This window comes from Erpetoichthys calabaricus, chromosome 10 (assembly GCF_900747795.2).
Source record: "Erpetoichthys calabaricus chromosome 10, fErpCal1.3, whole genome shotgun sequence".
Lineage (NCBI taxonomy): Eukaryota > Metazoa > Chordata > Cladistia > Polypteriformes > Polypteridae > Erpetoichthys > Erpetoichthys calabaricus.
This window is the reverse complement of record NC_041403.2, coordinates 159071052-159143140: the sequence shown is the minus strand read 5'-3', so window position 1 is coordinate 159143140 and position 72089 is coordinate 159071052. Positions and strand designations below refer to the sequence as shown.

The 72089-nt window shown below is 41.7% G+C and overlaps 2 protein-coding genes, 1 long non-coding RNA gene and 1 other non-coding gene across 4 annotated transcripts in view; 1 reads left to right on the top strand and 3 right to left on the bottom strand.

Moving 5' to 3' along the window:
• Positions 1 to 27818: 27818 nt before the first annotated feature.
• Positions 27819 to 34609, bottom strand: rtn4rl2a (reticulon 4 receptor-like 2 a). The gene is made up of 3 exons (XM_028812242.2): positions 34094 to 34609; positions 32403 to 32629; positions 27819 to 30244 (listed from the first exon to the last, which is right to left on the bottom strand). Exons 1-3 carry the CDS (start codon positions 34143 to 34145, stop codon positions 29165 to 29167), a joined length of 1359 nt encoding a protein of 452 aa, XP_028668075.1. The 5' UTR covers positions 34146 to 34609; the 3' UTR covers positions 27819 to 29164.
• A 96-nt stretch (positions 34610 to 34705) lies between these two features.
• Positions 34706 to 50587, top strand: LOC114659647 (uncharacterized). The gene is made up of 9 exons (XM_028812241.2): positions 34706 to 35279; positions 35380 to 35514; positions 35601 to 35755; positions 38240 to 38376; positions 39048 to 39141; positions 44804 to 45139; positions 45235 to 45418; positions 49334 to 49461; positions 49563 to 50587. Exons 1-9 carry the CDS (start codon positions 35198 to 35200, stop codon positions 49890 to 49892), a joined length of 1581 nt encoding a protein of 526 aa, XP_028668074.1. The 5' UTR covers positions 34706 to 35197; the 3' UTR covers positions 49893 to 50587.
• Positions 50588 to 64374: 13787 nt separating this feature from the next.
• On the bottom strand, positions 64375 to 64446 carry trnam-cau (transfer RNA methionine (anticodon CAU)). Its single transcript has one exon. It is a non-coding gene; the product is annotated as a tRNA-Met (tRNA).
• A 7275-nt stretch (positions 64447 to 71721) lies between these two features.
• Positions 71722 to 72089, bottom strand: part of LOC114659646 (uncharacterized) — a 35297-nt gene continuing 34929 nt past the window's right edge. The window contains exon 3 of the long non-coding RNA XR_007936024.1: positions 71722 to 72089. This exon is cut by the window's right edge and continues 27 nt beyond it. This is a non-coding gene — a long non-coding RNA (uncharacterized LOC114659646).

The following is a 72089-nucleotide window of genomic DNA, read 5'->3' as shown; positions in this document are numbered from 1 at the left end:
GATGGTGTTCATGTAAAGCCTCTTTCTAAGACTCTTGTTATTTTGAGGTGCGTTGCTTGCCGTCTGTCTAATTTTTGGCTATCATCAATAACTTAAGTGACTTTTTGCATTCCTTGCTTTCATTTGTTACTTTTACTACGCTACGACTTCACTGGTGGTAATCTCTTTGATATTGTTGTGAGGTGACTCTCAGCATTTCTCCTACAGTTCTCCTTGTGTGTGCGTCAACCTCTGCCCGGTACATCCTGTCTCGATCACATTTGATTGAGCAACCAAAGCAGAACTGACCATATTGTTCAGGAATGCTTTGAGGAACATGACAGACAGTTTGAGGTGTTGACACAGCCTTCAAATTCTCCAAATCTCAATCTGATTGAGTATCAGTGGGATGTGATTGATAAACAAGTTTGATCCATGGGGGTACCACCTTGCAATTTACAGAACTTAAAGGATCTGCTGCTAATGCCAGTCAAAGCCCATTTGGAGCCCTAGACTAGAGCTGATGGACGTTTCTCCTCATTGTCCATAGCAGGTAGTCAGCATTAATAGACTTTGACGTACTGTCAGTGGGGAGTCTCCTCCAGTGTCCTCCATGAGCATGTGCCCCTTTAATAGCGCAAATGGTGCCCCTATAAGGAGTTTGCAGACCTTGTTGCAGGGAGCGAGTACAATTTTTATTTTATAAACTGTGCCCAACGGGTAACAGTGCCCCCTCTGTATCATCAGAGCGCAGCAATCGGGTGGGGACGGAGTGCTGCCATCACATTTACTTTCATTAATGTTGCAAGCTCATTATCAACTTTGACAATTGGGTAGTGATTTTGGGGGGACACCTTTGTTTATGTGGACATTATTATCATACTTCTACGACCCTGTGGAGTTGTCCCTTTAGGTGCTCAGAGCGCACACCCCTTAATGGCACCAGTCAGATGACTTCTACCTAGAAGGCCACCATATGTCGCCTAATGGACTAACCAGCACTGTACTAACGTCTTGGCTTCAGAAACCACAGGACATCTTCAGAGGTCTTGCTGGAGTCCATGCATTGAAGGGTCGGAGCTGTTTTGGCCTCATGAGGGGGGCCAACACAATATTAGGGAGGTGGTTTTAATGATGTGGCTGATTGGTAAATATGGAGATGATTATTTTGTGTTTTATGGTGGTAACAAGGTGGCACGGTGGTGCAGTGGTAGTGCTGCTGCCTCGCAGTTAGGAGACCCGGGTTCGCTTCCCGGGTCCTTCCTGCGTGGAGTTTGCATGTTCTCCCTGTGACTGCGTGGTCCAAAGACATGCAGGTTAGGTGCATTGGCGATTCTTTATGGTACCATAAATAGCCTTTGAATCGTCGAGTTGCTCATCTCCAATCCGCTTGGAGTTAAAGGTTTAAGAGTTTGATCATTTCTGTGATGTGCCCCGAGATCTTGGGATGTGTGTTGCTACCACAGTTTAACAACGTTAAATCCATTAGTGTCACCTAAACACAACTTTCCTAGTTGTCTGAACTCTTTTGATATACTTTATTAATGTGTGTCCTGCAGTGTGTCCTGCAGTGGGTTGGCGCCCTGCTCGGGATTGGTTCCCTGCCTTGCGCCCTGTGTTAGTGGAATTGGCTCCAGCAGACCCCAGTGACCCTGTGTTCGGATTCAGCGGGTTGGAAAATGGATGGTGGTAACTAATGTAGATCATTTTGCAGAGATCAATTGACTGAGCTTGACTGAGTCATATTAAGTTTACTGCGAGTCAAAGTTTTATAGCAATAAAATATGAAAACATAGAGGGCGAATACTGTTTATAGGCACTTTATGTACAGTATGCACAGTCGATAGTGCTGGATTTCTTGGTTTCTTCATGTGCTGTGTCTGCAATGGACGCCAATCTGAAAGCAATTTGTTGTTGATTCCCCGCAGGAAATATAAGGACAGCAGTGGGATCGCAATTCTGCACAAAGTATTCTACACTGAAAAGTATGTCATCCCTTTCAGCACAAATTGAGTAAATGCGGATCGAGTTATTTAATAGTCAAAATACTGCGTTTGTCGTCAGAAAGCATTAATAGAGCAGTTACAGTATGCAGGTTTGCAGAATAAAAGACCAAACCAACGGAATGAAAAGCAATCTGCAGACCCCGCGGTCTGGAGGCGGAGTTTCTATAGCACCCTGGTCACGTGCCCTAATGACTCTAGCGGGAGCAGAAGGACCGAAGCAATAACCCGAAATAGCAGGCAGGCGTATGACGGGCCTGCTCACTAATTTGTTTCTAAAATAAGTGCCGTCGATGTCTCATTCGTCTTTCTTGGCTCTTTAAACATTTCTTCTGTTTATTCTTCCTTGACTGCAGTGACGCGGAAAAGAGAAGCGCAACATAAAAGGAAGTGTTACCGATACGTTCGCGCGTCTCGGGTTTCGGAAGGTCTGAGCGCTCTGTTTATTGAGTTGCTGCATGAAATATTCAGACGGGACAGTGCGTCCCGTGGCCTGCGCACTCACCTGTGCTGACAGGTAATTGTCTATCTTGAGCCCCGCTTGCGCACGTTCGAGCATCGGGTTACGAGCGAACTTGTGATTTGAGACGAGAAAAAGGAAATCTCTCGACTGCTCGGCCGGAGTAGGAGCTCAAGATGAGTGCCCTGGAGTTCTAAACAGCAGTTTGCACGGTGACAGTGGTCTTAACCCAGCTAGCTGGTCCCAACAGTGTTTTATATTGGGGACAAAATATGGTGGTCCACATGGGACCTATTAAATTGTGCACCCATGGATCATCTGGAGCGAGTGCTTGTTGCGAGCAAAAAGCTGGACAGTTTAAGGGTCCCTGGGGATTGGGTTGGGAAACCCCTGGTCTGGAAAACATGTACGTAGGCTTTAAGCAATCATTTCAAATAATCAAAGATTTATTAACTTTTTTTTGGCCGACACCTTCATCTAAGGTAACTTACAAAATCTGAGACATATTGAGCTACATTTCTTTTGTTTTTAGAATTGGAGCACAGGCAGGTGAAGTGACTTGCTCATGGCCACACACAGTCAAGTGGTGGGATTTGAACCTATAACCTCAGGGTTTATATGACTGTTTTTTGAGTGGGCTAGTCAGGTCCCAGACATAAACGCCATAAAACATGTGTGGAGAGACTGCAGATGAACGTTTACGGACACTTGCTATCCAATCTAATGAAGCTTGAGGGGATCTGCCAGGAAAAATTAGACAAACCGCTCAAATCCAATTGTGCAAAGTTTATGAAGATGTACCCAAGAAGACTCCAAGTTGGAATTACTGGCAAAGGGACTTCTGCAAAGTACTGAATTAAGGATCGGAATACTACTATGAAGGAGAGATGTCAGTTTTGGAGTTTTAATAAATCTGAAAACCTTCCTGAAACACACATGTTCACATTGTCATTCTGAGTTATTGGTTATAGGTTGATGGGCAAAAATGACATATTTATCTTTTAAAAATAACACAACATAATATTAAAATTACTACAACACAGTAATGTGCAGAGAGTGAAGGGATCTGAATACTTTCTTAACTCTATCTATCTATCATACTAAAATTAACATCTATCTATCTATCCTGCCTACTATACTAAAACTAACATCTATCTATCTATCTATCTATCTATCTATCTATCTATCTATCTATCTATCTATCTATCTATCTATCTATCTATCTATCTCTCTACTATACTAAAATTAACATCTATCTATCTATTGTGAGACTTGCCTGGACACCACCAGTCAGAACCCACATCTTTATAAAATTACACGTTTATTAATCACAGTTTACACAGTCCCAAGCAGCACACACAGTGCCCCAAACACATATCACCTCTATTTAGACTCCTTTTTCAGTCCTTTTCCGACTTTCCTCCCCTTATGGGAGCTTCGTCCTGCTCCCACTCCCGACCGAAGCTCCCAGATTGTAGGAGGCGGCGCCTTTTATTTCCCGCCCGGATATGCTACAGGTGGCTGGTGATGATCTTCCGGCAGCACTTCCTGGTGTGGCAGGAGTGCTGCCCTTTGCCCCGGAAGCACTCCGGGTGTCCCTGGCATTCATCCGCCGTCTTGCCTGGTGTGGCGGAAGTAACAGTTCCCCCGGTCCTATGAGGCTTAAGGAGCCCCCTGGCAGTGGCCACAGTTCCCAACAAGTTAGAACCTCTTTGTCCCTTTCCCGTGGTCCTCTTTTTGCCCAGGGCGGCTGCCCCCTCGTGATCCGGAAGCTATTACTGTCCCTTTTCGGTCCCTCCAAGCATCCCGGCCAGGTAATGACCCCGGCAATCTGCCACACTATCTATCTATCTATCTATCTATCTATCTATCTATCTATCTATCTATCTATCTATCTATCTATCTATCTATCTATCTATCTATCTATCATATAGTGCAGTGCTTTCCCTATCTATCTATCTACCTATCTATCTATCTATCTATCTATCTATCTATCTATCTATTATATAATGTCTATATAGTGTCTTAGTGATACTCTATTATATGAACTATTAAAGTCATAAATACCAGGCAGGATTATCTGGCATCCCACCTTGGAGAAAAGGGGTACCTTTGCCAAGAAAGGAAGCTGGAATGGAAAGACAATGATGGACTGGCATTCTGTCCGGAATGACTATGGGACCCTTACCTGATCAGGAGGACAAAACAAAGGAGCAGTTTGGGAAGGCTTCTATTTTGGAATATGTTTATCTCCCATCCCCTAGATGGCAGCATCCCAGGACCTCAGAAACCATGCAAACACCTTGAGTGCATGATGGGAGCAGTAGTACTGTGAGTCAGCCCTGCTGGGTCTCATGGGTGTGCTGCAGGGGTTCATGATCCCTGTTTCTTGGGGCTTCCGCTTGAGCCAGAAGTGCTTCTGTCATTTATGCCCTGGAACCAGAATTACTCCAGTGTCTGACAATTAAAGGAAGCTGTCCAGCCTCGCCAGGGAGGAGGGAGGGAGGAGGAGGATGGAGTGAGGAAAGAAGAGAAGAGAAGAATGAAAATTTGATTGAAAATATGATTTGAATTGTGTGAGGTATTTTAATAGTAAAAATATCTGTTTTGCACCAATTGGCTGTACTTGTGTTGGCTGTGTGCAGAGTTCTACAGTTAGGTCCATAAATATTTGGACAGAGACATCTTTGTTCTAATTTTGGTTCTGTACATTACCACAATGAATTTTAAATGAAACAACTCAGATGCAGTTGAAGTGCAGACTTTCAGCTTTAATTCAGTGGGGTGCATAAAAATGTGAGGCAACTAAAGCATTTTTTTTAACACAATCCCTTCATTTCAGGGGCTCAAAAGTAATTGGACAAATTAAAAAACTGGAAATAAAATGTTCATTTCTAATACTTGGTTGAAAACCCTTTGCTGGCAATGACAGCCTGAAGTCTTGAACTTCATTTTCTCCACCATTTTCAACCACATCCACAGTCCTCTCACCTCTCATTCATGTGGATGCTTTTGACGAACACAGTTCTTGCTCTCTCAGCTCTTATAAATTATATTGTTTTCCTCACTTTAAGTTCCTAATTAAAGAAGATGTATTATGTCCAAATCTTATTGAAGAATTTCATCACAAAGGGTTATCAACAGAAAAAAATGAGTACACAGGCAATCCTAGCACAGGCAAATGATGAAGTCAAATGAATTAACACCAAAAATGATGATCGGTTACACAGCAAATTGGTTAAATGTGTATCAGTAGACTGAAGGCTAACAGAGTGTCAGGTTATATAGCGCCCTGATGTGTGGAGTACAAGCCCAAGGAGTGTTTAAAATTATGAAGGGAATGAGTGCAATGGATCGAGACGGTGACTTTAAATTGTAGTTCATCAACACGGGGACACAGTTGGAAACTTGTTAAGGGTAAATCTTGCACAAACATTAAGAAGTTTTTCATTAAAACAACAAGCCATAGACACTTGGAATAAGCTACCAAGTAGTGTGGTAGACAGTAAGATTTTAGAGACTTTCAAAACTCGACTTTTATGGAAGAAATAAGTGGACAGGAATTGCAAGTTTTGTTGGGCTGGATGGCCTGTTCTTTTCCAGATTGTTCTAATGTTCATGTTCACAAGAAAAGGCTATCAATGACTATCAATGTCATAGAATATCAATGCCTTCCTTATTACTCCAGAACTATTACAAATCTTACCTTCTTCATTCTCACACAAAAATAGATCTCCTTTGGTGCCAGATCCATTTTTTAAGAAATGACCAAAACATCGAAAGAAACTCAGGGATTAATTGGGGTTGCTTTGAAAGGCAAACATTTTAATTGCTTTGACCAAAAAGAAGTCACCACATCACACAGCTTTGCTGACGTCCTCTAAACTCCTCCACAAAGTCATTAATCATGTAGAGACGCTCCTGTGTCAGCCCACGCTCTCCTAGATTCCACAGTAGCTCGGCCGCAGACCAAACGAGGGGGATACCACGGGTTATCTGAGCACCAGCCCGTCCTCTTTTCTTACTCTCACTGGCAGGAAGGCGCCTTACTCATACAGTGCACCCCGGTCAGCCAGCCAGCGAGTGAGGGAGGTGTGTGTCTGCTTCACTCCCTTCTAGGAATCTTCTCAAAAGTCAGAAATTATTCATCACTCTGTTATATGTATCTGTGCTCTGATGATGGGAATGTATCACTTGTTATATGAAATTACAGCTATGGCTCCGGTGGGGTAACCTATATTCTTTTGGCCGGCTCTAGGCTAATTAAATCGTACAAATATTAAACAACGTTTAAACTGGCATACTTTTGTGGAAAAATGAAGTGGCCCCTTAGCATTATCACAGCGCCCTCCATAATGTTTGGGACAAGATTTCCCCTCTCTGCTCCACAGTTTAAAATTACAAATCAAACAATGCAAACATCGCGATTGAAGTGCACATTGTAGACTTTCATTTTAGGGGACAGCCGGGACGCCTCAACAATGGAAGGACCGGAAGAAAAAGCTTTTTCTGGACACTGTCCCCCCACCCAGGAACAATAGAGGGCAGCCTCTCTGACTTGCAGCAGGGCCACAGGTTTGGAGCATGGAAGCTCAACCCTGCTGAGGCCTGTGGCCACCACCAGGAGGGTCACCCAAATGTTTGCTGAAGGTTAACGAGCCCCTGGAGCACTTCCGGGTGCCCTATAAAAGGAGCCAGCAGTTACTACTCTGGGAGCCGGAGTCGGGAGGAAGGGAGACGAAACTCGCCAGGTGGAGTGGAGGCGAAGAGAGAGAAAGTGTGCTGTGGACTGTGCTAATTGTTCTGTGCTGCATGGGTGGGAAACGAGATAAAAGCGTTTTCCACACCTGAATAAACGTGTGTTGAGCTGTGCTTAGATCTTGGTGTCTGCTGTGTCCGGGGTTTGGGGAGCCATATGCCCCTTGGTGCTCCACGGGGATTAGAAACTTGTTAAGGGTAAATTTCACACTAACATTAGGAAACATTACGAACCAGAGACAATGTAACAGAACAAGCATCCCGGCTGGGAAGGAGGATGATTTCATTCCAGGCTGGGGGGCCTGTCCTCTTACAACACATGGAGTAGGGTGGTAGACAGTAGACTGGGGTCCTCTGCCAGTCACAGACTCCAGGCAGGACATCACACCATGTCTTGTTCCTCCGACTCCTACTGCCACTCCTCATCCTTACACAGGAGTGGTCAGTCACTCCTGATCCCCAACAATCACTCCGCAGGAGCGTGTTGAAAGACCAGAAACACTAGATGATCCCAGGAACATCATTGATGAATTGTCCAGACTGAGTTGTTGTATATTCACAGCCATTTATTTGCTTTTGCTGGTTCTTTGATCTGGTTATTGGATGCTATATTCTGGATTTACGGATTTAGACTTGTTTGCCTTGGATTGCCTTTTTGCTAACTCCTTTTGCCTATTTTTATTATTTTTGGCATTTTGCTTGTAATTTTCTATTTTTTTCTTTCTTTATGGGAGGCAAAGAGAGAGAAAGTGTGTTGTGGACTGTGCTAATTGTTCTGTGCTGCATGGGTGGGAAACGAGATAAAAGCGTTTTCCACACCTGAATAAACGTGTGTTGAGCTGTGCTTAGATCTTGGTGTCTGCTGTGTCCGGGGTTTGAGGAGCCATATGCCCCTTGGTGCTCCACGGGGATTAGAAACTTGTTAAGGGTAAATTTCACACTAACATTAGGAAACATTACGAACCAGAGACAATGTAACAGAACAAGCATCCCGGCTGGGAAGGAGGATGATTTCATTCCAGGCTGGGGGAGACTGTCCTCCTACAACACATGGAGTAAGTGACCTGCAAGTAGGTTGGTAGACAGTAGGAGTTTAGAGTCTTTCAAAACGCGACTTGATGTTATTTTGGAAGAATTAAGTGGATTGGACTGGCAAGCTTTGTGGAACTGAATGCCCTCTGCTCATCCAGATTTTTAAAATGTCCTAATGGGTCTTGTTTGTCATGCAACACAACAATAAAGGTGCACACACAACTAAATCGGCAACTGTGCAGGAATGCAGATTCCCATCAAGTGTTTGTTAAATTTAATGTGTTCACCAAAAATCAAAAAGACAACAAGCTGGGAAGATGGGAAGACTAGTGTCAAAAGAAAAGAGAAACACCACAAAAAGGTTTGGGGCTAGCCACCCCGTATAATGTAAGTTGGGTTCCGGGGAAGTAGAGAAATCGTTTTCCACACTGAGTTCAAGACAGAACTGATTTACAGGATATTTAAAATCAGGCAGAGGAAGTGAGGTCAGCAGGGCTGGAACTGGAAGTGACATCATCGGGGCCAGGTGGAATTTCCTGTAACTGGTCTGTAGAGAAGTGAGACAAAGAGTCAGTGTATTCCACCACCCTCTGGTCCGGCATGGAATTACCCTCCTTCGAGCCCTTTAGTTGCTTCCCATGCAAATGTGTGTGACAACTAGTCACTGTGCCAAAATGAATCACTCAAAACTGAATCTGCTGCAAAAGTCAGTGTGTCGCTTCGGCAGAAAATTCACAAAATAACGTATGTTTCACTTCCAGCAAAGTTCACGCCACTCACAAAATGAGAAAGGCAGTTAGTTCCTCTCAGGTTTAATCTTCATGTTGTCACACATGTGCTCTTAGGAGGAAGCTGAATGGACCTAATGAAGTTAATTCCACCCCAGGCCAGGGGATGGAGGGGTGCAGTAAATCTTCCTCTGTTATTTCTGCAACACAAGGCAGCTTTCCATGTAATGAATTTCTCCTTTTGAGAAAACACAGTAATGTGCATGAAGATGGTGTTTTTAGTGTGTCTTTGGGATGAAAAATAGGCAACATTTTACATTTTTAAAAATCGTACTACATTTCCCTGTGCTAGATGGAACTAATTATTACTTTTATGGCATATAATGCATGCTTTATGAGGTTAGACCAAAGAGTGGGGATGAGGCTTTAGGACGCAGTATTCCATGTTTTCCACACACGCACACACACACACACACACACACACACAAAATCGTTAAAAACATTAAAAACTACTAAATGAGTTTTGTGTTTCACAATTGCAAAATTGCGCCTGCAAAATGAATCGTCTCACCAAACCGTATGCAAGTCTGAAGTTGCCTGGTTTTGCTCAAGATTTCTACTCACACGTCTTTCTTTTATCTTTCAACACAATTTGCACCGGTTGCCAAACCATGCAGGTGTCATTTATACCGTGTCCAGCATGACATCACATGTGGCGTAGTAAGTCAGCCATACACCTTAGAAACAAACACCAGAGTGATCCGAACTGTCAGAATGAATGGAAGCCAACATCCAAAATGGACCATGTGTTTAAAACAAACATATTGTGGCAACAATCGTCCCATCATAATTAAAATGAAAATTGACGGAATCCAGACAAAGTTGAAGGGTGGCGCAGTGGTAGTGCTTCTGCCTCGCAGTATAGAGACCTGGGTTCGCTTCCCGGGTCATCCCTGCGTGGAGTTTGCATGTTCTCCCCGTGTCTGCATGGGTTTCCTCCCACAGTCCAAAGACATGCAGGTTAGATGCATTGGCGATACGAAATTGTCCCTAGTGTGTGCTTGGTGTGTGTGTGTGTGTCCTGCAGTGGGCTGGAGAGTTTGTTCCTGCCTTGCTCCCTGTATTGGCTGGGATTGGCTCCATCAGACCCCCATGACCCTGTGTTAGGATATAGCGGGTTGGACAATGACTGACTGACTGACAGACTAAGTGGGCACCAATACATCTCTTATTATTGTCTGTTTCAGGATGCCTAAGAAAGAACGTTGCTTTTTATACTGAAAGAGTTGCTTGCAGAGGCCTGCCCCATGAATATCCATGCCGTCTGGACAGTTGCTGCCCTATTCTGGCAACCAAACAATTTTCCATGGCTTTCGTCCAGGGCTATGGGCCCACTCTTTCAAATATTAGACTGAATGAACACGACTGCAGTAACTGATGGGTGCTTTTAAGACCTAACATCCCGGCAACGACTCTTCTACAGGTCAGATTGTTCAGCCAGGAAATGAAGATATTTTCTTTTTTATACTTCACTGCCATGATAATACCTAAAGGGTATGGCGATTAACAGAAAAAAAGGCTTGTTTGTTATCACAGATGATTAAAAGCTTCACTGCTAAATACAGAGCCCATCTGCTCTAGTAATTCAAAAAAAGGGATAAAGCCCGACACTTTGCAGGAGCCACTCAGGAGACCAACTTAGCTGGTAGGCTTCATTGTTCTTGTATCCTTTGACCTGGCTGGTGGGATATACAGTAACCTGCACTGTTAACCTTGGACTATAAAAGTGAATTACTGAAGTCAGATCTGTCTGACTAACATTATAGCACATCTCCGAGGAACACATTCATTTGATTGTTCAGTCATTTGTCCTAGCTTGCATTCATCCATTCCATTACTTTTCCAAACTCACTGACACCCAAAGCACTTAGTCCCAAAAACTTCCAAAAATGTCCATCTAGCAATAAGGGCAAACATAAGACCTTTATAAAATTAAAACATTTATCATTGCAAAATGCTCTGTAGCTCACAACGCTCTGAGGAGTGCAGAGGCAAAAGGTGTTCCCTGCCAGAATAAACACAAACTAAATTGAACCAAATCCTAATAGGAAATCCAAGGCCAAGTCAAAAAAACGAGTTTAAAATATCACAGACATCATTCACCAACTCCCAGGCACAGTCGAGTGATCCTCAAGGGACTGTGGGTTACCTCCACCTTTATACGACTGAGGGCGGCCCCTTGTGGTGATTGGCAGGTGGCCCCGCCTCTTGGTGAACCGCCCACAACACAAAGAATGTAACACAGGCAAAGGGAATACAGCAAATAGTAAACATAAGTGACATAAACCAAAAACTCAAAAATGAACAAAAAAAAACATAAGATAACAAGATTTTGAACCCAATTGAAATGTACTCACCGGCCCCTTTACTAGGTACACCTTGCTAGTACCCAGTTGGACCCCCTTTTTGCCTTCAGAACTGCCCTAATTCTTCATGGCATAGATTCAACAAGGTGCTGGAAACATTCCCCAGGGATTTTGCTCCATATTGACATGACAGCATCACGCAGTTGCTGCACATTTGTCGGTTACACCTCCATGATGCCAATCTCCCTTACACCACATCCCAAAGGTGCTCTTTTGGATTGAGATCTGGTGACTGTGGATGCCATTTGAGTCCAGTGAACTCATTGTCATGTTCAAGAAACCAGTTTGAGGTGATTCGAGCTTTGTGACATGGCGTGTTATCCCGAAGGAAGGAGCCATCAGAAGATGTCTACACTGGGTTCATAAAGGCTGTGCTTTATACAGCCTCCAGTTAATACAAAATGCGGCTGCAAGAATTATTACAAGAACAAGAAAATATGAACACATAACTCCAGTTCTTAAATCCTTACACTGGCTCCCGGTTAAGTTTAGGGCAGATTTCAAAATCCTTCTTTTAACATATAAAGCATTAAATGGCCGAGGTCTGGCTTACTTGTCTGAACTTATCATGACTTACAAACCAGAGCGCACATTAAGATCTCAAGATGCTGGTCTGCTTATGGTTCCAAGGATTAATAAAATAACAATGGGAGGTTGAGCTTTTAGTTACAGGGCCCCTAAACTGTGGACTGGTCTGCCTGCTACTATAAGAGATGCCCCTTCGGTCTCTGCTTTCAAATCCCGGCTGAAGACTCACTACTTCAGTTTAGCATACCCTGACTAGAGCTGCTGATTAACTGTACAGACTGCATCTCTGTTGTTAGTCATTAGCACTTAAACATAAGTAACATGATAGTTAGAATTTGTTACTAACCTTCACCTATTCTGTTTCTCTTCTTGGTACTCAAATGTGGCACTTGGTGCCACGGCCCACCTGCCAAGTTGTTTTGCCTGCCTAAGGTAAAGTCATCCCTGATGGAGGATCGCAGGAATCGTGAGAAAGAGGGGTCCTTTCATCGGATTGGCTGGCCCAACACTGTTTCAGCCGTGGAATGGCCAAATGGTGGAGGCAGCTTGATGGATGAGGTCTCCAGGAGTCTAAAATTATCCAAATCTTATTATGTGATATCATCTACTGTTAAATTCTGCTCCGTACTTCTAAAACATTTTTATTTTTTATTGAGGATTTGTTCTGTTCTGTGTATTGTATTGTATTGCCCCCCTTCTTTTGACACCCACTGCACGCCCAACCTACCTGGAAAGGGGTCTCTCTTTGAACTGCCTTTCCCAAGGTTTCTTCCATTTTTTGGGGAGTTTTTCCTTGTCTTCTTAGAGAGTCAAGGCTGGGGGGCTGTCAAGAGGCAGGGCCTGTTAAAGCCCATTACGGCACTTCCTGTGTGATTTTGGGCTCTACAAAAATAAACTGTATTGTATTGTATTGTATAAAGGGTCAACAACAAAATTCAGGTAGGCTTTGCAATTAAGTTGGTACTAAGGGGCCCAAAGTGTGCCAAGAAAATATCCTCCACACCATTACAGCACCACCACCACCAGTTTGAACCATTGATGCTTGGCAGGATGGATCCCTGCTTTCATGTTGTTGACACCAAATTCTGACATCGCTATCTAAATGTCGCAGCAGAAATTGAGACCAGGCAACATTTTTCCAATCTTCTATTGTCCAATTTGGTGAGCCCCTGCAAATTATAGCCTTAATTGCCTGTTCTCAGCCAACAGGAGTGGTACCCGGTGTGGTCTCCCACTGCTGTAAGTCCATCTGCTTCAAGGTTCGACGTGTTTGTGTTCAGAGATGCTCTTCTGTATTTTTCAGTTGTAACGAGTGCTTATTTGAGTGATCGCTGCCTTTCAATCAGCTTGAACCAGCCGCTCGCGTGTGGGGAAGTGGATGTACAATTTAAACAGATTGTTATTTTCATGGGAATTGTTATATATACATAATAGAACTAACTATTTTACATTACTGCGAGTAATTAACCATAATAAAAAATAGTAAAACGTAATATAGTGAAAGAAAATTATGTTTCATGTTGCGTAAGAGGTATTCGTTGTGTTATACATTTTTGCTCTGTTTGGCTTTGAAATTAAAACGCAAGTACTTTTTAAACTTACACTTTTACTGTAAAACTTTAGTAAAAACAATATTTGGAATTAACTTTTCATCAATATTGAATTGAATTTTGATTCCGTGTTTGGAGTTACATCGTGACAACACAACGTATAACTGCCCGTGAGTGAATATCATTTCTTTCTCTCTAATAAATAGACCAACTTTTTTGAATGTTTGTCCCAGTGATTTGTTAATTGGCAAAAGCTATTCTAACAGGAAACTGTTAACGTTTTAATATGAATGGCATATCAAGATTTCCATTGGTGTCTAATGTTATCCACGGAAGATGTACTACATTACAACAACAACAACATTTATTTATATAGCACATTTTCATACAAAAAAGTAGCTCAAAGTGCTTTACATAATGAAGAAAAGAAAAATAAAAGATAAAATAAGAAATTAAAATAAGACAACATTAGTTAACATAGAAAAAGAGTAAAGTCCGATGGCCACGGGGGACAGAAAAAACAAAAAAAACTCCAGACGGATGGAGAAAAAAATAAAATCTGCAGTGGTTCCAGGCCACGAGACCTCCCAGTCCCCTCTGGGCATTCTACCTAACATTAGAACATTAGAACACTGTAGACGAGAACAGGCCATTCAGCCCAACAAAGCTCGCCAGTCCTATCCACTTATTTCTTCTAAGAAAACATCAAGTGGAGTTTTGAAAGACCCTAACGTCTTACTGTCTACCACACTACTTGGTAGCTTATTCCAAGTTTCTATCGTTCTTTGTGTAAAGAAAAACTTCCTAATGTTTGTGCGAAATTTACCCTTAACAAGTTTCCAACTGTGTCCCTATGTTCTTGATGAACTCATTTTAAAATAACAGTCCCAATCCATTGCACTAATTCCCTTCATAATTTTAAACACTTCAATCATGTCACCTCTTAATCTTCTTTTGCTTAAACTGTTGTGGTGGATTGCCGGCTTCCTGTCCCGGCCCTCATCCCCAGGCCTCCAGGAGGAGCTCTCCCAACAGCATGGACGTGCCCCGAGTTCCAGCAGGGTCTCATGGACTATGTAGTTTGTATACACAGCCCTGCTGGATACCTTGGGGACCACTGGGAGTCGCTGTCGGGAAGCCCGTGGACTTATGTGTGCCCTATAACCTGGAAGTACGTCCTGGTCACCTGAGCAGGAGAGATGACGTGCTTCCAGGTTGAAGATAAGGACTGTTTACCCTGACCCGGAAGGGATAAGGAACGGTGGAGTGTTGGGCAGGAACACCTCGGGGTCAGGGTGTATAAAGGACTCTGGGAAAGCCCAGTACACTGAGCTGAGCTGGGAGGTAGGGTGGCTAAGTGTCTGGGAGAAGGAGGAAAGAGTATTGTTGTGATTAGTTTATATGAGTAGTGTGGAGTGGAGGGTGCTTGGTGCACTGTACTGTAGTACAATAAAAGAGTCTTGTACTATTACCTGGTGTTTGGAGTGGTACCTGAGGGTTCAAGAGGTGGACAAAAGCCTTAACTGCTACACTGTAAAGGCTCAGCTGTTTTTATCTTTCCTCATAATTCATACCCTGTATCACTGGAATCAGCCTAGTTGCTCTTCTCTGGACCTTTTCTAGTGTTGTTATGTCCTTTCTGTAGCCTGGAGACCAAAACTCTGCACAGAACTCCACATGAGGCATCACCAGTGTGTTATAAAGCTTGAGCAGAACCTCCTGTGACTTGTACTCCACACATCATTGCTATATATCCTAACATTCTGTTAGCCTTCTTAATGGCTTCTGAACACTCTCGGGAAGTCGATAGCTTAGAGTCCACTATCCATCCATCCATTTTCCAACCCGCTGAATCCGAACACAGGGTCACGGGGGTCTGCTGGAGCCAATCCCAGCCAACACAGGACACAAGGCAGGGACCAATCCTGGGCACGGTGCCAACCCACCGCAGGACACACACAAACACACCCACACACCAAGCACACACCTAACCTGCATGTCTTTGGACTGTGGGAGGAAACCGGAGCGCCCGGAGGAAACCCACGCAGACACGGGGAGAACATGCAAACTCCACGCAGGGAGGACCCGGGAATCAAACCCAGGTCCCCAGATCGCCCAACTGCGAGGCAGCAGCGCTACCCACTGCGCCACCGTGCCGCCTAGAGTCCACTATGACTCCTAAATCCTTCTCATAAGGTGTACTCTCGATTTTCCGACCGCCCATTGTGTATTCAAACCTAACATTTTTACTTCCAATGTGTAGATATTCTTCGGGATATTATAAGTTGATGTTTTCATCTTCCATACCATCACCACTAACTGTTTCAGCAGTCTATTGATATGCATTTAAGCAATTTGCCGTGTAACCGATTCAGAATTTCCGTGTTAATTTTTTTGACTTCATTGTTTCTCGGTGCTAGGATTGCTCGTGTACTCATTTCTTCGAGATGAAATTCTTCATTAAGATTTGAACATAATACGTCTTCTTTCATTGGGAACTTAAAGTGAGAAAAACGTAAAAACGTAAAAATTTATATGAGCTGTGAGCACAGGAACTGCATCTAACAAAAGCATTCACACGAATGAGAGGTGAGAGTACTGTGAGTGTGGGCCGTTAATCAGAAATGGTTGAGAGGAGGGCGGGACTTGATAAAACCTCTGGGCAATTGTCTCGTCTTGTCTCAAGATTTTCTTTTAAAATAGAGAGAAAAGATTGGGAGAAAACATGTACCCCGAAAAACAAAGTGAATGTCAAAAGCAAAATTGTCAAAGCCACCGATGCCACCCAAAAAAAAAAAAATCAGAACCTAGTTTTGCTAAACTTGACTTGCTTTTATGGAATGTTATTTGATTTTAATAAAATCAATAAAATGTTAAATAAAATGTCAAATAAAGTTGAATGTAATTGCTGAGGGTTTTTATTTAGTCTCGGATAAATATGAACTTTAGGGTGTTGGGAACATGCGCTGTTGCCGCACCCACCACACGATGAACCACCTGGACTGGGACCCGAGTGCAGCGGGTGACACCTCAGCACCACACTGGAACAGTGGGAGGTTTTTTTTTACAGTCCCTGTAATGCCAATCCTGCCACCAAAACCCCACATTTTCCCTGTGAGGGGTGACCTTTATATAGTTGTGCCGATGATGTCATTGTTACACCAACCCAATGCTTTGTGGGATGTGTCAACAAGGCAACAGGCAATGCAGAACTCTCAAAATGGCAATGACCATAGCTAAAACAAAATGGCGTCAAAACTAATATGAAAAAAATGGTCCATTTTTGAATAATATTTTCCGTTGACAAATAGAGATTAGAAACAGGGTAAGAAAACCACAGAAACGATGTAAACCTTAATTTAAAATTTTTAGTGAGAACCCAAGAAAAACAAATTAAGAATGTCAACCATATCATGATTTAACTTGTGGCCGAGTGGTCTTTGGTTTGTCATCGCTTGCACAATCAGGAACCCATTTGATTTTTGTCGGGGACAAGTCACAGACCGGTCTGACTAAGTAGCTGAGGATGTCAAACTACACAAGTTAGATCCAAAGAAGTGCTCTACAACTGTCCCAATGTACTAAGATTACATAAATGAAGTCTACAGCAGAAAATCGCAGTAAAGTCAATTTGAAGGGGACTTCACTTAATACACACATCTTTGGGATCATGGAGGAAAACACAGAATACCAGGAGAAAACCACATGGAACATTAATAAGAATGAAGATGAACATGAAATATCACCAAGATAAGATTTAATGTATGATGTGCCACAAAGTGTGCAATCAGTGGATTAAATTAGGGTTTTCAGTTTCTATGTACTCTCTTAGCATCAGTCAATGGTGTATAAAGGATGTCCTGTTAGCCCAAGAACAGTCAGCGAGGCTGCGTCTTCTATGTGTCGCCTCCCCCGAGAAAGTCTGAGTCCTCTAACAATTTCTTCATTAGAGCCGGGCACAGCAATGCTGACTTCTCTACGTTCCTCTGTGAGTTCAACTAACCTGTGATAAATGACCATAGCGATCACCTGGAGGCGTATTCTGGCCTGTATGCAGAAAAATGCAATGAACATTGTGGTCATGATAGACAAGCCCATTGAGTGACACTCATGCATTTTTTAATCAGTCAATTACTGGATGTGGCACAAAGAACGCTCAGCGCTTTTCTTTTGTGAAGGTATCGCTTTACTTCAATCATCTGGGATTCTGGACTCACGCTCTCCCCTCTGTTGACCCTCCTGACAAGAACAACAAAGGTGTGTCCTTCTGTTCGAGGTCAACAAAGCTGACCAGGATTAAGTTACCGCTCCAGTGACAGTGCTTTACTACAGGTTAGTTAACCTGGCATTGACAAGAAATATTTCAATTCAACAGTCATTCTGTAGTGAGGAAATAGTCTGTGTCTCCTTTCTCAGCTCCAGGGTCCTAGGTTCAAATGTTGGCTCATCTATTCTCAAGCAAAACCTGGCTTGTCCTTCTAAAGGTGGGGATTTGGTGTGTTTTGGGGTATTTTTTATTTATATGCGAGCAGGAAATTGCCCAGGGGGCAGCCAAAGGTGACTTTATTTAGTTGATGCTGTTATGTGATCCAAATGTGTGTAATCGCTCCATTAAAATATATCTCTATATGTAATTTTTTTCCTTTATGTTGTTCTATAATTGTTTCTTTTTCTCTTCTGTCTTTGCTTAACAAACTTTGGAAGAAGAGGTGGCAGAACAACCAGGTCTACTGTGCTAACAAGAACTGAATGAGGCTGACCTAAGTGAGAGCGTACTCAAGTTATCATGTTTACACACACACACACACACGCACACGCATACAGACATAATTCCACAAATGGTATTGTCGGACACAGGGAGGTCTAAAACACTGAGATTCATCAAAATCTTCAAAATGGAATTTTTTGAGGAGTCCAATACTTTCCCTCTACTTCGTATATGAGAAAGTCAGGGAGGTCTAAAATGTCGAGATTCATTAAAATCTCGACATCGAATCTTTGGACAATTACAATACTTTCCTTATACTTCGTAAACGAGAAAGTCAGGGAGGTCTAAAACGTTGAGATTCATCAAAATCTCGATATCAAATCTTTGGACGATTACAATACTTTCCCTATACTTCGTAAATAAGAAAATCAGGGAGGTCTAAAACGTTAAGATTCATTAAAATCTCGACATCAAATCTTTGGACAATTACAGTACTTTCCCTATACTTCGTAAAACGAGAAAGTCAGGGAGGTTTACAGCGTTGAGATTCATCAAAATCTCGACATCGGATCTTTGGATGATTCAGATGAAGTACTACTTCTTGTTGATGGATTTGGCCCAAAAAGTTAATAAAGATCTAGAATTTTGTTGTAACAACCACAGGCCAAATTTCATCCATCTATCTTCTTGTGTTTTTGAGTTATATTTCCAAAAAACTGTATTTTCAGACTCAGGGAGATCTAAAACATCAAGATTCATCAAAATCTCAAGGCTGAATTATTTCATGATTACTATACCTTCTCTAGACTTCATATTCGAGAAAGTAAAACAAGATTAGCAATTTTTTCAAATTCATTAAAAATAAAAAAAAAATGAAATATCTACACTCACACGAGTATTTAGACCCTTTACTCAGTAATTCACTGAAGCACCTTTGGTAGCAATTATGGTGAGGTGTCTTCTTGGGTATGACGTGTCAAGCGTCACGCACCTGGATTTGAGGATTTTCTGATATCAGTTGTTCTTTGTAGATTTCTCAGACTCTCTCGGGTTGGATGGAGACCTTCGATGGGTAGCTATTTTCTGTTCTCTTCAGAGATGTTAGATTGAGTTCAAGTCCAGGCTGTGGCTGGAGCACCCAACAACATTGACCGAGCTGTCTCTAAGCCATTCCTGTGTTGTCTTTGCTTTGTGCTTAGGGTCGTTATTCTGTTTGAAGAAGATCCTTTGGGTCAATCTGAGGTCCAGAATACTCTGAAGCAGGTTGTCATTAGGAATGACTCTGTTCAGCTTTCCCTCAACCATTTCTAGTCCCCCAGTCTCTGTTGCTGAAAAAGAACCCCATAGCCATGTTGCTGCCAGCATCAAACTTGACCAATAGAATGGTATTGCGTAGGTGATGAGTGATTTCTCCAGATGTGACGCTTAGAGCTGAACCCAAACCATACATTCTTTGGATCATTAGACCAGAGAACCTTGTTTCTCATAATCTGAGAGTTATTAGGTGAAATTTTGCAAACTCCAAGTGGGCATTCATGTGTCATCTGCTCACTCTAACATAAAGCCTACATTAGTGGAGTGCTGCACTAGAGATTGACTTCTGTAAGTTTATCCCATCTCCACACAAATTCTCTGGAGCTCAGCCAGAGTCACCATCAGGCTTTTGGCCACCTTTATTAATAAAAACCTTCTCCGCTGATTGCTCAGTTTGGTGGAGCAGCCAGCCCTAGAAAAGACTTCTTCATTTTAACAATTATGGTGGCATCTGAGCTCTTGAGATCCTTCAGTGCAGCAGGAAATTTTTTGTAACCCTGCCTTTATCTGTCGCACAACACAAAATCCAGTCTCTAAGCTCTGCATGAAGTTCCTTAGACTTCGTTGCTTGGTTTTGGTTCCATGCTGGGATCTTCTACAGACATATGCAGTAGGTGTATATAAGGTGTGAGCCTTTTCTAGTCATGTCCAAACAAATGCATTGACTACAGATGGACTCCAGACAAGGTGTAGAAACATCCCAGTGATCATCAATTGATTGGGATTCACCCAAGCCAAATGTCAAGTGTCATAGCAAATGGTATGAATCAGGGAACTCTAAATCCAATCCTGGAGGGCCGCAGTGGCTGTAGGTTTTCATTCTAACCCTTTTCTTAGTGACCTGTTTTTGCTGCTAATTAATTTCTTTTGCATTCATTTTATTTGACTTGCTCTTGAAGACTCACACCCCTTAATTGTTTCTTTTTCCTTAATTAGCAGCCAAACAATAATGAGATACAAAATGAGCCAAAATAACTGGTGTCCATCATACAATATCTGAAAATAAAGAAAGATGAAGATCTCAGGAATGCTGATCTACTCAGGTCCTCAAAAGATTTTAGCAGAGCTCTTAGAAAAGAGAAAATCAACAATTTCAGAAATGTCTGCTAATGCACAATGAGAGCAGCAACAAGCCATGGAATTAAAGAACGAGTTTAATTAACAACAAGAATCGTCACCTAATGAAGCAGCTGGTTGGAGTTTGAGACCCTGGCTTAGTTGGTCTTCTGTTGGCTCACTCACTTCACATTTCATTTCTGTTTGGGTGCCATTTAAGGAAAGAAATGAAGCAATTCAGAGGAATGATGAAGAAATTCAGGGGAATGAATCTTAAACAAGTCAATTAAAATTAATTCAAAAGAAGTTAATTAGCAGCAAAAACAGGTCACTAATTAAGAAAAGGTTTAGAATGAAAACCTGCAGCCACTGGGACCCTCCATAACCAGAGCTGGGGACCCCTGGTCTGCATACCTCTACCAATGTAATATTTCAGATTTTGAATTCACAATCCTTTCTAAATCCTGTTCTCACTTTGTCATTCTGGGGTATAGAGTGTTGTTTGAAGAGGAAAAAAATTAATTTAGGTAATTTTAGCACAAGGCTGGCACATAAAAAAATGTGAGAAACATGAAGGGGTCTGAAAACTTCCTGAAGGCACTGTAGATATACTGTTAGGTGCACTTAGTATCTCGCTAAGCTTTATTTTTAAAATGAGCATCTTTACAGTTTTCAGCCAGATCATTAGCAATACAGGCTTCGATTCTTTTTTCCCAACCTTATCCTGCTGCCAGTCCATGATTAATCAACATGTAGCACCCATTAGAAAAGTTGTTCCGTTCCATCTGGAAGTGTGATTTGCTCTTACTGTGTAAAGTTACAGGACATGAAACATGCAGATTTAATTAGAAAGTCTGGTGGGGAAATAGATAGATAGATAGATAGATAGATAGATAGATAGATAGATAGATAGATAGATAGATAGATAGATAGATAGATAGATAGATAGTGTGGTGAACAGCCAGGGCATATTCAGGGTAATACTTCCCCCAGAACACTAGAGGGCAACCACCCTGGCTCACAGCGTTGCCACGAATTTGGAACATAGAAGCTCAACCCTGTGGGTCCCATGGCCACCACCAGGGGGCACCTGTACTGTTGCTGAGCCCTGGGTTGCAGCACTTCCACCATACGCAGAAGTGCTGCCTGGATGTAGATCTGGAAGCACCTGGAGCACCTCTGGGTGCCCTATAAAAGGGGCTTCCTCACTGCATTCGAGGAGCCAGAGTCAGGAGGAGGAAGACAATGTTTGTTGGGACAGGAGTGGAGGCGGCAGACTGAGAGAGAGAGAGAAGAAAGGACTGTGCTTGTGTAATGTGCTCTGTAGTGAGGAGCGAAGGAAAGGAAGTGCCCAACCTGAAAGAAAGGTGTGTGCTGGACAGAACTTGTGTCTTGCGTCTGTCTATGTCTGTGGCTGGTACGTCCCCTGGAGGTTTGCAATAGATAGAACCCCTTGTACAAGCTTGATCTTGAACTTTACCATCAGCAGTTCAGTTACAATCCTCTTCACCAGTTCTTTTCCCGGCCAGCTTTGTCCACCGCCTCTCGACCCTGACTGCCTTTCCTAGGTGGAGCAGCTTCTTTTATGGAGGACCTGGGAGTACTTGTTGTTCGGTGTTCTCCTCATAGTAGACTCGTGAACAATGACATTAGCCAATGAAAGAGAGATCCTTAGATGGTACCCCAAGGTTCCTATGACCTCCTGGAATTGTGCAGGCCTTGCTGTTGGAGTGATCTTTGCTGGTTGACCACTCATAGGGAGGGTTAAAAATGGTGTTGAATTTCCTCCATTTGTACACAATCTGCCTGACAGTGGACCTATTGAGTCCAAAATCTTTAGAAATGGCTTTGTGACCTTTTCAGTCCTGGTGAGCATCAACAACTTTTTGCTCTGATGTCCTCAGAAAACTCCTTTAATTGAGGCATGACTCGTTTGCACAGACCTGTGTGGTGTAGGCAATTCAATAATGAAGACCTAAATTTATGTTGTTTAGATAATGCAGGGACTCCCAAACTCCACTTGGCACTATATGACAGATAGATATAAAAGGCACTATATAATAAGAGATAGATAGATAGATAGATAGATAGATAGATAGATAGATAGATAGATAGATAGATAGATAGATAGATAGATAGATAGATAGATAGATAGATAGATAGATAGATAGATAGATAGATAGATAGATAGATAGATAGATTATTTCATTTTTTCACATAACCATTGAATATGAACATGAAACCTTATCACTGGATTTGAGAAGCACATGCTGCGGGAAGCAGTTTAATCATGATCAGCCCCCCTGTGGACTTCATTTGGTTGTTATTTACTTCAAAATGTTAACAAGTGAGTCACGTTCACAGGTTCAGGCCAGTTTTGTGTTGAATATGTCAGGGAAGCATGTCATTCAGAACAGCGGGCGGGTGGGATGGATGGAGCAACTCAAGTGGATTTATAGCCTGGCTGTGAGTCATTGCTACCTTGACTTGGATGAACACACACACACATATTTATATATATATATATATATATATATATATATATATATATATATATATATATATATATATATATATATCCGTGTCCATACATACTGTATATCCATATGTCCATATATGAATATTTATATATTTTTTAATTGTAAAGGTCATTTTCTTTTTTATAAAATAAGTTGCAGTTGTTCATGTGCATTTACAGTAAGAAACTGCAGAGTACTGCATCAGTATTGTAACCTTTGGGCAACAGCAGCCACTTAGCAATGCCTTCTTCTAGTAACTACCCTCACCAGTCTTACTTCATGTCACAGGTTATGTTCCAAGTACTAAGAATCACTCAAATTGATAACATGTTCTGGACGTTTAGCTGTTTTCTCTGCGCATTACATGGAGGTGTATACTGGTAAAAGTGGGACAGAGGGGTCCAGAAATCCTCGGATTCTACTTATCTGATCTAATGAGTGCTATGGATTGTCAGGAACAGGTATGCTGACCAGAAATATGTGGAGTGGGGTATCGTGTGTCTTAAAAGACTCTGTTATTCGTATCATCTTTAGATTTTGTGGCGCTAGCTATCACTATTTGAGCATGCGGCACTATCGTAGTTGACAAGCACATTCACCACATGCAGATCTTAGCTTTAGGGATCAGTAGCTATTTTCATAAATGAATGAAGTGTTCAGTGCCTATTTTTAAATTCTTGAACTAATCAAAAACAAAAAAACCAGGTAAATATATTTAGGAGATATTATTTACTAGCCATGTCCTTCAGCTCTGCCCATGTAGAAGTGAAACAGGACAGCGAGGAGGGCACTGCCCGGCTCCCCACTTCTGACGTCACGCTTCCCCCTCCCCTCAGCCCACAGCCTCTTTCTCGGATTAGAGTGACTATAACGCTCACTCAAGCGAACTATGATACCTAGCACAATATGAGAAATCACAAAATGAACCGGAATGCTCAAGCAAATTCTAGAAAAAAACCTTATCTAAATCCATTAAGTAGTTCTCTCGTTTGTTAGCTAACCGGAGGTAAGGTACGCCCCAAGACTGGCGCGTGAGTGAAGAAGAAATGAAATTTTCTGTTCTTATTTTGATTTATTGAAAGAGGAGCTTCCTGACACCCCAACCCTTTATGTTTATCATGTTTCAGTATTCGGCACCGTATTCTGAGACACTGTCACCCAGCTTGTAAAGGGTTACATTAACGACCTCACAATGAATAATGATTGGGGACACGCCCCCTAGCAACAGCTTGTACAACACAGCAACAAACTTCAGCATGGCTGTAAACAAAACAAAGCAAAAAAATATGTAACAATGATAAATACCTGTAACTTTTTCCCTAAAAATAAAAATAAGAAAGTAATGAACACATGTTATCTGATCTCAAACACGATCAGAAATCCTCCAAACACCACCAAAAGAAAACGTGTTTAATACACAAAATATTAAAATCATGACACTTACTTATAGTGAAAAGGTTATTCTCCTTTAATCTTTGAGATGGCGTTGGTTTGGACCTGTGCAGAGGAGAGATGCTGGGTATATTGAGAGAAGGGTGCTAAGGATAGAGCTGCCAGGTAAGAGGACAAGAGGAAGGCATAAGAGAAGATTTATAGATGTGGTGAGAGAGGACATGCAGGTGACGGGCGTAACAGAACAAGATGACGAGGACAGAAAGATATGGAAGGAAATGATCCGCTGTGGCGACCCCTAATGGGAGCAGCCGAAAGAAGAAGAAGAAGAAGAACTTGTCCCCTGCAGCCCTGGAATCAGTCTAGTTGTTCTTATAAAAATAAGAAAGTAATTAACACAAGTGTTCTCTGATCTCAAACACGATCAGAAATCCTCCAAACACCACCAGAAAAAAACGTGTTTAATACACAAAATATCAAAATCATGACATTTACAAGATTTGCCACAGCTAACGCAAAATGGAGCAATCAGCTCTTACAAGAAATTGTGAACAAGCAGGAACCACCATAGACGGACTGAATGTCTTCTCTTCGATGCCTGTGGAGCGGCGCTCTGTGCTGATCTCACCCATAACCTTTATACTACCAGCTGTCATGCATGTTCACACTTACTAAGATTTCACTTTTGCCATCCAAAGAAAACATGTAAAGTCTCAATGAAACAATTACAAGATTATGAATCATCATCCTCTGCAAAAAATAAAAAAATAACACACACTCATTTTATATAATTGGTGGGAAAACGTAAGCAGCTTGTTTTTTTTTTTTTTTTTTTATTCTTATCGATATGGGTCACACGGATAGAAACAGCAGACTTTCTGTGATCTAAAAATACTGGGCTGGGTATATTTCATGGTGTGCAATACTCCTGCTCTTACATTCTTCTGTTTTAAATGCATTCATGTAGGTATGTAAGCCAAAATGGAGAAATATTTTTCTATCAGAAAAAAATATTACATATGAAGTGTCTATATATACAGTAAATAACATTCAATCCATTCAGATATCTGTTTACTAAACTCATGTCTATCCTGGTGTCACCACAGCAAAAAACAAACATACCAGTCTACAGTTGGGGAATTCAGACATACAGGCCCACGTTGCAGGTATCAACGGATGTAGAGATGTGAATGGGAATAAATTGTCAAAAGATAGATAGATAGATAGATAGATAGATAGATAGATAGATAGATAGATAGATAGATAGATAGATAGATAGATAGATAGATAGATAGATAGATAGATAGATAGATAGATAGATAGATAGATAGATAGATAGATAGATAGATAGATAGATAGATAGATAGATAGATAGATAGATAGATAGATAGATAGATCATAAGAACATTAGATAAATTGTTTGACACGGACTGACCATTCAGCCCCACAAGCTTACCAGTCCTATCCATCTAATTCCTCCAAAGCACCATCAAGTTCTACTTTTGAATGTACATAGAATCCAACTGTCCACCACACTATTTGATCACTTATTCCATGTCTCTTTGGTTCTCTGTGTGAAGAAAAGCTTCCTTAACAAGTTTCTAACTGTACCTCTGTGTTCTTGTTGAGCTAATTTTAAAGTCACAGTTTTGATTCACTGGACTAATTTCTTTTGTAATTTTAAACACTTAATGTATGTCTCTTCTTAATTTGTTTATACTGAATAGGTTAATCTCCTTTAATCTTTGAGATTGCATTGGTTTGGACCTTTGCAGATGAGAGATGATGGGTATATTGAGAGAAGGGTGCTAAGGATAGAGCTGCCAGGTAAGAGGACAAGAGGAAGGCCTAAGAGAAGGTTTATGGATGTGGTGTGAGAGGAGATGTAGGTTATGGGTGTGACAGAGCGAGATAACGAGGACAGAAAAGTATAGAAAAAGATGATCTTCTGTGACAACCCCTAACAGAAGCAGCTGATTGAAGAAGAAGAAGAAGAAGAAGAAGAAGAAGAAGAAGAAGAAGAAGAAGAAGAAGAAGAAGAAGAAGAAGAAGAAGAAGAAGAAGAAGAAGAAGAACTTATCCCTTGCAGCCCTGGAATCAGCCTAGTTGCTCTTCTCTGGACTTTTTCCAGCATTGCTAAATCGTTTTTGTAGCTTGGAGACCAAAACTGCCCTCAGTACTGCAGATGAGGCCTCACCAGTGCATTATAAAGCTTAAGTATGAGGTCCTCTGACTTTTATTTTAAACATCAGGGTGCTATATAGTCTAACCTTCTGTTTAGCCATCTTTAGAGCTTCTGGACACTACCTGAAGGTAGGAAATGACAAGCCCACTTTGACTCGTAGGTCCTTTTCATATGGGGTCATTTCAGACCTCCTATTGTGTGTGTAATTAAAATGACTTACCTAGTTGAGAAGACTTCACCACCCCTCAACCCAGACTGTTCAATGATTGTATACTTAACATATACACTAGCATGTACTGTAGGTGGTCCTTACATATACTATAGAAGAAATCAAGTAAGCTGTAAGGATTTCCTTGGTGTCACACACGTACACCTACAGGACAGCTCCCGAGTTTCTGAATACACAACAGAGATTTCAGTAGTGGGCGAGCCACAGGTGTCCCATTACAGCCCACTGAGCAGAGTCTGCATGTGTCACAGATCCTGCATGTGTCGTGCTGACAGAACGCAGCCCCTGGGACCATGACTCTCAAATGCCACACATCGACATGGCATCTCCTGCACACAGATCATATTTTTCATTACATAGAAAGAGTTCTTCCTGTGTGTGCTCCGTCATCTATAGATCACTCATAAGAAATTATGATTTCTTCTGTTAGGTGTGTATATCCCATTTTTCACAGTAGAGCACATATGTGGAAATCTCACTCCTGACCTAAACGTATGCCTGTGTTCTTTCGCACTTAGGCAGGCCATGTTTAATCAACCACAGTGACAGAATGGAACTTTTCTCCCTTATATAGAGATGGCATCTCTCCCTTGTGCATCATTAGAAGATGTCTAGTGTATCACAAACACAAATATTTTCTTATTGCACATACAGCAGGAAAATTAAATCTCTGTGCTTCCCACACACTTGGCTCCCACATCACACACAGCAGAGACAGTCCAGACCCCTTGTGCATCACATATCCCTCATACCTCCTACGTGGTGGCTACTGAATCCCACTCAAATGATTGCTGTCGACTCCATCACACAATTCTACATCCCAAGCGGAGACACAGGCACATGTCTAACAAATGCTTGCCACATTTCTTCCCTGACACGATGGCCCCTAAACCCCTGGTGCCCACCAAAATTGTCTTGACAAAATCAAAAATCAGAGAGCATTCGATAGAGTCTCAACAAGACTACAATTTTATTTCAAAGAAAATCCAGGGAAAAAAGTAACATCTCATAATGAATTAGGTTCAACAAAAATAGCATTCTTTAACACCATTTATGTATACTGTTATTTAATAACATTCCAAAAAAAATCAGGAAAAGAAGAAAACAACAGACAGACATAAAATAATTTGCTACCTTCAACAAAAAAAACTTTGTAAAGGTTCTTTTTTTTTTAATTACAGTAAAATAAACACCATACTAGTAACAATAAAACAAAGAGTGTCTTCTTCTTATTGTTACCCATTCTAATTGTTTTGTACATTGCAGTAGCAGAAACAAGGCCATTGTGTTTCCAAAACCTCATTTCTGTCAGGATTTATTGTTTCACCCTCTACACTCCCTAACTTTCCTCTATTAAGGTCTTCAAGATGCTGAAGACCCTGCCTTCCTAACATTTAGGAGTATCAGTAAGGTGTTCCTGGCATAGTCTGGCATCTCCAAATATGGATGGGCTCCTCCTTCCTAAATTCTGTGAACGCCTCAGCTAATGAATTGAGGAAGCTTTATACCAGCGTTTCTCAACCTTTAAGTATTTGTGACCCAAGTTTTCATAACAGTTTTAATCGTGCCCCCCTAACGTTTTTTTTGAAAGGAGCCCACTAATACCAATTTGTTCTTTTTTAATTAATGATATATTATAGATGCATATTTTATTATACCTACTTAACTTTTATCGACATTTATCTAACTCTCTATTTATTTTTCTAGTATCAGAATGTAGTTTAAGTTAATTTGCTTTGGTTTCAATAGATGTATTTTTCAAATTTTTGATTCTTGTTTTCTTTTTTCACATCTTTGCACCCCTCTTTTTGTTACTTTGCACCCCCTAGGGGGGCCCGCCCCACAGATTGAGAACCACGGCTTTATACTAACACAGTTAAAAAGCACAGACCTGACGTTGCCACCATCATTGATTAATCAATGGTTGACCTTCCACTTTCTGTCCTATTTCTAGTGTAGACTGATTTCTCTATTGAATTACAGGTTGAAAATGCTGTGCACTCTCTACAGTAGAACAGTTCATTAAAATTAACAGCTTGGTCACACAGAATCAGCTCATCACTTTATCATAAAAGTGATCCTCCATAGTACACACTGCACCATACTTGATAGTTAGTCTATAACTGATATGGACTGAAATCCCTACATCACTTGAAGTTGTTGAAAGTCACCGCAGATGCAAAAGGTTTTGGGGAATTGGTGTCAGAATTTTTTTTTCTTGTGTGCTTGAAATTTGAATTAGCACCAGCTGCAGGAAAAAACAGAGTTCAATTTGTTCTTATGGGAATGTTACTTTGCTACAATCGGCCAAAAAACATCACAACTGTTAAAGATAGTGCCAGCTTGTAGAGATCGGGTACTCCTGTTCGTACTCCAGTGTTCCGGAATGATCCTTCATTTTGGCAGTCCTCCTCAAAGCAGCGAATGGTAGCATCTTCATTTTCGTAGTTAGCCCAATATTCTTCTGTATCAATCTTGGGAAGAGACTCCTCTGCATCCTTGGGGCTGTAGATCTTGGGGGATTTGTTGTAAAATGATGATGGCTGGGGTTTGGCCTCATCCCAGGAAGAAATACTTCCCTTTTTCTTGCTACCATGGATGCCTTTAAGCTGCTCATTTCCATTAAGGGATTTAGGGAACCACCACCTTGTTTTGGTGCTGAATGTGGATGTCGTTTTGCCCAGGCCAAGATCAGGGAGCGGGCAGGGAGCAAAATCGATCTCTCTCAAGAACCGCAGGTCTAGGCCTTTTTTATCCTCAGGAGTTGAGCAAACCAATTCAGAACTTGAAACCCTAACTTTTCTGAACCATTCCCAAAGAGGGCGAGCCTCACATCCACAGGACCAGGGATTGCCATTGAGACGAAGGAACTGCAAAGAGGGAAGGTCATTGAGTGCAGGTCCAGGAAGCTCCGACAAAGTGTTATTAAAGAGGAAGAGAATAGTGAGCCGACCAAGGTCCCGAAATGCCTTTCGGCTGACCTGACGGATTCGATTTTCATGCAGAAGAAGGCGATCAAGGTTTACCAGCCCACGGAAGACATTCTCAGAAAGGACACGTATTCGGTTGCCATGAAGGAACAGATGTGTAAGGTTGACCAGATCTGCAAACAGGTCATCCTGCAGGTAGTGCAGATTATTGTCTTGAAGGTAAAGGAACTGAAGACTATAGAGTTTCTGGAAAATAGTCCCAGGCAATGAGCCCAGCTGGCAGCGGTACATGTGCAGACTCTGTAGTTTGTCCAGTCCTCTGAAGATATCTGGGTTCAGAGAGCGGAGATTCCGATTGTCTCCAATGTCCAACTCTTCCAAGTCACGTAGGTCACTAAAGGCACCAGGCTCAATGAAAGTGATATTGTTGGAATACAGCCATAGCACCTACAGTGAGAGGAGAAACCTGTCAAAAAATGCTATTTTGCCAAATTTTTTATTTTTATTAGAAAATGATTGTTGTAATATAATTAACATTTTTTCATGTTACAATGCTAGGAACCCCCCCCCCCCCCCCCAAAAAAAAAAAACAACAAATAAAGATGTGACCAAGATGTAAACCCCCTCTGAAACAACCATTTGCTAGTCAACAAATATTGCTTCAGTTTCATGTTATTTGAAGAAAAATCATTGGGAAGTGGCACTTTTATACATAATGTTATATTTTAAAGCAAAGACCAGGATGGCTTTTAAAAAAAAAATGTATGTATGAGCTATGGAAACGATGAAGATATTAGTGACAGAAATACAAATCAAGATCTTCAAAACTAGTTAAAGACATTGGCAACTTTAACCCAGGAGAATACATCCAGCTGAAGAGTCAATCGAGTAGTCGAATGACAACTCTGAATAGTGCATAGTTTCTTAAATTATGGGTCATGATTCATATGCCACAGGGTTGTGAGTCATCATTGCAATCAATGAGAAAGGGACACAAACAGTTTGCAAAGTGTCTCGTGATGGTCGCCAAGTGCAGTTTAAGCAATCGACATTGCTCCTGCATGGCTATCTGTGATGATTCTCCAAAGAAGAACCACTCAGTATTCCTGTCGGCAGAAATTCTTAAAGAGGGATACTTTGACTGTTAGAGGTAATTCTCCAAGGGGTACCCCCCCCCCGGCCCCCCCATGCTATGGGGGATGCCTCCCAGTCCTGACGGTCATCATGGACTGGGTCTGAAAAACACTAAGAAGGGCAAGAATGGATCACAAGAAAAAATGTTTAAGAAATATTGGAATAGTGGATTGAGTAGGGAGGGACACCTAGTGGAAATTACAGGGAAGTGCATTTGCAATGGAAATTCGGAAGCACTTCTTTATGTGAGGAGCTTGTCAGAATCAGGAACACACTGTCTTGCCATATTACTGAAGCCAGACATCCACTGTAATTGTTTTCAAAACGTGTGGATGAAACATTGGAATAATTTGAGAATTATTGATAAAGGTATTAAACCTCTTCTACGCAGTGGTGTGCTGGGGAGGCAGCATTAAAAGGAAAGACGCCTCACGCCTGGACAAACTGGTGAGGAAGGCAGGCTCTATTGTTGGCATGGAGCTGGACAGTTTAACATCTGTGGCAGAGCGAAGGGCGCTCAGTAGGCTCCTATCAATTATGGAGAATCCACTGCATCCACTAAATAATGTCATCTCCAGACAGAAGAGCAGCTTCAGCGACAGACTGCTGTCACTGTCCTGCTCCACAGACAGATTGAGGAGATCGTTCCTCCCCCAAACTATGCGACTCTTCAATTTCACCCGGGGGGGTAAACGTTAACATTTAACATTATACATAGTTATTGTCTGTTTTTTCACCTGTATTATTATCATTCTTTAATTTAATATTATTTATTGTATCAGTATGCTGCTGCTGAAGAATGTGAATTTCCCATTGGGATTAATAAAGTATCTATCTATCTATCTATCTATCTATCTATTTCTCCAGTTGTTTTTTTTTTTTTCTCTGACTTTATCTTTTACAATTGACTGTGGAGCCCCAGGGGGGATGCTGCTGAAAATTTAGGATCGCCAATGCACCTAACCTGCATTTCTATGGACTGTGAGAGGAAACCCACGCAGACACGGGAAGAACATGCAAACTCCACCCGGGAAGCGAACCCGGGACTCCGTACTGCAAGGCAGCAGCGCCACCCAAATCTCTAGTTAGTTATTGGAAAATGATATACTTGCGTTTAACCTGTCACAAGCGTATTGCGCCTGCGCTCTCGTAAATAGCGCTATACAAAAATAAACTGAATTGAACTGCAATGAAATGGATTCAAGGCTTTAAAATAGATAAAATCGAGGCTGGTTCTTCTTATTTGATGTTTCTACTCAGTAAAACAATTACGATTATATAGTTTCCATTGTAGATGTATATTTTACAATTGCGGATTTGGCATACATTTACTTGGCATTCACAGAACCTGCAGATCAACGTTTTACACAGTAGTCGCGTTCTTTCACGTTCGTCTCCTTTAGTGAATGAAATAGGCTGCCCCCTCACTCCAAAAGAGTTACAGTCCCAAGATGAGAAACTGGTGCCATACCTGTGTCCCAAACCCGAAGGACTCGGCTCGCAGCTCCGTGATGCGGTTATTCTGCAGGAACACCCTCTGGCTGTCGTAAGGGATGCCGGCTGGCACGTTCGAGAAGTTCTGGGACTGACAGCTGACTGTCATGGGTGCCGGGTAACAGATGCACAGGCGTGGGCAAGAGGAGACTGAACACGGCTTTGAAAAGATCATCCAGAGGATGAGCCAGAAGACCAGAGAGCCTAGGATTAAAAAGCAAAGCAATTGAAAAGTTTCTGTTAGAGAAGTAATAACACACAGCAGGCAGAGCTTTAAAAAAACAGTGGCTTAAAAAAGTCAGCATGGATGTCTGGCGTTTTATTATTATCCCCTGACCCCTCTCTTAATATACTAATAATCCGATTTTTATTTCATGCTTGAAACTTTGATCCGCGGCTAAACAGCAAGTAAAGTTTTCAAGCCGCTGTGTCTTCAAAGGTTGGAAACAGGAGAAGCGGAGAGCACAGCGGTCATTTATAATTCAGACAGACGACTCCGCAAATTGGAACCGTCAGCATCCTCATCTGCCAGCGCTGAGACACTGGAAACTAACGGGGCACTAAGGAGAGAAAGGGGTCTGACTGGCACGCGGCTCAGCAAAGCCGATTATAGAATACCTGTGCTGTCTAAACTCAAATTAAACAAGAAATAAATAAATAAATAAATAAATTGGGGAAAAAACACGAAACCCTCTCCCAAAAAAAAAAAAGAAAACACACCAAACTTTCAACTTATTTAAATCGCATTCATGTCAAATAAATGAACGGTATCACATCTTAATATGTACACAGTTCTTCTTACACAATGCTAAACTTATCAAGGCAGCGCTTGGCACAAGGAGCCAACAGACTTTACATGGGACACCCGCGTAACACACGGATTTAAACAGAAATAAAGAATAACGGCAAAACGGGGTCTTCAGGAAAGACACTATATAAGATAGATAGATAGATAGATAGATAGATAGATAGATAGATAGATAGATAGATAGATAGATAGATAGATAGATAATGAAAGATACTATATAATATAGATAGATAGATAGATAGATAGATAGATAGATAGATAGATAGATAGATAGATACTATATAACATAGATAGATAGATAGATAGATAGATAGATAGATAGATAGATAGATAGATAGATAGATAGATAGATAGATAGATAGATAGATAGATAAAAGACACTATATAACATAGATAGATAGATAGATAGATAGATAGATAGATAGATAGATAGATAGATAGATAGATAGATAGATAGATAGATAGATAGATAGATAGATAATAAAAGACACTATATAACATAGATAGATGGATAGATAGATAGATAGATAGATAGATAGATAGATAGATAGATAGATAGATAGATAGATAGATAATAAAGGCACTATATTATTTATGAATAAATGCTATGCCAGATAGATATACTATTGTTAGAGAAATATGAAAGTCACTGCACTACATATAGAAAGATATATTTGAAAGGCACTATATTATGAATAGAAAGAAAGAAAGAAAGAAAGAAAGAAAGAAAGAAAGAAAGAAAGAAAGAAAGAAAGAAAGAAAGATCCCTCTAGCAGTACACTAACACCGACTGAAAGTGTTAGCGCTGTTTGCAAAGATAAAGCAGCTCTGACCGACACACTGATCGGCGGAGAACTCACCTCTGAAAGTTGGAAATCCAGAGCGCCTCCGTGCTGAAGAGCGAGTGTCCATTTCTACCTAAGCCGAGGAAGAGCTAGCTTGAGCTGGGTTCGCTGTTGCTATCTCCGCCTGTGCGTCCTGTCTGCTGGTTTTGCGCTCCTTGCCGCCGCTAATATAGCGCCGAGCAGCCTACACTGGGGGCAGCGGTGATCCCACACTGGTTGCGCGTGGCATGGTGCGCCGCCAAGGGCGTGGGGGGCGGGTGGTGATCGTGGAGCGTTTTCACGCTGACGGGGAGGAGACAGCGAAATTATAAAACGAGTGTGAAAACGCGCATCTGCAAACAGACGCGTGAAGAAGCAAAAGCAGACAAGAGTCTCGCCGCGTAAAGACTTCGGAGGACGCGTCAGGAGAGATGATGCACTTGTCTTCTTTGAAGCAGGTGACAGCAGACGTACTTCTCAGCTCTCAGCTCAGGGGCTGTGTGACAACAGGTGTCGCCGGGTGACAGATCTTTGACCGGACCAACAGGGGAAGGTGGCGCCGACTTGTGGCGTAACCTGCAACGGACAACTTTCAAAGCACTTGTTCCGATGACATTGCTGTGTTGACCCACAGGATCGAAACATATACTAATCGATTTTTTAAAAAATGGAGAGGAGTGTGACTCTTGTCTTGATCAAATTAATCTCGTATGATGTCTGTCTGGATTATTTTTACTGATTCCGCTTATTCTAGTATCAGGGTGAAGGGGAGCAGACGTCTGATACGACAAAATGAATGAATATTTCCCGTTACTGCCTTTAAATCTGCTTCGCAAATGTATTTTCTTTTAACACAGGCAGACGTTTTCGATTCCGATAGACAATCAGCCAAGCACCGCGTTCACAAAGCTGACGACATCTTCCAGTATTTCAGTGAGAAATAGATCGCGGATTTTTGCAGCTTTACCATAGTCTCCCGGAACCCCGGCGGTCCGGGGTACTGTATTATTGCGTGTAAATTGACAGGTTAGAATCATTTGTTACATTTAATCTGGTCGTCGTTTTAGCTTCTCTTCTCGTTTATTAGACAACTCGATTTTGACTTTAGTGCGTCTTCGGAGCTCGCGGGCACTGTGAAGCATGATTGTCAAAGTGCAATACAGGAACTGCAAGAAGTACATCAAACTGGCAGAGCCCTGCTTCAGTGAGTTTGTCGCCAAAGGTATGCTAATGACACATTTTATAGCCATTAACAATTTATTTGCGGTTTGTGAGGGCCGTCTTCGCAGCCTCGCACTAACTCACCTCACGTTGTCTTTTAGTGAAGAGCAAGTTTACAATTCCGGCGGAGTCCCACATTGATGTCACGGACAACACCGGCACAGAAATCGATGAAGATGTCTTCCCGGACCTCGTGACGACTCTTGACAGTTGTTTTGTTGTCTGGACAAGTTTTGGTACGAAAACGTATTTGGTCTTAGAGTTAAATCTGGGCGTTTGGGAGTCGGGTGATGGTTCATCTAAATGATTCACTGTCTTTCAGATTCCCCACTGGTCGCTTCCTCACCAGTTGTGACAGATACGAGGTCAATGACGCCCTCAAGCAGCATTGGCAGTGACCAGGATAGCGTGTCCTCTTCAAAAAGAGCCAGGCTGGAAGGAATCGATGAGACGGTGGACGGCAGAAAAGCCCGAGATGTAGGTACTCACTCTCTTTAGGAGGTCGCGAATGCGTGATTAGATAGATAGATAGATAGATAGATAGATAGATAGATAGATAGATAGATAGATAGATAGATAGATAGATAGATAGATTAGCATGTGATCAGACCCTGCAGTGAATGGGAATGCTTAAGGCAGAAAGGTGCTTGTATGGTAGAAAGGCGCAGTGGTTACTCCACACAACCCCAGTGTACTGGGTTTGAATCCAACATGTCTGCATGTTCTCTTTTGGGTACTCAGGTTTTCATCCCGTATCTTCCATATGAGGTGCGTGCAGGTCAATTGGACCCGTGGCCGTCTGAGGTAGTAGACCCTACAAAGGACTGCTGGACCATCCGTGCTTGGTTCCTGCATGCCCCGTGACTGTGAATTGGAGTAAATGGGTTTGAGAATGTCATGTTGGCATTATGAAAGCTCTTAGTGAAAGTACCTTAGAAACATTTACAGAAAGAAGGCTTGGTGGCACAGTGGTTAGCTTTGCAACCTCAGATCCTGATGGGACCTCGGTGCAAACCAGACACTGTTTATATGGAGTCTACATTCTTCTTCTTCTTCTTCTTCTTCTTCTTATTATTATTATTATTATTATTAATAATAATAATAATTCTTCTTCTTCTTCTTCTTCTTCTTCTTCTTCTTATTATTATTATTATTATTATTATTATTATTATTATTATTAATAATTCTTCTTCTTCTTCTTCTTCTTCTTATTATTATTATTATTATTATTATTATTATTATTATTATTAATAATTCTTCTTCTTATTATTATTATTATTAATAATAATTCTTCTTCTTCTTATTATTATTATTAATAATAATAATTCTTCTTCTTCTTCTTCTTCTTCTTCTTCTTCTTCTTATTATTATTATTATTATTAATAATAATAATTCTTCTTCTTCTTCTTCTTCTTATTATTATTATTAATAATAATTCTTCTTCTTCTTCTTCTTCTTCTTATTATTATTATTATTATTATTATTATTATTATTATTATTATTATTAATAATTCTTCTTCTTCTTCTTCTTCTTCTTATTATTATTATTATTATTATTATTATTAATAATAATAATTCTTCTTCTTATCATTATTATTATTATTATTAGTATTATTAGTATTATATAGGATTCTTCTTACCATTCACATTGAAAAAGGCAACTATTAGTTGAATTATATGAGTGGTCATGAACCAGGTTCAATTCTCAGCTCCGTTCCTTTCTGTGTAGCATTTGCACATTATCTCCGTGTCTGTGAAGGTGTTCCCTGCTCATTCTGGTTTTCTCCCACATCTCAAAGACATACCTGTAGGGGTAACTGAAGCCTCTGAATTGGCCTAATAGAAGTGGGTAATGCCTGGGTTCAATTTGGACCAATTTGCCAGTTGTGTATTTTCTGGTGAATGCCAATTGCGTTGCATGGAGATGGGCAGTGAGCACAGGTCCTACTAGAGGACGTTGAGCCCTCATGCCACCCTCATAGAGTCTGTTTCTGACAGTTTGGACAGAAACATGAACACCAGTAGCCAGGTTCTGGCAGTGCTCCTCCTTGCTCAAGAGAGCAGATACCAGTCCTGCTACTGGGTTGATGCCTTTCTATGGCCCTGTCCAGCTCTCCTCTTGTAATGGCCTATCTCCTGGTAGCTCCTCCATGCTCTTGAGACTGTGCTGGGAGACACAGCAAAGATTCTTGAGCTAGCACATATGGATGTGCCATCCTGGAGGAGCTGCACTACCTGTGCAACCTGAATCCGCTTCATTGATACCAGAAGTGACAAGGACACTAGTAAAATACAAAGCTAGAAAAGAATCAGTCAGGAAGGATAACGAGGTAGCAATTGTCCCGGACCATCACCTTTAAAGCCATTCCCTTTTTGTGAGTTGTCTTGCTGTTGCCTCTCCAGTGCCCCTATTGTCACTTTCGTTTGCATCAAGGTAGGTGAAGTTGATGGACAATCACTTATGTTTCCCTGAAGTTTCATTGACTTGCTGTTAGACTGGTGTGATTAAATGTTCCCTTAATTTTTTTTCTGAGCAATATATAATATCTATATTAACAAAACACTTGGCGTAGTCGGCAGGATTTGCATGACATTGTGGACAGGTGGAGTTTAGTGCTGAGCAAAAAATGGTGGCGGATGAGTGCTGTGCTTAGAGTAAGTCTCTGCATATACAGGCATGGAAGTTCTTCTACTGCTTACAGCATAGAAAAGGAAGGTACCGCTGAGGACCTTTGTAATCCAGACATCACAGGTTCACAGGTGAAGACCAGCAGTTACTACAATGTTACCAAAATGTGTCATCTGGGATGGATTATAGTGCGATTCCTTGAGAAAATCATGGACAACATTTTGGTGTGAGGACACAAGTGGCGTGGGTGATTTTTTGCCAGTGACACAAACACACACACATTCCCTAGTCACTATTGCCAATTAGCCTAACCTGTCGAAATTAATTTTCAGATGGTGAGGGAAGTTCTGAGTAAAACACCGGGAGGTGCAGTTGTGATGGAAGATTATAAACAATCAGGTGGTCTCTCAGATTCATCCAGGAGAAAATTGGTTAATATTCTGGCAGCTCACATGACTGAACAAGAAGGGTAAGTTCTCTTATACGCCGGCAATGCCATTAGCTTTATTAAGAATTTGGAACTCTTCTGCTGTAGAGCTATCAGAAGTCATGCCGGTTCCTAGCAAAGCTGACCTACTTGCAGATGAACTCTCGAATAATGAAATCCATAAACCTTCTTAAAGCAGAGACAGGACCAATGAATCGTTTGCTAATGTGCCATTGGTCAGCTTCATCCAAGTGAAATGATAGAAGAAAATCCAAGATGGCCCCCCTTGACAGGGCTTTTCACTTACATGGCTAGCTTTTTTCACCCTGTTATGGCCTAGAAGAGACCCTCCAAGTGTATGCATCCTGGAAATGCATTTGGGCAGGAAAATGGCATTGTGTCTAGGAAGATTTCACTTCACAGCTTTTCTGTGACTGGAGATCCTGACAGACAGACAGACAGACAGACAGACAGACAGACAGACAGACAGACAGACAGACAGACAGACAGACAGACAGACAGACAGACAGATAGATAGATAGATAGATAGATAGATAGATAGATAGATAGATAGATAGATAGATAGATAGATAGATAGATAGATAGATAGATAGATAGATAGATACTGTATTAATCCTGGTGTGTGTATGTGTGTGAGTCCCACTCAATCCCAGTCAGCATGCACCTCATATTCATGGTTTCATATTTTACAGAAGAATCCCCTGCAAGCAAACTAAAGAAATCACTGCACTGGGTATCATCACACTGTTTCCAGCTTTGAAAGATCCCTTCTCCAAAAAAGGTTACGTAAGTGATGGCTTGATTATTATTATATTGAGCACACTGTGAAGGGGACTGGCGCCCTGTCTAGTGTGATTATTTCCCGCCTTGTGTCTGATGCTGCCCAGTCCCGGTGACCATAAATTGGATTAAGTGGGTTTAACAATGAAAAAATAAATACTGTTACCGGCTACATAGCTGGCAATTAATTGCAAGTCTTTAGGAAAATCTTCATCAGATAAACAAAGAGAAAGGAATGGGAATGCTTCTACATGTCGCTGTAGGAGGACACGGGCCATTATTGTGTGGCGGGTGCAGGACACTCAGATTCACACTATCCTTAAAGCACTGATTCGTTTATTTTAGCATGGAGGCACTAGAAATGCATCCAGCCTTGCCTCAACACAAACACACTCGCACGCAAAGACATGTAACACAGCGACAGAAATGAATTGATAATAAAGAACACGTTAAACAAATAAAGATGGCAAAAAAAATTAACAAACAACATGCATTCAAAAGGCGATAACTGTTAAACTACCACTGAACAGATGCAACCTGACAAAACAGTAAGCGCAAAACCATAAACAGTGAACACTGACGATACAGACCACAAACAGACTGGTTCCACAGAGGCAAACAGTGATGGTGATGAATGGAATGAAACCTCCTCGATGTTATCCTATCGAGTTCCAGCTGCTACGTGAAGATGTGAAGTCATTGGGAGTGCTCCTCAGACAAAGACGTGTACAACCAAGATGAAATCACGTAAGCAAGCTGGCACAGGACAAGAAACCATAAGCCAAGGTGGTTGTATTTGTAATCCAATTGAGGGCGAAGCTTTGAAACAATTAGACACAGAAAATAACTCAATCCTTTCTGGTGTCTTAGGGCCAGGATATACTTGACGTCCAGAATGTTCCTTTGACATGTTCTCTGAGTACGTCTTCATAAATTAACACGACGCGTGCATGAGCTTCAGTATCAGCAAAAATATGGGTGGCCAATGTTTTCAAGTTTTGGTACGTGACATCAGCATTTCTATCACCATGGCTGAATGTTTCCAGGAAGAGCTGATAGAGCAGGTTAGAAATTATAGACATTGCAGCTCTGACAGGATCAATGTGCGGACTTCGATGTTTGATGAATGGTTCCATGTGGTGAAACAAATCATCTGAATTAAATGCTGATGTACAAAAGTATTCATGGTGCTTTTCTTCGCCCATTTCTTGTATAGGTAATACAAGTGTCCCATATTCCCCGTCATATTGACGTGATATATCTAAAGGTCTCACATACCTTCTTCTGTGTCGCTATTGTCATCTTTTTTTGCACCTTCACAACAGCATCAAAATGCAAAGAATTTTTATCGTCAACCTCTTTCTTCCCTTAGCTCACAACACAGCGAAACCGGACATTGTTTTCCCACCTAGATGATTTATTGCACTGCCATCTGATGGAATCCTCCAGATTTACAAAAAGTACGCGTGCACAAGTGTAGTCAGTAAAGCGTACGAGTCAAACGCAAGTGCACTAGTCATGTAGCGTCATGTATATTCCAGGTCCTTTTCAAAGGTAGCGCCTCATCATGTTTCTTCCCAGCAACCCATGCGTAAATCCTGACTTGCCCGATAGCATTTTACTTCCAGGATTGCTGGGAATGGTAGTCCAATGGAGTAGTGCAGCAAAATCTGTCATGCATGTTGTCCCAGAAGTGAACCCTTTAAGAGCATCAGACTGGCAACCTAGGACATAATGAGAAGACTCCACTGAGATGCTAACAGGAAGACAATCCAACACATGCCAAGAGTGCCTGACACTCTACTTATAGCAAGAAAAACTGAGAGAGACAAGATGAGGGCAGAAGGGCACAAGTGGCAGCCAGACAGCAGACATCTGTCAGGAACCCACCAACCAGCAGGAGCAGGTGCAGTGCAGCCCCTCAGCATGGACATTTTATTAGCAGGACATCAGTGTGGTGTGTCAACCTGCAAAGTGCAACTGGCCTCCCACCTTAAGATCATTGTTCAGCATAAGGTGAGTTGACATCTAAAGAGACATGTCACAAGTAAAATGAGTCCATAACCTAAAACGTAGCAGCGTTTACCCAAAATTACCAAAGTTCCACAGTTTTAAGTTTGCTAATACAGTTGAACCATTTCTGTACGGTCAGAAAACTGTACACCTGTCCCATTTACAGTTTGTTAATGGGTCTTTCAGTCCATGCCAGTAATGCGCCTATTCCGAAACACACAGTGGCTTAATTAACACACACACACACACACGCCGTATTACAGATATAGCTAAGAAGGTTCAATCTCAATCTCATGTTAAGTTACAGGGGGTAAAAGGTTATACCATAATCTATAACTATGGCTCGTTTCATGTTTCATTTATGTTTGGCTGTCATTTAATGAAGAATGGGATAATTTCAGAGGACTGAATCCTTAAAAACAGGGCTATTAAAATGAAGGGAAAAGGAGTTAATTAGCAGTGAGAACTGGTCACTGATAAGGAAAAGAGTTAGAACTCCAGGCCCGGAGTTCGACACCCCTGCATTAGAGGACTCCATATGCAGGTTTTTAGTGGTGACAGTCTGTCTCATGACAAGCTTTCTCCTTGTCTTCCTTGCATCCTTTCTCACCCTTTCTCCAAGTCCCGGTTTTTCACCCTCCAGACAGTGAGATGTTTCTGACCTCTTCTCTTGAATTTAAGTTCAGACAACCACTAGCATAATATAGCAATTGTACCAAATCGAGAGGTGTAAAAAAATCCCTCTAAAGCTGAAGGACCAGCAATGTAACATACTTACTGACTGACCCTGGAGTCGCTTACATTAACTCTTTAATTTCCATTTAAATCACCAAGACTGCAAGGTACAGTACCTGCATGCCTGCCTTGTCATTATTTAGGAGAGCAGTGCTGCATATGTCCAAAATGAAAACGGTTTGCTGCCATGCGCCAAGCTGAAACAGTTGCACTGTACTCCCAGCAGTCTTTTGTTGCCAAAGGGGCTTCAACGAAAGTGAGTAGATAGATAGATAGATAGATAGATAGATAGATAGATAGATAGATAGATAGATAGATAGATAGATAGATAGATAGATAGATAGATAGATAGATAGATAGATAGATAGATAGATAGATAGATAGATAGATAGATAGATAGATAGATAGATAGATAGATAGATAGATAGATAGATAGATAGATACTTTATTAATCCCAATGGGAAATTCACAAGTAAGGGGTCTGAATACTTGTGTCAATGCAATATTTCAGTAAACTGACAGTACACTACAGTGCAAATCTTCAAAATGAAATGCTTCATGGTGTGAATCCATGACAATTCATTTGGCGATGAGGATGGGATTTGCATCGAGGACAGTTGGAGTGTAGAGCCAAAGCTGAGCAGAATAGGTGGAGGCTGACAGATCAGCAGATGTCATCAGAAGAAGCACTAGTTGCAATATTTAGAAATGGTCTCTGCATAACTGAATAAAGGAGTTCTCCTATTGGCTCACACTAACAAGGAGATCGCATTGAGCCAGATGTTACATTTTGTGACTGACCTTCCAATAGTTCACCACAGTCCAAATGTTCAAACTGAGATGCTCTGTCGTGTGAGTTCATGGTAATTCACTTGGTGACGAAGATGGGATCTGGGACATTCTGTTATGGTCTACATAACAAAGAGTCCAAAGGGAAAAATGGGGTCATCTTAGGACCCTATCATTATAAAACTAAAACATGCACACAGCATTTTCTATTTAATTATTATACAAAAATAAAATCATAACAAAATAGAATTCTTTAAATTATAACTAAAATATTCCATTTAGGAAAAGAGGAGTAGAAAACAAAATCTCCACTCAGAAGCATCCCTGTGTTGTGAACTAGAGAGTCCCTAAGCTCAAACATTCCAATAACAGTTCAAAATGCCCACTAGAGGAGGAAAATACCTTCAAAAGCCTGGCAAGTCACACAAGGGGCAATGTACTATGTTTATAAATAAAAAAAATTATCATTTTAAAAAGGCTCAGTTTAACAAGAAGCTCCAAAGAAAACAAAAAACACAGAAGACAAAGCCTTTAAAATACACCATCCAAAGCACACACAGTGCCGACACAAACCGAAACGATTAATCAAAAATTCACAAAAATCCCAGTAGCAACAATCAGGAGAAGTCAGAATGAACCGCAAGGGACTATGGCTTTTCCCAGCCTTTATAGGGGTGAGAGCAGCCCCTTAATGTAGATGGACAGGTGGACCCCACCTCTTGGATGACCAACCAGATCTCATGGTTGAGTGTGTCAAAGGCAGAGGAGAGATCCAGAAGGATCGGGATCAATGACATGTTGGAAGCTCTAGCTAATTGTAGTTGGTCAACCACAGTCAGTAGAACTACCTCAGTAGAGGGATTCATTTTGATTCCGGACTGGTTGGAATCAAGCAACCCGTTCTATACAAGGAAAGAAGAGGCCTGGTTAGACATGGCACATTCAGATGTTTTGAAAAGAAAGGAATGGAGAGACAGGCCTTGAATTGTTAACTTGGGATGGACTGAGTGTTGTTTTTTTTTTTTTGATAAGTGGTTTTGAGGAGTGGGGGTAAAACAGACATAAACATGGTGTTGGCTGAAACATGACACCCTGGAGAAAATAAGCCCCTGTGGGTCTTCGGACAGTTATAACAGAACAAGTCACAGTCAAAATCAAACTGAGTCATACTTCTGGTTGCTTTGGCCAACCAGCTGCCCACCACCTGCAGGGCATTCTACAATACTATAAGTGTGTGCTGAACAGTCTCGCAAAATTTCATCCTTGAATTCCAAGGTTCCCAGTAACTATGGTGCCACTGTCTATAGGCAGGAGTAGCAACTTGGTAGTATAGGGGTGGAACCAAGTGGCACAAGAAGAGAAAAGCAACAGAATAGAGGAGAGTCAGTAACAGCTGGTAATGAACATGTAGTCCTTGTACTTATGTGAAAATGACTAACAAACAGAGATGTAATAAGAACCGCTACTCAAAACTGCCAATCAGACTATGTTAAACTAAAGTACTGAGTCTTCAGGTGGGATTTAAAGGCTAAAACCAGAGGGTATCTCTTTTACAAGCAGGCAAATTATTCCATAGGTTTATGGCCCTGTAGCTAAGAGCTTGACCCCACATTGTGCTTTAAGTAATCGTTGGAATCCTTAATAGACAAACATTTTAAGACTGTAATGTGTGTATTGAAAGGTTCAGATATGTATGCAGGGCCTAGACCAATTATAGTCTGGAATGTAAGAAAAATAATTTTGAAATCATTTCTAAGTTTAACTGGAAGCCAGTGTAGTGTTTTAAGGACAGGGGTTATGAGGTCATACTTCCTAGTTTCTGCAGTTTGGGGCTGACCCACCACACCAAATAGACAGGATTAAGAATTTCAGGATAGCAAAGCCCAGGGTAGAGAGGTGTTTCATACAGTGTCCACCTTCCTTTAACACTTTTGGTGACCTTGTTTAGTATGTGCTTTATTGGTTATAGCAAAACGGTTTTCCTCAGTCCTGTGTCCTCCCCCATTATTTTAGGAGAAGATGTCAGTGAATGCCCTTCTTTTACAACATGTTTTAAAGTATGGTATGCTTGGATGTCACATTTATTGATTATAGCCACTTGTGTTTTCATGATCTCTGTGTGGTCCACTAGGAACATTTCTATGACAGTCAGAGCGGGACTGGCTTCCTATCGTGGAGGCTAAAAACCATTCAGCGGAAGACAAGGCCAAGACATATTCATGAAAATACAGAGAATCAGAACACTGGAGGTCCAGCAATGTCAAGAGACACAATCTATCTTGAGGATCAGCTGCAAGGTGACCAATGTAGAGAAGCCATATCCCTAATGAATCACTCCAACAACAGCCAGCTTGTCCTGCTCAAGATGAGACAGACCTTCCAATATAGACAGTGCTTTGTCCATGACCAAGAGAAATCCACCATCCTACTGAAGGTTTTTCCCCGTTTTCTAGACATCAAGGGATTGGTGAGTTTCTGCATTTGACCAAAAGGTGTCAGTCTTGATTTCTCTAACTTGAATTTGAAGCTTACTCGATCATCTCTTGGACTCTCACGATTTAGGTACTTCAAGACTTCAGTTTGCTCTTTGGAGAAGAAACAGCATCAAAGTTTCTTCAAAAGTGGAGCGTTGCTTTCAAAGATAAAGTGATCAGGGAAGCAAGGACACTGCCATCCACACCCTTCCTGCAGAAGCTGTTGAACTCTGCCAACGTAAAGAAAGAAGATGAAAACCTGGACAATTCAGGTACTGCCAAATACGATTGATCAGATACGACATATGAAGTTTGTTGGTGATAATTCAGGCACTAGAAGGGTTGTGTCTGTTTTAGAAGGGTTGTGCCAGGTTCTTCTATGGCTTAAACTTATTATATCACTTTCTTAATTATTTTTCATATTTTTATTCCTTGAAATTAGTTTTATTGCTTTATTTGACTTGTGTGTTGATGATGCCATGCCGTGTTTACTGTCACACTTGTTATTAATGGGTGCTTTCCCATATGACATGTTGGAAATGATTGGATGTCAGATGCCATTTTACTTAAGACCAAATGGGTACACTTTACCTGAAAACAGTGGAAAGACTTTCTTTATAAACATGTAAAGCTTTCTCAAGAATGTCAGGTTATCAAACAAGCACCATAGTGTTGGATCAGTAGTAAAGACTTGACTTCGGTATCGATACCAGCTCTTGGACCTCAATACCGACACCAGGGATGTTTCAGAGCAAAAAATGGAAAGGTCCCCCTCACACCCAGGGGAGGACCTACTGTGAAACTAATGAAGCTTAGGCCTTAGGACCCCTAATCTCAATCCTAGAAGCGACTTGAGTCCACATTGCTTAAAGATTATATGAGAAGCGGCTTTCAAAAAATACTAATGTTCCTAATATAGTGTAACTCAATACAAAACAATAGTTAAAATAAAATGAAAAGGTTATTAAAGGATGATGTAGTCTAGCCACAAATAAAACGTTCTAATTAAGGATGTCAGTCAGTCATTTTCTAACCCACTTAGTCCTGAACAGGATCACAGGGGTCTGCTGGAACCTATCCCAGCTAGCATAGGCCACAAGGCAGGAAAAACTCCATATTGGGTGCCAGTCAATCGTAGGGCACACACACACACAACAGCAAATTTAGGATCGCCAACCAACCTAACAAGCATGTCTGTGGGAGAAAACCGGAGAGCCCAGAGGAAACCCACACAGACACGGTGAGAACATGCAAAGTCCACATGGGGAGGACCCGGAAATCGAACTCAGTCTCCTTACTGCCAGGCAGTAGTGCTACCACTGCACCACCATGCCAATCACATAACATTAAGGCTCTTTATGAAACCAATTAGAAAATAATTAACAATAAGGGGAGAAAAGGCAAATGTAAGAAGTGTGGAGCCAGGAGTGAGACCCTGATGGGGTCACAGGGACTGAGATTAGTGGCGGTCATACGCAATTCCTTTATAATTAGAACATTAGAACAATCTGGACGAGAGCAGGCCATTCAGCCTAACAAAGACCGGCAGTCCTATCCACTTATTTCTTTTGAAAGTCCCTAACGTCTTACTGTCAACCACACTACTATCTCGCTTATTCCATTTGTCTATCATTCTTTGTGTAAAGAAAAACTTCCTAATGTTTATGTGAAATTTACCCTTAGCAAATTCTCAACTGTGTCCCCGTGTTCTTGATTTTAAAGTCACTGTCTTGATCCACTATCCTAATTCCCTTCATAATTTTAAACACTTCAGTCAGATCTCCTCTTCAGCTGCTTTAGTTTAAACTGTAAAGGCTCAGCTCTTTTAATCTTTCCCTCATAACTCATCCCCTGTAGCCCTGAATCAGCCTAGTCGCTCTTCTCTGGACTTACAGTTGTGCTTGAAAGTTTGTGAACCCTTTAGAATTTTCTATATTTCTGCATAAATATGACCTAAAACATCATCAGAGTTTCACTCAAGTCCTAAAAGTAGATAAAGAGAAACCAGTTAAACAAATGAGACAAAAATATTATACTTGGTCATTTATTTATTAAGGAAAATGATTGAATATTACATATCTGTGAGTGGCAAAAGTATGTGAACCTTTGCTTTCAGTATCTGGTGTGACCCCCCTTTGCAGCAATAACTGCAACTAAACTTTTCTGGTAACTGTTGATCAGTCCTGCACACCGGCTTGGAGGAATTTTAGCCCATTCCTCCATACAGAACAGCTTCAACTCTGGGATGTTGGTGGGTTTCCTCACATTAACTTCTCGCTTCAGGTCCTTCCACAATAGTTCGATTGGATTAAGGTCAGGACTTTGACTTGGCCATTCCAAAACATTAACTTTATTCTTCTTTAACCATTCTTTGGTAGAAGGACTTGTGTGCTTAGGGTCGTTGTCTTGCTGAATGACCCACCTTCTCTTGAGATTCAGTTCATGGACACATGTCCTGACATTTTCCTTTAGAATTCTCTGATATAATTCATAATTCATTGTTCCATCAATGCCGTCCTGGCCCAGATGCAGCAAAACAGGCCCAAACCATGATACCACCACCACCATGTTTCACAGATGGGATAAGGTTCTTATGCTGGAATGCAGTGTTTTCCTTTCTCCAAACATAACGCTTTTCATTTAAACCATAAAGTTCTATTTTGGTCTCATCTGTCCACAAAACATTCTTCCAATTGCCTTCTGGTTTGTCCACGTGATCTTTAACAAACTGCAGACGAGCAGCAATGGTTTTTTTGGAGAGCAGTGGCTTTCTCCTTGCAACCCTGCCATGCACGCCATCGTTGTTCAGTGTCCTCCTGATGGTGGACTCATGAACATGAACATTAGCCAATGTGAGAGAGACCTTCAGTTGCTTAGAAGTTACCCTGGGGTCCATTGTGACTATTACACGCCTTGCTCTTGGAGTGATCTTTGTTGGTCGACCACTCCTGGGGAGGGTAACAATGGTCTTGAATTTCCTCCAGTTGTACACAATCTGTCTGACTGTGGATTGGTGGAGTCCAAACTCTTTAGAGATGGTTTTGTAACCTTTTCCAGCCTGATGAGCATCAACAACTCTTTTTCTGAGGTCCTCAGAAATCTCCTTTGTTCGTGCCATGATACACTTCCACAAACGTGTTGTGAAGAGCAGACTTTGATAGACCCCTGTTCTTTAAATAACACAGGGTGCCCACTCACACCTGATTGTCATCCCGTTGATTGAAAACAACCGACTCTAATTTCACCTTTCATACTAACTGCTAATCCTAGAGGTTCACATACTTTTGCCACTCACAAATATGTAATATTCGACCATTTTCCTCAATAAATAAATGACCAAGTATAATATTTTTGTCTCATTTGTTTAACTGGTTTCTCTTTATCTACTTTTAGGATTTGAGTGAAAATCTGATGATGTTTTAGGTCATATTTATGCAGAAATATAGAAAATTCTAAAGGATTCGCAAACTTTCAAGCACAACTGTACTCCTATGCTGCTATGTCCTTTTTGTGGCATGGAGACCAAAACTGCACACAGGACTCCAGATAAGGCCTCACCAGTGTGTTATAAAACTTGAGCAGAACCTCCTTGGACTTGTATGCCACCCATCAAGGCGCTATATAACCTAACATTCTGTTTGCCTTCTTAATGGCTTCTGAACACTGTCTGACTGTCTACCACGACTCCTAAATCCTTCTCATAAGGTGTTCTCTCGATTTTCAGAGCTCCCATTGTGTATTCAAAAATTCAGTCTCATGTTGTCGTTGACATTATTTGCATAAGGCTGTTAAAATATTTAGCTTGATGAGTGTAATACTTTTATTATGCTCAGCTTTGCTCACATCTAGGACGAAGTAATAAATTCCTGGAAATCAAAATCTTGTTCTAGGAAATTGCAGGTTTGCCTGTTATGGTATTTTGACTCCAAGTTTCATGCACTCACCTTGTAGGTAAATCACTAGGATGACGGAGTCACTAATCAGATGCTCGTTGATACTTTGAAACCAATGACTTCTTGTAACGTTACTGTGTCCTGCAAATTTCTTTTCAGCAATTCTTTTCGTACGCATCCATGCATTTCAATATTTTAAGTGCTATCTCTCAAACCGGTGCCAAACAATGTGGCTACCAAAGCTGTTGCTCCTTCCAACAGATCTGTGCCATGTTTGTATTATTGCTTTTGTAGAGTGGGACAGTGACATGGCATCCCTGTTACTTCTGCTGCACCTCCTTGCACCGCAACCCGGAGGGAGAAAGAAGACGTTGAAGATCAGTGTCCGCGATGCAGCAGATCGACTGGTGAAGTTCCACAAGGTGTGTTCTGCTTCACGTTTCGCCCAATTCCTTTTGTGCTTATGTCATTGTTTAATAAACGAATACACTAATGAGATTGCATTTTTCTCTTTTTCCACTAGTCATGCCCCAATCTGGATACCTACCTGGCAGAGACTGAGACGAACCCCCAGCCATACCTTTTGGCGATAGGCACGACAAAGGCCGATGTGCACAGTTTCTACGTCGTGATGGATAAATCTCTCATTCCCTGTCAGTCCACCTCGTCACTCGCTGCCTTTGACGAGCTTTTTAAAGCTCATTTTGTGTTCTGTGTCAAATATGAGGAATCTCTCTGTAGCCTGTTCACCTTTATTCAGACAACTGTTTACAATATAGATGTCGGTACCACCAGAGAAAGTCCTAAGGTCAGAGAGTTGCGAGCAAAACTATTAAACAAGTGCTATTCCTAACTGAGCCCCGCCATTTTGATGTGTTATGTCTGGCGAGACAGGAATTAGCCGAGCAAAACCCATTTCAGCACTTAATAGTAAGTGACAAGGTGGGGAAATGTATAAGAGATTCTAGGAAGCACTTCATCATCCAATAGTTGTCCAGAATCAGAAAGGAACCATCATATAGTTGTAGCAGATACTCCAACGGCTTGAAGGAAATGGCGAGACAACATACTGGGATGGCTCAGGTATTCGATAACCAGATGAGCTACATGGGCTGAATGGTCTCATTGTGTTGGCAAAATTCCTTAAAGTCTTACTAAGACAAGAGTTAGATGATATTGTATCCAACATGAATGCTATGCTGCCATTAGAAAACAATGAAACACAGTTTATGGAGATTGTAAGAGTTATGTGTCTGTAAGAGAAGGGCAAGGGGGGTCCATCTGACCGCACTGTTCCACACCCTGAAGGTCCCCTGGATTCCAGATGAACCACCAGTGGCTTGGATACAATGTGCAAAATTTTTAAGGAAATCTCAAAAAATGTATTTATTGCTTTGACCTGTGCTGCTTGTGGCACACGTATTTCCATATCATTAGCTCTTCCAGAAAATTGCCTTAAGATGTCCCTCTTGGCTCATATAGACCGTACCTCCCTTATCTCGGAGTCTGTATCTTAATTGCTTAGCAAATGTATTTAAGTTTATATAATGTGTGGTCCCTTTATATCAGGGGTGTCCAAACTCTTTTCACTGGGGGCCGCATACAGAGAACTATACGAAGGGCTGGGCCACCCACTAGAGGTGAGCTCTATTGCCTCACCTCCTGTGTATTAAGCTAGCAGAATCAATCAAACACTGCACAACAATTTTTCTGAAATGTCTTGCTTCCTAAAAAGGTTTTGCTGATTGTGACAGGTACCAACTGGGAATGCACAAATATAGTTTAGGTTTTACTGCATCACGTAAGAACTCTGAGAAACAGACATTTATATGTTTACTGACAATAACGTATTTAGTCACGTTTATGTTTCGCATAAGTTATTAAATTCAGCTAATTCAATTAAAAGTGTTTTGCTCCTGATTTTCTTTTGTATTCAATGTCTGGTGCATCACGTTGCAGTGTCCAACAGTAGTCAGTCAGCATTGACGGATTCCAGTTGCCCTGGTATCGTCTCTCCATCGTAGCAATGTCCTGGTGAAACCTTTCACCGTGTTCGTCACTAACAGCACCAAGATTTGCGGGGAAGAAGTCCAAGTGTGAGTGGAGGAAATGAATCTTGAGTGACATGTTGCATTTCATTGACTTGTATGCTTTGAGAAGTTTGTCTATCAGCTGAATGGAGTTTGGGGCTCTGTATTTGCCCAAAAAATTGTCAACAAACTCTTTGAAGGCTTTCCAGGCAATTTTTTCCAGCCCAACTAACAGATCTTCAAACAGCTTGTCACTCTTAATATGTCTGATCTGGGGGCCAACAAAAATTGCCTCTTTGATCTTGGAGTCAGTTATTCTTGGGAACATCTGTCTTAAATAACGAAAACCTTCGCCTTCCTTGTTCAGTGCTTTCACGAAATTCTTCATGAGTCCCGGTTTAATGTGATGAGGAGGCAAAAATATCTTTGCCGGGTCGACGAGTGATTCATGTGCCACATTTTTCTGTCCTGGAACTAACTTTTTACGGAGTGGCCAGTTCTGTCGAGAATAGTGCATTCACAGATGAAACAACAGTACAGTAATCCCTCGCTATATCGCGCTTCGCCTTTCGCGGCTTCACTCCATCGCGGATTTTATATGTAAGCATATTTAAATATATATCGCGGATTTTTCGCTGCTTCGCGGGTTTCTGAGGACAATGGGTCTTTTAATTTCTGGTACATGCTTCCTCAGTTGGTTTGCCCAGTTGATTTCATACAAGGGACGCTATTGGCAGATGGCTGAGAAGCTACCCAACTTACTTTTCTCTCTCTCTTGCGCTGACTTTCTCTGATCCTGACGTATGGGGATTGAGCAGGGGGGGCTGTTCGCACACCTAGACGATACGGACGCTCGTCTAAAAATGCTGAAAGATTATCTTCACGTTGCTATCTTTTGTGCAGCTGCTTCCTGAAACGACATGCTGCATGGTGCTTCGCATACTTAAAAGCACGAAGGGCACGTATTGATTTTTTTATCTGTCTCTCTCTCTCTCTCTCTCTCTCTCTCTGCTCCTGACGGAGGGGGTGTGAGCTGCCGCCTTCAACAGCTTTGTACCTGCGGTGCTTCGCATACTTAAAAGCCAAACAGCCCTATTGATTTGTTTGCTTTTCTCTGTCTCTCTCTGGCATTTTGTGCTCCTGACGCACACTCCTTTGAAGAGGAAGATATGTTTGCATTCTTTTAATTGTGAGACAGAACTGTCATCTCTGTCTTGTCATGGAGCACAGTTTAAACTTTTGAAAAAGAGACAAATGTTTGTTTGCAGTGTTTGTATAACGTTCCTGTCTCTCTACAACCTCCTGTGTTTCTGCGCAAATCTGTGACCCAAGCATGACAATATAAAAATAACCATATAAACATATGGTTTCTACTTCGCGGATTTTCTTATTTCGCGGGTGGCTCTGGAACGCAACCCCCGCGATGGAGGAGGGATTACAGTACTTTATATAGCTGAGCTGCAGTCCTAGTAACAGAGGAACGACTTGAAGATCTCTGCAGATATTCCAGTTGTACCTGCTATACTGGACGTGCTTCAGCAACAGTTCCATATTCTCATACGTTTCTTTCATATGTGCTGCATAGCCAACAGGTACTGAAGGATAAACATTGCCATACTTCGTGAGGGACTTACCCCCCACCCCCACCCTACCCCCAAACTATACCCCTTAGCCCTGCGATTTCTTAACACAGAAAAACGAGTGAGACACCATGTAAAATTCGCAAAATGATGCGGGATCCTGCCTAATTGAGTCTAACAGTACAAGAGCATAAATCAAAAATGAAATGAATGCGTCAAGGGTAAACCGATCTCTTACAATACAGAGAATGTCTGGTGGCGCTGAGCTTCCAGAACAGTCACTCATTCTGACCTTCCCACGCCGAATTCTTTCAATGCTTTCCTGATGACATTTTTGATTCTGATCTTGAACTTCTTGGGTTCAATCTATAACACGTCTTTAAACTTTATTTTAGTTAACTTTTCAGTTACTAGTTCACTGATACATATAATCCTAATGAAGGCTCAAGTGATTGCTTTTTGTGGTGTGTTCACTTCCCGGGTTCTCCCTGCATGGAGTTTGTATGTTCTCCCCGTGTCTGCATGGGTTGCCTCCCAAAGACATGCAGGTTAGGTGCACTGGCAATTCTAAATTGTCGCTTGGTGTGTGTGTGCCCTGCGGTGGACTGGTGCCCTGCCCGGGGTATGTTTCCTGCCTTGCGCCCGGGTTTGGCTCCAGCAGACCCTGTAGTTCGGATATAGCGGGTTGGATGATGGATGGAAGAATTACGGCAGCTCTTAAAGGGGGTCCAACTCCGTACTAGCAAGGTATACCTAATAAAGTGGCCAAGAGTGAATATCATTAACCACTATTACTACTACAGTATTTCATTATTGTATAATTACCGGATGTATGTTTTTTTTGGTCATTTAATGTGGGATCCCCTTTTTTGTGAAGCCTGGTTCAGGTGACCCATTTGCAATGGAAAATTTCTGTGGTGCATCGACACCTCCTTCCCTTGATGCCACAAGCACGTGATTATTTTGCTTAATGGTTAATCCAGCTCTGGATGTGGGAGTACACAAATTTAATTAAACGCAAATGAATTTCTAGGCTGCACTTTGTTAGATTCAGTAAGATTTAATTTAACAAAGGTAAACATATTAAAATGTTTTTTTCTGTGACGTCAATTATTAAGATGTGTTAACTTACAGTATATATTCACATTTCCCATATGTATGATTTGCCTTAAATGCAAATGATGCGCTATAAACGTAACGTGGATATTTTTTAATTGTCACTTTCACTGATTTATTTTTTATCTCGTCTAAAGTCAAAATTAACACTCCGAGGAGATCGCGTCCCACCGACTTCCGTTCTCGACACCTTAGGGCTGCGCTTCTGAGTCCTGACGCTCATTCAGACGCACACAAGCTCTTGGTTTCTTTTCTTTTTTTTTTTCTTTTCTTTTTTTTTTTTACCCATCACTGCTTCAGTGTTAATTAGAAACCGCCACACCGCTCCGGTGTTAACATCCCAGCGCTTTTCTAAGTGTTAATGTAACACTTTTTTTGGGACGGGCTCGTGTGTGCACTCGGAAAGTGTTGATTTTAACACCTCGGCTGTGGCAGCCTGCTGTGCGAGTGAAGATGGTGCCAAAATGCATTCTGATGTATTTTTGTGAAGGGATCGGAAAAAGGAGTCTTGTACTTCTTCTTCATCTTCATCTTCATCCACCCGCTTCCGGACACCCCCGAATGTAAAGTTTCTGGGACGGTGCGCTTATCCGTTCGGTTCTTATTATTCATTTTCAACTATTTAGAGACTGCAGTCCTTAAATCAATAGATGAGTCATTCTTTTATTTAAACGTGCTTCACACATTCCATGCTTATTTAGTATAATCTGAGCAAACGGGAGAAAAAAATAAACACAACGCACAAAGATCATTCGTCACGGCACCACGTTTATCATTAACAAGCGATACCGTTAATGTTCCACGACTGGGACGGCGCTTTATAAGAAATAACGGCGACAGTGACGTGCGCAGCAGACTCTTGATGGCCAGCGACTCACAAATGGGACGAGGGGCACTTTACAGGACAGCATTTGTTACATTTACTGTAATTTAATTCCTGAGCATATAGTATTGTGACGTGTCTTGCCATTGCATGGGCTATAGGGAAGGGAAGCAGTGTTGGGGTGGAGTCTTGAGGGAACCCTGTTTGTAAGGGCTTGGGGCACCTCCCTAGAGAGAGATGAGTGACAGGGATCTGGGTTAATTAATGGGGCGTGACAAAAAGGGGGGTGTGGCCGGAAGTTTGAGTTGGAAGCTGGAGAAAGTGGAGAACAGTATAAGGTGTAAAGAAGGGAAGTAACTGTTTTTAGAGTAAGAGAGGTAGATAGGACGAAGGTGATTGGTCTTTGTTATTTTGGAGGTGTCCCCGTGACCCAGACAACAGGCGGCTGTAGGCAGGGCCGGATTTATATGAAAAGAGGCCCTAGGCTATTCCACTTATGAGGCCCTTTCACCTTCCATTTTTAAGTTTGTAAATTACATGAGAGATAATAAAATACGTAATACGCGTTGATCTTAACCATTACATTTTTATGTTTGTTTATTAGTCATATGCGTAGAATTTCTCCTTATTTTCGGTTCAGTGTTTTAGTGTTCACTGTTTTTAGAATAGTGTAATTTTAATTTTGCTAACAATTTGAATGTAGGCCCTTCTTGATCTTGAGGCCCTAGGCTGAAGCCTAGTTAGCCTATAGGAAAATCCGGCCCTGGCTGTAGGGCACCGTTTATATCGCGGCAGATTGAATAAAAAGCCAGTCGGCATTTTGGAAGACTTCCCCGGACAAGCGGCTCCTGAGTGTGTTATTCGACGGGACGTCACAGTATCTAATATTATTGTGTGATTTTAATCTCACTGAAAATGTAAATGTAGGAATGGGGACATTATAATATTCGCAACCTTGGCAAAATGTCGATGATTGCTGATTATGTCAGCTGATACAAAAAACACACAACGCCCCTTCTAATGCACAAGCGCTTCGTTCTCCTAATATGACGTATATCTGAACAAAATGAAAGAACAAACAAATAGATTCCCATCTAATTACATGAAATGCCAAATTGACTTTAACAGCAAGAGTTCATATAACAGAGCATCGCTAAGACGCTAGATAGATAGATAGATAGATAGATAGATAGATAGATAGATAGATAGATAGATAGATAGATAGATAGATAGATAGATAGATAGATAGATAGATAGATAGATAGATAGAGTGCATGCGGAAAGTATTCACAGCACATCACTTTTTCCACATTTTGTTATGTTACAGCCTTATTCCAAAATGGATTAAATTCATTTTTTCCTCAGAATTCTACACACAACACCCCATAATGACAACATGAAAAAAGTTTACTTGAGGTTTTTACAAATTTATTAAAAATAAAAAAATTGAGAAAGCACATGTACATAAGTATTCACAGCCTTTGCCATGAATCTCAAAATTGAGCTCAGGTCCATCCTGTTTCCCCTGATCATCCTTGAGATGTTTCTGCAGCTTCATTGGAGTCCACCTGTGGTAAATTCAGTTGACTGGACGTGATTTGGAAAGGCACACACCTGTCTATACAAGGTCCCACAGTTGACAGTTCATGTCAGAGCACAAACCAAGCATGAAGTCAAAGGAATTGTCTGTAGACCTCCGAGACAGGATTGTCTCGAGGCACAAATCTGGGGAAGGTTACAGAAAAATTTCTGCTGCTTTGAAGGTCCCAATGAGCACAGTGGCCTCCATCATCCGTAAGTGGAAGAAGTTCGAAACCACCAGGACTCTTCCTAGAGCTGGCCGGCCATCTAAACTGAGCGATCGGGGAAGAAGGGCCTTAGTCAGGGAGGTGACCAAGAACCCGATGGTCACTCTGTCAGAGCTCCAGAGGTCCTATGTGGAGAGAGGAGAACTTTCCAGAAGGACAACCATCTCTGCAGCAATCCACCAATCAGGCCTGTATGGTAGAGTGGCCAGACGGAAGCCACTCCTTAGTAAAAGGCACATGGCAGCCCGCCTGGAGTTTGCCAAAAGGCACCTGAAGGACTCTCAGACCATGAGAAAGAAAATTCTATGGTCTGATGAAACAAAGATTGAACTCTTTGGTGTGAATGCCAGGCGTCACCAGGATCACCAGGCCAATACCATCCCTACAGTGAAGCATGGTGGTGGCAGCATCATGCTGTTGGGATGTTTCTCAGCGGCAGGAACTGGGAAACTAGTCAGGATAAAGGGAAAGATGACTGCAGCAATGTACAGAGACATCCTGGATGAAAACCTGCTCCAGAGCGCTCTTGACCTCAGACTAGGGTGATGGCTCATCTTTCAGCAGGACAACGACCCTAAGAACACAGCCAAGATATCAAAGGAGTGGCTTCAGGACAACTCTGTGAATGTCCTTGAGTGGCCCAGCCAGAGCCCAGACTTGAATCCGATTGAACATCTCTGGAGAGATCTTAAAATGGCTGTGCACCGACGCTTCCCATCCAACCTGATGGAGCTTGAGAGGTGCTGCAAAGAGGAATGGGTGAAGCTGGTCAAGGATAGGTGTGCCAAGCTTGTGGCATCATATTCAACAAGACTTGAGGCTGTAATTGCTGCCCAAGGTGCATCAACAAAGTATTGAGCAAAGGCTGTGAATACTTATGTACATGGGATTTCTCAGTTTTTTTTATTTTTAATAAATTTGCAAAAACCTCAAGTAAACTTTTTTTCAAGTTGTCATTATGGGGTGTTGTGTGTAGAATTCTGAGGAAAAAAATGAATTTAATCCATTTTGGAATAAGGCTGTAACATAACAAAATGTGGAGAAAGTGATGCACTGTGAATACTTTCTGGATGCACTGTAGATAGATAGAAAATTCCAAAGGGAAACCCACCCCCACTTAGCAACTTCACAAAACTACATTATGAACCAAAGACCACCCACCAGCACTCACACCCATAACCCCCGGCCATTCATCGACCCTGGAAAGCTCCAAAGGGATTCCCTCCACGTTTTCGACTTCGGAACTCCTTCCCCGTACCCATTCCTTGACCACAAAAAAGTAAAGAATCCCACTACTCCAATATACGACTGGTGGCATTAACTAAGGAGGTGCGCCCCTAATCAATGCTAAAGCTAGTGACACGCCTGGCGCTAAGCCCCTAGTCTATTTCTCTATCATATTTGGTTCAGACACGGAACGTTGCGCAAAAGCCCAAGGGGGCACCCCTCCAAGCCGCCATTTGATTTTATACATTGATAGATGATGCAAATACTTCGTGAGGGACTTACCCCCCACCCCTACCCTACCCCACCCCCAAACTATACCCCCTAGCCCTGCGATTTCTTAACACTGAGAAACGAGTGAGACACCATGTGAAATTCGCAAAACGATGCGGGATCTTGCCTAATTGAGTGTAACGGTATGGGGGCATAAATCAAAAATGAAATGAATGCGCCAAGGGTAAACCGATCTCTTACAATACAAAGAAGGTCTGGTGGCGCTGAGCTTCCAGGACAGTCACTCATTCTGACCTTCCCACGCCGAATTCTTTCAATGCTTTCCTGATGATATTTTTGATTCTGATCTTGAACTTCTTGGGTTCAATCTATAACACGTCTTTAAACTTTGTTTTAGTTAACTTTTCAGTTACTAGTTCACTGATACATATAATCCTAGTGAAGGCTCAAGTGATTGCTTTTTGTGGTGTGCTCCACCCATCCATTTTCTTAATCAATTTATTTCGGTCACATCGAGATGAAGGTGAAGCAAAACATGAAAGCATTAGCGCCTCTCGCGGTCAGTGCAAGCCCTACAGGCTAACATGTAGGGGCTACGACAGAGACACCAATCAGGCCAGTATGCTCGTCTTTGGAATGTGCGGGAACACCGAGAAAACCGAAATTAAGATTTGCAGCTGCTGTGTAGCACATTAACAGTCGGTATCCACCCCTTTTCATCAATTTACTGAATTGTTATTTTTCATTATAGACGAGTCCTATTCCGACAGTATGGACGGGAGAACACATTTATTTCCGACTAATCGGCACCTGTTTAAAATGTGCGGAAAAGAAGGAATCCAAAGGGAGAAGACCGATAGACATGGTGCTAACAGGCTAACTCCACGCTGTCAGACCCGAGTCCGTGCCGAAGAAATAAAGCGAGCAGCGCTGTCCACGGGCAGATGCGCTGAGTTCAAAATAGGTGAGGTGCATAAAGAGGAAGCTCAGCTCTTCTCTCTCTTAAGCTTCTTCTTCTTCTTTCGGCTGCTCCCGTTAGGGGTTGCCACAGCAGATCATCTTCTTCCATATCTTTCTGTCCTCTGCATCTTGTTCTGTTACACCCATCACCTGTTCTCTCTCACCACATCCATAAACCTTCCTAATGTCATCAGCAAACATCATAGTCCACGGGGACTCATGTCTAATCTCGTCTGTAAACCTGTCCATCACCATTGCAAATAAGAAAGGGCTCAGAGCTGATCCCTGATGTAATCCCACCTCCGCCACTCCTGCCCAGACCTCACCACTGTCACACTTCCCTCGTACATATCCTGTACATCTCTTACGTACTTCTCTGCCACTCCTGACTTCCTCATACAATACCACAACTCCTCTCAGTCACCCTGTCATTTGCTTTCTCCAAGTCCACAAAGACGCAATGCAACTCCTTCTGGCCTTCTCTAAACTTCTCCATCAACACCCTCAGAGCAAACATTGCATCTGTGGTGCTCTTTCTTGGCATGAAACCATCCTGCTGCTCACTAATCATCACCTCACTTCTTAACTGAGCTTCCATTACTCTTTCCCATAACTTCATGCTGTGGCTCATCAGTTTTATTTCCCTGCAGTTACTGCAGTCCTGCACATCCCCCTTATTCTTAAATATCAGCACCAGTACACTTTTTCTCCACTCCTCAGACATCCTCTCACCTTCCAAGATTCCATTAAACAATCTGGTTAAAAACTCCCTTGTCATCTCTCCTAAACACCTCCATGCTTCCATAGGTATGTCAGTTCTCTTCATTCATCAGCCTCTCCAAGTACTCTTTCTATCTGCTCAGCACACTCTCCTCGCTTGCGAGTATGTTTCCATCTTTATCCTGTATCACCCTAACCTGCTGCACATCTTTCCCAGCTTGGTCCCTCTGTCTAGCCCACTGGTCCTTTTCTCCCTCCTTAGTGTCCAACCTCTCATACAACTCATCATATGCCTTTTCTTTAGCCTTCGCCACCTCTCTCTTCACCTTGTGCCTTATCTCCTTGTACTCTTGTCTACTTTCTGCATCTCTCTGACTCTCCCACTTCTTCTTTGCCATCCTCTTCCTCTGTATACTCTCCTGTATTTCCTCATTCCACCACCAGGTTTCCTTTTCCTCCTTCCTCTTTTCAGATGTCACGCCAAGCACCCTTCTTGCTGTCACACTTACTACATCTGCTGTAGTTGCCCAGATGTCTGGTAACTCACCTCCTCCCTAAACTCAACCTTGCAGTCTTCCTTTTTCAACTTCCACCATTGGATCCTTGGCTCTGCCCTCATTCTCGTCCTCTTCTTGATCTCCGTCGTCATCCTACAGACCACCATCCTATGCTGCTTAGCTACACTTTCCCCTGCCATCACTTTGCAGTCTTCAATATCCTTCATATCAACTCTTCTACACTAGGGGGCTCCGCCCCCTGCTCGCTTCGCTCGCCAACCCCTGGTGTTGGGAATGACAAAGAGCGTGATGTATGAATGAGATATAGAATAGTGTGACGGTGTAGATGATGCAAATAGAAAGCAAACAATAAAGTGTGTGGCACAGTGTAAAGGTTTATTTGAAAATTTCTTTGTACACGCCGTTTAAGTGTAAAAGGTAATTCCAGCTCAGAACTTGTAAGGTCATTTAAGATGGTTATTGTTGTGATCAGAGTCAAGTTTGTCAGAGCTTAGAAAGAGTTGTGTCTCTCCAGGAAGTAATGGAATGACTTGGGTATTAATGTTTTCCATATTAATATTTTTTGGACATAATATAGTGCCTTGTGTTAAAAGGGGCATTTGGTCTAATGAGATTGCTGTTCCAAATGTCTCTGTAACTAAGTTGTCGCAGATAAAGGCTTGAGGAATTGTAATAATATGTGCCTGAAGTCCATCTGTATTGGTGAGTGTACCATCTCTCAGTTGTAATAAGCAATTGTTATGATCTGGTTCTGGACATCGTATCTTTTTTACTAACTGTATCTTTTGAAAGCAATGCCAATTGTCTGCGTATTTTAAGGTGCACTGAACAATAGCTGAGCGCATGGCATGTGGAAGAATAGATAATCACTGTCTAAAATCTCCTCCTCATAAAAGTACCTTTCCTTCAAATCGAATATTATTATTCATAAACGTTTGTAGAAGTTTATGAATGGTGTTGAGTAAGTGACTGGATGCCATTGTACATTTATCAATAAACAACATTATTTCAAGACGGATGTCACGTGCAGTGCCACCGTTAATGTTCATAGTGGATACCGATTTGTAGGATCTAATGCAGTTGATAAAGTTTTCACTTTCAGGTACATCATCAGTTAGAAGCTTCTGTAGATATTCAGGATATGAATGTAAAGAAGGCAGTCTAATTTGACCCTTTTGACAACAACGTGTAAATGTATTACTTGTATTTCCAGTTGTTTCTTCAGGGAAGTGAACTGAATGACAATGATTGCAAATGACATTCATTAATCCGAATGAATTTTAGTGGTGTATGTTTTTCTTGTGCCGTTTGAGAGGCGCGTTGTTGCATGTGTAGTATTTGGGACGTGTTGTTTTGGAGCTGTAATCGATTTGCCTGTGCTGTGTGAGAAGCCCGTTGTAGCCTTCGCTGCCATTAACGTATGTCTGAGACGGGAGGTGTTTTGTTTTGAATCCGTGCCTGTTGCGATGCAGCACTTTGATTGATAGTTTGCGTCATGTGGATCTAGGATGTAGATTTGTGCATATTTGCGTTGTTGATTTGTTTCAGGGTGCACTGTTCCAATGCGATGCAGTATTTGTGCACATATGCGAAAGTAGTATGGGCCATTGCCTTTTGGTGGCCTGATATTTACTCCGGTATATGCAAAAGCAAATGAACCATTGTAGGATCTAATGCAGTTCATAAAGTTTTTACTTTTAGGTACATCGTTAGTTAGAAGCTTTAGTTGAGCTTTGCGTTTTTGGAGTCGAGACATTTTTTCTTTTAGAAATATGGATAAGTAATAAGGAGAATTGCACTCACTGTTAATATGGAGCCTTTTCTGCGGTTGAACGGTTAATAGTGCCTTATTGTAATGAGATCCACCTATGCTGCATAGCCGTCTATTTTGTTGTTTCTTTCGTTTTCGTGTGTTTGTTCCTGTTATCCTTTCCTTTTCGTTTTGTACCCGTGACCGTGTATTCATGACTTGTTTCTTTCTCAGCATGCGAAATATGGATAAGTAATAAGGAGGATCGCAGTCACTGTTAATATGTTTCCTTTTCTGCAGTTGAACAGTTAATAGTGCTTTATTGTAAGGAGATCCACCAATGCTGACACCTATGCTGTCTAGTGTGAAGGTGTTGATGTTCACTTTAGAATATGTGGCTTTGGGTGTCACTTCTTATGGATGTGTGTGTGTGGGGGGGGGGGTTGAGGATTGTTGTCGCGCGAGCGTCTTCTTTCTTTTTGTGTTCCTGTGTCTTGTTGAATCCCCCTCTTTGTGTGTGTCCCGTCCCTTGCTTGTAGGGTCTGTGGGGTGGTTTTGTGTTCTTTTTTTTTGTGTTCCATGGGCTTGTTGAATCCCCCTCTCGGTGTGTGTCCCATCCGGTGCCTGTAGGGGGGGGGGGGGGGGGGGTGCCTTGCTGTTGTGCGTGAGCCTCTTTTTTTTTTTTTTTTTTTTTTGGTCTAGTTTCGTGTGCAATGTGTTTCGTGCTTTGCTTGCGTTTGAATACTTTTTTATGTGCCGTTTCCTTTTTTCGGTGCTCTTTGCGCCTCATTTCTCAATTTTTCCTGTGCTCACTCCTTTTTTCTGTGGTCTTGTACGCCTCTCGCGGCCCCTCATCCGCCTCTCTCGCCCTCTTCTCTCCGCCTTTCTCGGCTCCTCAGCCGACCCTCGCGGACTGTTTTTGCGCCTGCGCAGTACGTCTTTTTGCAGCTACGGCCCATTGCCGGATGTGCCTGCGTCCATCATCCGGTTTAGCATTCTCGGTTAGTAATATGGATAGGATGTAATCTACCTATCTATCTATGTGCATCTTCCTGCACTCTTGTACGTCACCCTATGTTCCTCCCTCTTCTCAAAATACGTATTCACCACAGCAATGTCCATCCTTTTGGCAAAATCCACTATCCTCTGACATTCTTCATTCCTCTCCTTGACACCATACCTACCCATCACCGCCTCATCTCCACTGTTCTTTTCACCAACATGCCCATTGAAATCCTCTCCAATCACCACTTTCTGTCTCTTGGGTACACTGTTCATCACTTCATCCAACTCGTTCCAAAAATCTTCTTTCTCTCCCATTGCACACCCAATTTGCAGGGCATATGCACTAACAACATTCATCATCACACCTTCAATTTCCACCTTCATAATCATTACTCTGCCTGACACTCTTTTCACCTCTTGACATACTGTTCTTTCAGAATAACTCCTACCCCATGTCTCCTTCTATCCACACCATGATAGAACAATTCAGATAGATAGATAGATAGATAGATAGATAGATAGATAGATAGATAGATAGATAGATAGATAGATAGATAGATAGATAGATAGATAGATAGATAGATAGATAGATAGATAGATAGATGTTAGTTTTAGTATAGTAGGCAGGATAGATAGATAGATAGATAGATAGATAGATAGATAGATAGATAGATAGATAGATAGATAGATAGATAGATAGATAGATAGATGTTAGTTTTAGTATAGTAGGCAGGATAGATAGATAGATAGATAGATAGATAGATAGATAGATAGATAGATAGATAGATAGATAGATAGATAGATAGATGTTAGTTTTAGTATAGTAGGCAGGATAGATAGATAGATAGATAGATAGATAGATAGATAGATAGATAGATAGATAGATAGATAGATAGATAGATATTAAAGGCACTATATGATAGATAGATAGATAGATAGATAGATAGATAGATAGATAGATAGATAGATAGATAGATAGATAGATAGATAGATAGATAGATAGATAGATAGATACTTTATTAATCCCAAGGGGAAATTCCCATACTCCAGCAGCAGCATACTGATAAAGAACAATATTAAATTAAAGAGTGATAACAATGCAGGTATACAGACAGACAATCAATTTGATTCCTCCTCCAATCCACCTGGCCTTACTCCCCTTCCATTTTGCTTCTTGCATTGCATACACAATATTTCAACCTTCCTTCTCTCCATCATATCTACTAGCTCTCTTCCCTTACCAGTCATATTGCCAACATTCAAAGTTCCTACCCTCAGTTCCACTCTCTTTACTTTCCTCCTTTCCTCTTGCCTCCGGACACGTCTCCCCCCTCTTCTTCTTTGGCCAACAGTAGACCAATTTCCGACAGCACCCTGTTGGCGGTCGTTGTTAAACCGGGGTTCGACCGATCTGGTATGGAAATGTGTATTGTTGTCCGCATATTGATTTGGCAAAGTTTACACACCGGATGCCCTTCCTGACGTAACCCTCCCCATTTATCCGGGGTTGGGACCGGCACGAAGAAACACACTGGTTTGTTCATCCCCTGTAAGGGGGTTAAAGAGATAGCAGAGGATGGTTTCGATCCATCGACCTCTGGGTTATGGGCCCAGCACGCTTCCGCTGCGCCACTCTGCTTTACGCTGTTCTCACTTAACCGCAAGTAATAAAAACGGAGGGAATAGAATGATTATGCTGACATCTAGAGGTCAAAGATAGAATTGCAGGTGTCGAGTCTTGAATGCGCGACTTTGGAAGAGGACTCGTACCGCCTGCACACTTTATTTCTAGATTTGCGTCTTATTTGAAGTGTCAGTCCTCGATCCATACAATCATTAAGTCGGAAAGATGTCCCTCCTTGTCTTAATCAGAACTGACTGTTAAATTTATATGTAACAGACACCTCCATTGTTTCATCTCTCTCTGGCGCAAAAGTGAAAGTTGCTATCTCACAGACGCCGAGGCGTCAGACTTTCCGCCTAGCCATACCATACAATGTTCGTGAGGAGTCTGCACGTTAGTTTCCATATGTTATTTCTTATGAAAGTAATTTCATAAAGTAATCTCTTATGTTAGAGTCCAAAAATGTTTATATTCACATTTAATTGGCAATTCCAAAATGATTCTGCAAGGGCGTGTGCCCGGGTGGTTTCTGAGGTGACTGGCACCATCTTCAGGCTCCGGTGTTTCATCCAATGTTTCTGAAATATGCTTCAGGCCTCGGTGACCCTGAATAGTATTATGTGTAACCGTATCACACCTGGTGGCGCAGTGGGTAGCGCTGCTGCCTCGCAGTTAGGGGACCTGGGTTCCCTTCCCGGGTCCTCCCTGTGCGGAGTTTGCATGTTCTCCCCGTGTTTGCGTGGGTTTCCTCCGGGTACCCTGCCTTCCTCCCACAATCTAAAGCCATGTAGGTTAGGTGTATTGTCGATTCTAAATTGTCCCGTTTGTATCCTGTGATTGTCTCTAGCAGACCCCTGTGACCCTGTAGTTAGGATATAGCTGGATAGATGGAATATCACACCTTTATTTCAGGTTTTACATTAGAGGCACCAGGTGCCAGTATAGGGCCCATTTAGATCAAAGCCCAGCCACCAGGGCTGGATTTATATGAAAAGAGGCCCTAGGCTATTCCACTTATGAGGCCCTTTCACCTTCCATTTTTAAGTTTGTAAATTACATGAGAGATAATAAAATTGTGCTAACAATTTGAATGTAGGCCCCTCTTGATCTTGAGGCTCTAGGCTGAAGCCTAGTTAGCCTATAGGAAAATCCGGCCCTGCCAGCCACCCAGTTTTGTAATTTAGCTTTAAATATGTTTTTCAATACAAATCACCCTATAGTGCATACGCGAATTTTAATACGCATCACCCTTGAATAAAATGTCAATTAAGTAGAGAAATTCCTAGTAACCATGTAACCTGGCTATAAAGTTCAGGCTCAAAGTTCTAAATCGCCAGGAATAACTTTATCACTATAAGAGTTTGTTAACTTCCTAAATATTTGGAATGAGTATGCAACAAACGTTCACATAGTAGCCCCCTCTGGGCAGGCCTTGGGTAGTGTGGGCTTGAGAAACCCTATTAAATCTCACATTGGCACATTGCGGGGTCTGCTACTAGCGGTTCCTTTGCAAAGTTCCTTGAGTGTCCCAAAATGTTTTAATGGCTGGCAGGACAAGTTCATTCAGTAAGTCCCTCATTGGCCCCGTGATGGTTTGTACCCCACAGTTTTGCACTTTTTATTGACGTCACAGAGTAAGCAATGCAGTGAATTAGAGTTTGTATTGCCAGTGGATTTTAGAAGAATCTGAGCAATTAAAAAATGTTGTTTTTATACTGGCTAAATGTTCACTGTTTTATATATATTTTTGGTAATTTTTTCACGTTCAGGGTTTCAACACTGCAAACAAAGTATCAACAGATGTAAAGGCATTTTGTGCTTTATAAGAATAAATAGTTTAAAGCCACTTTACTACTGTGTTTTTTATTACTTAATTAAGTGTAAATCTTCATGATTGCACAGAATTTAATTGATACGAAAACAACTAAATAATAAAAAAAAAAAAGTTTCAAGAAAAAGGGTGGCACAGTGGCATTACTGCCAGCTCACATTAAGGAGAACGGGGTGCACATCCGAGTTCTTCCTGTGTGTAGTTCGCATGTTTTCCCCGTGTCCATGTTGGTTCCCCCCCACAGTCCAAAATCATGCACATCAGGTGGACTGGTGGTGCTAAATTGGCCTTATGCTGTGTGTGTGTTCACCCTGTGGAGGGCTGGTGCCATGTCCAAGGGTTATTTAAATACCTGGGAGTGCAGCTGGATGATAAACTGGACTGGACTGCCAATACTGATGCTCTGTGCAAGAAAGGACAGAGCCGACTATACTTCCTTAGAAGGCTGGCGTAAGATGCTGCAGATGTTCAATCAGACAGTTGTGGTGAATGCCCTCTTCTATGCGGTGGTGTACTGGGGAGGCAGCATAAAGAAGAAGGACACCTCACGCCTGGACAAACTGGTGAGGAAGGCAGGCTCTATTGTAGGCACGGAGTTGGACAGTTTGACATCTGTGGCAGAGCGACGGGCGCTGAGCAGACTCCTGTCAATCATGGAGAGTCCACTGCATCCACTGAACAGGATCATCTCCAGACAGAGGAGCAGCTTCAGCGACAGACTGCTGTCACCATCCTGCTCCACTGACAGACTGAGGAGATCGTTCCTCCCCTACACTATGTGACTCTTCAATTCCACCCGGGGGGTAAACGTTAACATCATAAAAAGTTATTGTCTGTCTGTATACCTGCATTGTTATCACTCTTTAATTTAATATTGTTATTATCAGTTTGCTGCTGCTGGAGTATGGGAATTTCCCCTTGAGGATTAATAAAGTATCTATCTATGATATAGTGCCTTTAACATGTATCTATCATATAGTGCCTTTAATATCTATCTATCTAGATATCTATCTATGATATCCATCCATCCATTTTCCAACCCACTGAATCTGAACACAGGGTCACGGGGGTCTGCTGGAGCCAATCCCAGCCAACACAGGGCAGGAACCAATCCCGGGCAGGGTGCCAACCCACTGCAGGACACACACAAACACACCGGCCAATTTAGAATTGCCAATCTACCTCAACTGCATGTCTTTGGGAAGAAACCCACGCAGACACGGGGAGAACATGCAAACTCCACTCAGGGAGGACCCGGGAAGCGAACCCAGGTCTCCTAACTGTGAGACAGCGGCGCTACCCACTGCGCCACCGTGCCGCTCCACCTTACTTTTATTCTATGTTAATTAGTCTTCTCTTATTTTAATTCTTATTTTGTCTTTTTTTCTCTTTCTTCACCATGTAAAGCACTTTGAGCTCCGTTATTTGTATGAAAATGTGCTATATAAATAAATGTTGTTGTTGTTGTTGTTCTGTTCTTTTTCATTTTTAATAATCAAGTGAGACACCCTAGTACTTTATTTAACAATCGTAAAAATAACAATGGGCCTACTCATGAGAAATTTAGGCCCAAACTGTTATGGACTCCTGGTGTCAGTTCTTCTTCTTTCGGCTGTTCCAATTTAGGGGTCGACACAGTGGATCACCCATCTCCATTTATCCCTGACTTTGATGTCATTTTCATTCCACCCTGACTGCCTTCATGTCCTCCCTCACCACATCCATAAACCTCCTCTTTGTTCTTCCTCTATTCCTCTTTCCTGGCAGTTCCATCTTCAACATTCTTTTCCCGATGTACCCCTCATCTCTCCTCTGCTCCTGCCCAAACCATCTCAGTCTCGCCTCTCACTCTTAGTCACCAAACTGTTGTACCTGTGCTGTCCTTCTAATATACTCATTTCTAATCCTGTCTACCCTCCTTACTTCGAGCAAAAATTGTAGGGTCTTCAACTCTGCCATCTAGTACAAAATAAGACATAAGCAATATTTTTCAGTATTTCCAATTTCAATGTAATTTCATCCATCCATCCATTTTCTAACCCGCTGAATCTGAACACAGGGTCACGGGGGTCTGCTGGAGCCAATCCCAGCCAACACAGGGCACAAGGCAGGAACCAATCCAGGGCAGGGTGCCAACCCACCGCAGATGTAATTTCTTATCTGTAAAAAAAAAATAGCTTCTTGTACTATATGAAATTGTGTTTGTGGTGGGTGCTTCAAGAATCTTTCTGGCTGCTGGGATGGACCAATTGGCCCTGCAGTGGTCTAAGCTCTAGCCTTGGGTATATCGGAATATATGTAGGCTGAACAGTCCAGTTCAGTGATGGGTCGTGAAGGCCAGAGACCCCATTTCTTGGGTTTAAATTAAAAGTCGGCTCTGTTTTCTTTTTCATTTATGTCTTTGGTGCAGCAATGCGCTGTATCAGCATCTGCTCCTAACCTCCTAGTCCTCCTCCTATGTCTTTGTACTTGTGGTTCGAGGTTTTTGCACCCAAAGCTAAGTAACACAGCAAAAGAGTCTGAAAAATCCAGCATGATTTGCATCTTTTGTTATTCGGATAGAATTGTGTTTTGTTAATTTTGTGTTTTATTCTTTAATTCTTAAACACAAAAAATCCAAAACTAGGAAGAACATCAGGCTATGCTCGTCATCAGCTTATATAACCAAGGGTCATGATGTCACAGGTCATGAGTCACTTGGTAATGGGGTCTTCTCTATAAACAATATGGCAGCGCTCATGATCGGCACCACAAAGTGGCACAGCCCAAGCAGGGAATCATCGGCAAAACTGTGGCATGGTGACACCACCATCATTAAAAATAATTAACAGTAAGAAAAACATATGCCAATGAATGCTTGTTGCCATTTGTTCACCCTACATGTTTTATCAAGCTGCGTGATCGCCGTTCTGACCTGTTGGTCATGATATGTCATTTTATTGATATAATGCAAATACTTCTAAATTAAAATGAATTTGTGGACTCTGGCAGCAACTGAAATAGTGCTGGAATAAAAAGGAGTATTAAAGGCTTTCAAAGTGCCGTTCACATCCAGTACTGTAAGAGCTGCCTTTTGAAGAACTAAAGGTGGCAGAACAGACCATCTGCTTCTCTCCCACTGCATTTCGAGTTTGTACCTTCAGATAAGTCACGTATTGTGGGTTGATTTTGAAAACTGCAGTCGTGCACATCACATCACGAAGTCCATGCATGCTCAACACCGCAGAACTTTTTGTTACGGTTCACCAGAACTTGCTTTCCAGAAAAAGTTTCCATGGTCCTATAGTTGGTGCCTTTCTAATTAAATGGTAGACCATTGTGAAATGTTTGCATATACAGTAACATGAACCTGACATGGGCTGACTTGAGGACATGAGATATGATATGACATGTCAGCTTATCACTTTGTCTCTTCCACCTCTAAATGGGAAGATCCAGATGCAGACTGTAACCGTTGAACACTGTCACAAACTCGACAAAAGCCACAGAAAGGTTTGGGGCAGCCACCCGTATATTGTTTCCCGGCTGTAAAATAGGATCAATTATAATACAGATAGGAGTCCAGAACAGAACTGAGTGGAAATGATCAAAATGACGGTTTTAAAGGCAAGTAGAGGAAATGACATCATCAAATGGGCCGGAACCAGAACAGGTGTCATCAGGGCTGGGACCAGAAGTGACGTCATCAATGGGGCGGAACCAGGTATGACTTCATCAGGGCCAGGCCGAATTTCTAGCCGAGAAGTGAGACAAAGAGTCAGTGTACTCCACTACCCCCTGGTCTGGCGTGGACTTACTCTCATTCAGGCCCTTTAATTGCCTCCCATGAGCACGTGTGTGACAACACACATCTCCATCCGGCCACCACTCCTACCTTTTTCACTCACCAGCTTTTTTAAACCGGCTATTGCTCAGAATGGGGTCAGTCTTTTCACAGATTTGGTGCAGATGGCATAGCATTGCTGCCCAGTGATCTCTCACTGTTTCTGTTTCCTCTTGACTGATGGTAGTAAACAGGAACCCTGATACCCCAGCTCTTCTTCACCCTTAAAAACAAAGGTGCCACAAGGGTTCTTCAGAGTGATTCCATAGGGGAACAATTTTTGGTTCCCAAAAGAACCATCCACATGAAGATTTCAGAAAGAACCTTTAATTATTTATGTTAGTAACAAGTCCCTTAAATAACCATGAATACACAAGAGTAAATTTGAAAATTATGTGGTACCCATAATGCATAGAAGCTGACACAATACAATACATTTGCAGTAGCTTATGGGTAGTTTGAACATGCATAGTACAGCACTCTGCTATTAGTCTAGTTGAAGTCAAGGTTGATTGAACATGGACACTCCGTTGGGAGAATGCACCATCGTTGAATCATGTGCAGAGGGAGGTAAAAGCTATAAAATGCTCAGGAACTTCATAGAACTATAATGGAGCAATGGTGTTTTAATGGTCCCTAAAGGGCTTTGGTAGTATCTGTCACCTATGCTGGACCGATTATTTTGACCAAATACATGACTTGAGCCATGAGGCAGCAGTGCTAACCAGTGCAGAAAACAACAGAAGACACATATGGAATGATAACCACAAACAAAATGCAACAAATGGCCTAAACGAGCCATTTTATACATATATATATATATATGGTTGAAATAGTTTACTGTCAAATAATGCAAACAGTATGCGACATGTGTTTCGCCCTAATTCTGGGCTCATCAGGCGTACACACTCATTACACTCCCTTACCAGAATCGAACCTCGGCGCTAGAGGCGAAGCCCCTAACGCTGCGCCACGGCGTGTGGTTCGTTTATTTGACAGTATGTAGATCGGGGTAATCACATTGTGACACAGACTACGAATGCAATGAATGTAATTACCCCGATCTACATACTGTCAAATAAACGAACCACACGCCGTGGCGCAGCGTTAGGTAACCACCCATACAATCAGATTGTGACACAGACTATGAATGCAATGAATATATATATATATATATATATATATTATATATATATATATATATATATATATATATATATATATATATATATATATATATATATATATATATATATATATATATATATTGTAAATAAGGAGTACAGGAGACTCAAAAAGGTTTGGGGATAGCTGTCCCATATACTGAAAAGCAATTAAGGGTGGGGAACCTTACCAAGCGAGACCATTAAATGAAGCATCAAAATCTCTCTCGCGCAATAGGTGCTTAACCAGCAATAAATGACTTCTCATTAAGAAACTGGGTTGGAACAAAAACCTGCAACCACTGCGGCCCTCCGGGACTGACGTTACCCTTCCCTGGATTAGAGTAAATAAACATCCTTGAGTATAGGCCATTTATCAACTAAGAATGCCTTACTTTACATACTGTTCCCTACTATTGGGTGGGGCTCTCACCCTCAGCCTTAATAAAACTTGCAGCACGCTCCGTGCTGCACCAGGTTCTCAAAGAAATTGATCTTATTACTTCAGTCACTTTAGATATGAAGACAAAGTATAGAAAGTTAAAAGCAGAGTGGTATTTATTACATGAATAATAATACCAAATAGAACAAAGAATAATAGAAAATAAGATTGATAGTAAAGTCTGGATATATATAGTCATTAGAAAAAGCTTACGAAAAAGTAAAGATGTCAAGGATGAATGTCCTGGGCAGCCTGTGATCTAGCACTTGAAGTTGTTCATGAGATGCTTTTGCCGATGATCAGATGGGAACAGCCGCACGTTGCTGGTACCCTCTTCTGATGTTGTTCTCACCCTCCTCTCATGTTGTTCCATTCTTTTCTTCTTCTTGTTCTGATGAT

What these genes read in the sequence shown, in the direction of transcription:
- LOC114659647 (XM_028812241.2), top strand. Translation starts at nt 35,198, where the DNA reads ATGATTGTCAAAGTGCAATACAGGAACTGCAAGAAGTACATCAAACTG. An exon ending in CACATGACTGAACAAGAAGG is followed by an intron (nt 38,377 to 39,047) that starts GTAAGTTCTCTT and finishes CATATTTTACAG; the next exon opens with AAGAATCCCCTGCAAGCAAA. An exon ending in TTCTAGACATCAAGGGATTG is followed by an intron (nt 45,140 to 45,234) that starts GTGAGTTTCTGC and finishes CTCACGATTTAG; the next exon opens with GTACTTCAAGACTTCAGTTT.
- rtn4rl2a (XM_028812242.2), bottom strand. Translation starts at nt 34,145, where the DNA reads ATGGACACTCGCTCTTCAGCACGGAGGCGCTCTGGATTTCCAACTTTC. An exon ending in TGGATTTCCAACTTTCAGAG is followed by an intron (nt 32,630 to 34,093) that starts GTGAGTTCTCCG and finishes TTTTAATCCTAG; the next exon opens with GCTCTCTGGTCTTCTGGCTC. An exon ending in CCTTCGGGTTTGGGACACAG is followed by an intron (nt 30,245 to 32,402) that starts GTATGGCACCAG and finishes CTCTCACTGTAG; the next exon opens with GTGCTATGGCTGTATTCCAA.